This window comes from Erinaceus europaeus, chromosome 3 (genome assembly GCF_950295315.1).
Source record: "Erinaceus europaeus chromosome 3, mEriEur2.1, whole genome shotgun sequence".
In the NCBI taxonomy this organism is placed as follows: domain Eukaryota; kingdom Metazoa; phylum Chordata; class Mammalia; order Eulipotyphla; family Erinaceidae; genus Erinaceus; species Erinaceus europaeus.
In genome coordinates, this window is record NC_080164.1 from 91,367,954 (window position 1) to 91,440,042 (window position 72,089).

The window sequence follows — 72,089 nt, forward strand, 5'->3', positions numbered from 1 at the left end:
ATTATTTGGTAATTGGGTTAACTTTGAAAAGTCCCTTTGTTAGGGTTTGCTGTACAGTACCCAGTATCTTGTATATAGCTGTCCTATTGGTTGCTTCGGATCCACTTGGTCTAGGCTTTTGAGATAGTCTGCATATCAATTACACAGCCTATATATTGAAAAGATTCAGTTTGGGTTTTGAAAAACTTCAAGACATACAATTAATTTTCCCCTCTCTTATTAATTAACTAGTGATTTATATGACTACATTTTACAAGGAGTGTACATAAACACCATTCCCACCACCAAAAGACTGTGACCCATCCCTCCCACTCACTCCCACCCCCAACTGGCCCAAGAAGCTGCATGTCTACCCCTCAACACAGGGTTTTTACTTTGGTGCCCTACTTACAATTTGATCAAGTCCTGCTTTTAGTTTCCCTTTCAGATCTTCTTACTCAACTTCTGTTGATAAGTGGAATCAACCCATACTCATCTTTATCTTTCTGACTTAGTTCATTTAACATAATTCCATCTAGCTCTGTCCAAGATGGGTCAGAGAAGGTGGGTTCATTGTTCTTGATAGCTGCATAGTATTCCATTGTGTATATATACCACAGCTTTCTCAGCCACTCATCAGTTGTTGGGCACCTGGGCGGCTTCCAGGTTTTAGCTATTATGAATTGTGCTGCTATGAACATAGGAGTACACACCTCTTTTTGGTTGGGTGTTATGGAGTCCTTGGGGTATAAGCCCAGGAGAGGAGTTACTGGATCATATGGAAGGTCCATGTCTAGCCTTGTGAGAGTTTTCCAGACTGCTCTCCACAGAGGCTGTACCAATTTACATTCCCACCAGCAATGTAAAAGGGTTCCTCTGTCCCCACAACCTCTCCAGCATTTGTTGCTGCTGTCCTTTTTGATGTATGCCATTCTTACAGGAGTGAGGTGGTATCTTAGTGTTGTCTTAATTTGCATTTCTCTGACAATCAGTGACCTAGAGCAGTTTTTCATATGTTTGTTAGCCTTTTGGATCTCCTCTGAGGTGAATGTTTTGTTCATATCCTCTGCCCATTTTTGGATGGGGTCATTTGCTTTTTTGGTGCTTTATATATTTTGGTGATTAGTTTCTTGTCTATTTTATATATTTATATATATTTTATATATTTTGGTGATTAGTTTCTAGCCTGATACCTTGCTATATTGCCTAATAACTTCCAGTAGTTTTCTGCTGGATTCTTTAGGTTTTTCTGTGTATATTATCATATCAAATGCAAATAGTGAGAGCTTGACTTCTTCCCTTCCAATCTGTATTCCTTTGATTTCTACTTTTGCCTGATTGCTATGGCAAGAACTTCCAATACTATGTTGAAGAGTAATGGTGACAGTGGACAGCCCTGTCTAGTCCCTGATCTGAGGGGGAATGCTTTCAGCTTCTGTCCATAGAGATGATGTAGGCTGTAGGTTTGCTAAATATAGACTCCACTATCTTGAGGAATTTCCCATCTATTGCTATTTTTTGTAGAGTTTTGAGCATGAACGGGTATTGGATTTTGTCAAAGGATTTCTCTGCATCTATTGAAATAATCATGTGGTTTATGGCTTTGCTTTTATTGATGTGGTGAATGACATTGATTGACTTACAGATGTTGATCCAGCGTTGCATTCCTGCGATGAATCCCACTTGGTTGTGATGAACAATTTTTTGATATGTTGCTGTATCTGGTTGGCCAAGATCTTGTTTAATATTTTGGCATCTATGTTCATCAGAGATATTGGCCTATAGTTTTCCTTTTTTGTTCTGTCCCTATCAGCTTTTGGTATCAGGGTGATGTTGGCTTCATAGAAGGTGGAAGGGAGTATTCCTGTTTCTTCAATCTTATGGAAAAACTTAAGAAGTATGGGTACTGTTTCCTGAAAGTTTTGTAGAATTCATTTGTGAAGCCATCTGGTCCAGGACTTTTGTTGTTGGGGACGTTCTTAATAAAGGTTTCAATTTCTTTGTCTGTGATTGGTGCATTTAGATTTTGTAGTTCTTCTTGGTTCAGTTTTGGAAGTGCATAGGTTTCTAGGGATCGTTCCGTTTCTTCCAGATTCTCTAGCTTGGTAGCGTATAGTTCTTTATAGAAGTTTCACAGGATTCTCTGGATTACTGTGGTGTCAGTTGTGATATCTACTCCATCGTTTGCAATTCTATTAATTTGAGTCTTCTCTCTTTTTGGTTTGGTGAGTTTGGCTAGGGGTTTGTCAATTTTGTTTAATCTTTCAAAGAACCAACATTTGGCTTCACTGATCTTTTGTATGGTTCTTTTATTTTTGATGTTGTTTATTTCTGCTCGAACTTTAGTGATTTCTGTCCTTCTGATTGCTTTAGGGTTCCTTTGTTCCTCTTCCTCTAATTCCTTGAGGTGTGCAGTAAGGTCGTTCATTTGAGCTTCTTCTTGGAGTTTAATATGTGATTGTATGGCTGTAAGTTTCCCTCTCAGTACTGCTTTAGCTGTGTCCCAAATATTTTGATAGGTTGTGTCTTCATTTTCATTTGTTTCCAGGAACATTTTTATTTCCTGCTTGAGTGAATCTCTGACCCAGTGGTTCTTAAGGAGTATGTTGTTTAGTTTCCAAATTCTGTGACTTTTAATAATTGTCTGTCTCTTGTTAAATGTTAGTTTTACTCCACTGTGGTCTGAGAAGATACTAGGAATGATGTCAATGTTCTTGAATTTATTGATGCTGTCTTTGTGGCCTAACATGTGGTCTATCCTTGAGTATGTGTTATGTAGATTTGAAAAGAAGGTGTATTCCAGTTTTTTGGGGTGAAGGACTCCAAAAATGTCCAAGAGGTCTAGTCTGTCAATGTCTTCATTCAATTCCTTTGTATTTTTGTTGGTTCTCTGCTTTTTTGATCTAAGTATGAGAGTGGGGTATTGAAGTCTCCCACTATTATTGTATTACTATTGATGTATTTTTGAAATTCTTTCAGTAAGTGCTTGACGTATTTAGATGGTCCCTCTTTGGGTACATAGATGTTAATGATTGTTAAGTCTTCTTGGCTGATTGATTCTCTAATCATTATGTAATGTCCTTGCCTATCTTTTATTACTTTATTTTATTTAAAATCTATCGTGTCTGAGATGAGAATGGCTGTTCCTGCCCTTTTTTGTGGTCCATTAGCCTGCATGATAGTTTTCCATCCTTTCAATTTAAGTCAGTGTTTATCTTGTTGTGACAGATGGGATTCCTGCAAGCAGCATATGGTTGGATTATGTTTCTGATCCATCCCCCAACTCTGTGCCTTTTGATGTGTGAGTTTAAGCCATTGACATGTATTGATATTATGGATTTAATATATTATAGTGCCATTGTTCAAAAAAAATTTTTTTTGTTTGCTCTGATGTATTGCCAGTATTATAGTGATGTTCTTGTTTATAGTAGGTCTTTTAGAACCTCTTTCAGGGCCAGTTTGGTTATGGTTGCCTCCTTTAACTGTTGTTTGTCTAAGAAGGTTTTGATCCCTCCATCTAGTTTGAATGAAATTCTAGCAGGATATATTATCCTTGGTTGAAACCCTTTTTCATTCAGGGCTTGATAGATATCTTGCCATTCTCTTATGGCTTTTAGAGTTTTAGTGGAGAACATTGCAGATAATCTTATGAGTTTTCCCTTGTATGTGACTTTTTGTTTCTCTCTTGCAGCCTTTAGGATCCTTTCTTTATCCTTACTTCTTCTCATTGTGACTATGATGTGTCTTGGTGTCTTCAGGTCTGGGTTGATTCTGTTTGGTACTCTCTGGGCCTCTTGAATCTTGATGTCCTTTCTGTTATTCAGGTCTGGGAAGTTTTCTTGTATTATTTCCTCTAGAATGTTTGCTTCCCCTTCCTTACTTTCTTCCTCTGGCAGGCCAATTATGCCAATGTTACTTCTTTTGAGATCATCCCATATGTCTCTGTTGTTTTCAGTTTCTCTCAATCTCTTTTTAAGCTCTTTCACCTCTTTCTTAGTTTTCTCTAACTCATCCTCTGTCTGACTCATTCTGTTTTCTGCTTCTGTTAGTCTGCTTTCCCTTGCTTCAGCTTCTTTCTTCATTACAGCTGTTTCAGCTTTCAGTTCTATAATTGCCTCAAGATAATCAATATTTTCCTTTGGGGTCTCAACTGTTGTTTCCCTAATACTGCCATTCCTTTCCTCCAATGTTGTTTTCATTTCTGTGATTAATAAGTTTATTATTGCTTGCATACTTTTCTTATCTATCGTCACTTCTGGCTGATTTGTAGTTTCTTCTGGGGTCTTGTCTTCATTCACTGGAGTAGCAGTTTTATTTGTTTTTGATCTACCCATTTATTTGAATTATGTGTTTCTTTTTTTATGCTCTGTTGTTCCTCAGTTGTTGTGTCTTGAGTACAAGCAACACTGTACTAAATACCTTTATGACAATTGCACTCACCAACCTCAGGAATTACAGTAGCTACTGAAGCAAGTATTGAAGCAGTTTAATCACTACCGGTTAGCCAAACAATGTCTCCAGTCCATGAAAAAAATAGTAACCAAATCCCAGTGAAGAAGAAAGAGAAAAGAAAGAAGGGATAGCAAGAATAGACAGTTATGCAAATCTACTATCCATTGTATATTCTAGGGGTAACACGAGGGGAAAAGGAACTAGAGCAGAGATACACACATAGAGAATCCACTCTGAGTCGTATTTCTTCCCCCAAATAATTCACAAATTCACTAAGGCAAAGATGAAGGAAGGAAGAAGTGTATGACAAGTTAAAAAAAGAAAAAAGAAAAAAGAGACAAGTGAGAGAAAAGGGAAAAGATAAGAAAAAGAGCTGTAATTAAAGAGCAGTGAAAGGAAAGGTTTTATTTTTGATTACTTTATTTTTAATTTAATTTAATTTGATTTTTTTAGTTGGCTAGGAGAAGGGAGGGGAGAGTCTATAGAGGAGGTAGGAGTAAGGAGGTAAGTTCCTCCCACAATAGATAATATGTCCACTACCCTAGCAATGAAAGATACTCTAAGAGTTAATTCTTCTCAACCTAAAGGGGGGGGGAAGATATATGCCTTTATATAATATTAATAATAAAATAGAGAAGGGTAAAAAAAACCCTGTCCCAGATTACCTCAAACCTTGTGATCAGAGGCAGCTTATTGTTAAGAAAGAGAAAAAAAAAAAAAAAAAAAACCTCAGGACTAGACAAGGATCGCTTAAATAGACAGTTATGCAAATCTACTATCCACTGTATATTCTAGGGGTGGCTAAAGGAGGAAGGGAAGTTGAGCAGAGACACTCGCAGTGTGAGTCCACACTGAGTCAGAATTCTTCCCCCAAATAATTCCCAAATGTGTATCAGTGAATTCAAAAAAGTACACTGTTTGGTGGTGTGGGGGCTAGGGCCTGTGGCTTTGGAAGCTGTAGGATTAAGGAAGAAGGGATGACAAGAATGATAAAAAAAAAAGAAAGAGAGAGAAAAGAAAAAGATAAGAAAAAGAATAGTCATAAAAGAGCAGTGAAAGGAAAGGTTTTTTTTAATTTATTTATTTTTAATTATTTAATTAGCTATGCGGGGTGAGGTGGGGGGTTGGCTACTTAGAAAGAAAAAAGGCCAGAGGTTTCAGAAGGGTATAGACTTAGAATTAATGATACTCCCTGGTGGGACAGGAATATTGGTAAAGAAAGAAGCTCAGTAGGGGAGCCTGCTAGGAGCTGGTCCCCAGGGACTGGTTATGGGGGGGGGAAGGGGGTGGAGGTGTGCTTAATAATTAAAAGGAAAGAATTTTTCCCCTTTTTTTCTACTCTATTTTTTAATCCAAATTAAGTTATAGTCACCTCCTTGGTGTTACCGCTAGGACCCCTTATTGACTGGCCTACTAAAGTCAGAAAATCCTACCGTTTCCAGAAGATGTGGTCAGAGCTCAAGCCACTAGCAGCTTCTCAGTCCACCATCTTCCAGGAACTCCCTGTGTTGTAGTATTTTTAAAATCTTGCCAAATCATGGAGCTCAGATCTGTTGTTGAGGCCATACTTTGAGTCTTTTACTTGCTAACAGATGTAGATGTTTAAAAAATCAAGTGAAAACTAGTCAATCATTTTTTATTGGGGCAAAGGTGGACCATAGCCTGTTTCCCCAACATTGAAAAAGTTTTTTATGTGTTAGCTCAACAAAGAATTAAGGAGACAACATGATTTTCAGGAATTTTAAACTTTATTCAGGAAAAATTAGAACACATATATTAGGAAGAGAGAGAGAGAGATGGAGAGAGGAGAGAGAGAGAGAGAGGAGCCATCTTGACAGGAGGCACAAATAAGTAGAGAAAGAGAGCTTAGAGAGAGAAGCCCCTGAGAGATCTTACCCACATGTTGACTTGAGCAGAGATCCACTCCCACAGGACTAGCTATTAACACCCAAGTGCTGCCTCTAACTTTCCAAGCCACACCTGTCACCACTCCCATTCTCTGGGCAGTAAGTACCCTCTAGGTACTTCCTGTCCCTCAACAATTTTACTCTAATAACTTAGATTTCCAAGTCAATGTTTTAGCAATCTTGACTCCCTTAAACAGTACTCAAAGCCATCAAAACAATTGTATTCACTTCCCACTAAAAGAAAGTGGCATTAAGTTCATAGCCAAGCCCTCAAAGCATGACTGACTAAATCCTTTAAGGGATGAATTTTTTTTTTCATTCAGGGTTATCTCTGGAGCTCAGTGCTTGCACAGCAAATACAGGTCTCTCAGCAGTCATCTTTCTTTCTTTCTTTCTTTCTTTCTTCCTTCCTTCCTTCCTTTCTTTCTTCTTTTTTTTCTTTCTATTTTTGACAGCACAGAGAGAAATTGAGAGTAGAGGGAGATAAAGAGTAACAGAGAGAGGAAGATACCTGAAGAACTTCACTGCTCATAAAGTGTCCCCCTGAAGGGGGGTGGGGGTGGGGCAGGAGTTCAAATGGATACTTGTACATGGTGATATGTGATCTTAACTGAGTGTATCACCAAGCAGCCCACTCTTCTTTCTCTTTTTAATTGTTACTAGGATTATCATTGGGGTCCAGTACCTACATGAAGATGAATCCACCACCACTATGCATGGAGATATATTTATATATTGAATAAAGACAGAAAAAAAATGAAAGGGAAGGCAAAGACAGAGAAGGCTGCACAGATGACTGTAACATTTCCTCACCAATTGTGAAACTTTTCCTGCAGGTGTTGACTGAGCACTTGAACCTGGGTCCTTGTGCAGAGTAATATGTGTTCTCTACCAGCACCACTGCTCAGCCCATGTCTTTCTTAGTATATGATATTCACCATTGTGTCAGAATGAGTCCAATTTAAAGAAATTATACTTTAAGAGCAATGGAGGTATCTCAACAACTTAGAGCATTCACTTTACAGGAGGTAAGGCCACAGAGCTCCCAGACTTAATTCCCAGCACTTTATAAAACAGGACAAAACAGTGTTACGGCTCTCTCTCTCTCTCTCTCTCTCTCTCTCTCCCTCTCTCTCTCTTTTTCTCTCTCTCTCCTCATAAAAATAAATAATTAAAAAATAAACTGTGAAATGGCAAGATATCTCACATGCATAGAGCATTTTTGTTGTTGTTGTTGTTGTTATTTAAGCAACCAATGTTTGAGTCATACCCCTACCACACTAGAAGACTAGAAGAAGCTTTTGTGCTGTGGAAACTTTCCTTCTCCCTCTCTCAGTCTCTTTGTCTATATATCTCTTCCTATTTGAAAAAAAAAAGTGGCTTGGAGCAGTGAAGCCCCCATGACAACAATAGGAAAAAGATATAAATCACACAGTAATAAAACAAGGAAAATTCATTACAGAAAGATATTAAACATAACAGGAATTATATTTAAGCTAGTAAGATGCAAAAATGGTTCTAAGGAATATTGGAGAGACCAGAGAGATAGCTTACCAGGTAGGGTGCATGCCCTGTTATGTGCCCAGCTTTGAGCCTCAACATTACAGAGGAGTTCTACAACACCAGGGAAGTCCAGGTACTATATAGAGTCCCCTGGCCCTGCCAACCCTATGTTCCTCTCTTTTTCTCTATCTGAAAAAAAAAATCTTCCCAGGAGTGGTGATAGGAGATAGGGGATGTCCAATCCAAAATTTAAAAAAAAGAATATTGGTATGCCAGATGTAGTGTGTGTTTAATAAATTAAAGTCATTCTACAGTGTTGTGACATAATGTAGCTTTTTACTATGACACTTTATAAACTTAATAAACAAATAAGACTACCAGGTGCTATCATCATGAAACGTAATTCAAAACCATGCATCCAATATCATATTTTGGGTGGCTTATCAGAATCATTTATTTTCATGCAGTTGTGATAATAATAAAAATAGGTTAGGTGATAATTCTTTTGAAACTTTGTCTTTTCTGTGAATTCCTACTCCTATATTTGTTTATCTGGGCTTTCAGACTCCTAAATTTTTTTTTAATTTTTTTATTTAAGAAAGGATTAACGACAAAACCATAAGGTAGGAGGGGTACAACTCCACACAATTCCCACCACCAAATCTCCTTAACCCACCCCCTCCCATGATAGCTTTCCCATTCTCTAGACCTCTGGGAGCATGGAGCCAGGGTCATTGAGGGTTGCAGAAGGTAGAAGGTCTGGCTTCTGTAATTGCTTCCCCTCTGAACATGTGTGTTGACTGGTCGGTCCATACTCCCAGTCTGCCTCTCTCTTTCCCTAGTAAGGTGTGTCTCTGGGGAAGCAGAGCTCCAGGACACATTGGTGGGGTCTTCAATCCAGGGAAGCCTGGCCAGCATCCTGGTGGCATATGGACACAGTCTGAGGTGAAGCATGTTAAGATGGCAATTGTTGCATTGGTTAGGTTGTAATCGGTGGATGCAATATTATTTGGTATGGATTGAGAGACACATACGGTAAAGTGGGCCCTATCCAAGGATTCCAGGACTGGGGGAAGTAGAGGCTCTATAGTGGAGATGTGAGGTTCCTGCTGTCTTAGGGTTCAAAAAGACAATCAATAGTTAATGTTATCATCACATTATTTGTTAATTGGGTTAACTTTGAAAAGTCCTTTTGTTATGGTTTGCTGTACAGTATCCAGTATCTTGTATATAGCTGTGCTCTTGGATGCTTCTAATCTACTTGGTCTAGGCTTTTGAGAGAGTCCGCATATCAAATACACAGCCTATATATTAGAAAGATTCAGTTTGTGTTTTGAGAAACTTTGAGATGTACAACTGATTTTCCCACTCTCATATTAATTAACTAATGATTTATATGTCTACATTTTGCAAGGAGTGTACATAAACACCATTCCCACCACCAAAAGACTGTGACACATCTCTCCCACCCACTCCCACCCCCCACTGTCCTAGGAAGCTGCATGTCTACCCCTCACCACAGGGTTTTTACTTTGGTGCCCTACTTACATTTTGATCAGGTCCTGCTTTTAGTTTCCCTTTCAGATCTTCTTAATCAACTTCTGTTTATGAGTGGGATCATCCCATACTCATCTTTATCTTTCTGACATAGCTCATTTAACATAATTCCTTCTAGCTCTTTCCAAGATGGGTCAGAGAAGGTGGGTTAATTGTTCTTGATAGCGGCATAGTATTCCATTGTGAATATATACCACAGCTTTCTCAGCCACTCATCTGATGTGGGGCACCTGGGTTGCTTCCAGGTTTTAGCTGTTATGAACTGTGCTGCTATGAACATAGGAGTACACACCTCTTTTGGGATGGGTGTTATGGAGTCCTTGGGGTATAAGCCCAGGAGAGGAATTACTGGATCATATGGAAGGTCCATGTCTAGCCTTGTGAGAGTTTTCCAGACTGCTCTCCACAGAGGCTGTACCAATTTACATTCCCACCAGCAATGTAAAAGGGTTCCTCTGTCCCCACAACCTCTCCAGCATTTGTTGCTGCTGTCCTTTTTGATGTATGCCATTCTTACAGGAGTGAGGTGGTATCTTAGTGTTGTCTTAATTTGCATTTCTCTGACAATCAGTGACCTAGAGCAGTTTTTCATATGTTTGTTAGCCTTTTGGATCTCCTCTGAGGTGAATATATTGTTCATATCCTCTACCCATTTTTGGATGGGGTCATTTGCTTTTTTGGTGCTAAGTTTGCTGAGCTCTTTATATATTTTGGTGATTAGTTTCTTGTCTGATGTATGGCATGTGAAGATCTTCTCCCATTCTGTGAGGGGTCTCTCTGTTTGTTTAATAGTTTCTTTGGATGTGCAGAAGTTTTTCAATTTGATGTAGTCCCATTCGTTTGTTTCTGCTTTAGTCTTCCTTGCAATTGGGTTTGATTCATCAAAGATGTCCTTGAATAGTAGGTGGGAAAGTGTTTTACCAATGTTTTCCTCTAAGTATTTGATTGTTTCTGGTCTGACATCTAGGTCTTTGATCCATTTGGAGTTGATTTTTGTTTCTGGTGAGATAAAGTGGTTCAATATCATTCTTCTGCAAGTTTCAACCCAGTTTTCCCAGAACCATTTATTGAAGAGAGCCTCCTTTTTCCATTTAATCCTCTGGGCCCCCTTATCAAAGATTAGATGCCCATAGATGTGGGGATTTATTTCTGGGCTTTCAATTCTGTTCCACTGGTCTTTGTGCCTATTTTTGTTCCAGTACCATGCTCTTTTGATGATGATGGCTTTATAATATAGTTTAAGGTCTGGGAGTGTGATGCCTCCATTTCTGTTTCTTTTCCTCAAGATGGTTTTGGCAATTCTAGGTGTTTTCAGGTTCCAGATAAATGATTGTAGTGTTTGTTCTATTCTCTTAAAGAAGCTTGATGGAACTTTGATGAGTATTGCATTAAATTTGTATATGGCTCTGGAGAGAATATTCATTTTGATGATATTTATTCTTCCAATCCATGAGCATGGGATATCTTTCCATTTCTTGGTATCAGTTTCTGATTCCTTGAGTAGCGACTCATAGTTTTCAGCATACAAGTCTTTCACTTCTTTGGTCAACTTTATTCCTAGGTATTTGATTGATTTTGCTGAAACAGTAAATGGGAGTGATTTCTGGATATCTTCTTCTTCTTCAGATTTAGTGTTTTCATAAAGAAATGCCACTGATTTTTGTACATTGATTTTGTAGCCTGATACCTTGCTATATTGCCTAATAACTTCAATAATTTTCTACTGGATTCTTTAGGTCTTTCTATGTATACTATCATATCATCTGCAAGTAGTGAGAGTTTGACTTCTTCCCTTCCAATCTGTATCCCTTTGATTTATTTCTCTTGCCTGATTGCTATGGCAAGAACTTCCAATACTATGTTGAAGAGTAATGGTGACTGTGGACAGCACTGTCTATTCCCGGATCTGAGGGGGAATGCTTTCAGCTTCTATCCATTGAGTATGGTGTGGGCTTTAGGTTTCCTATATACAGACTCCACTATCTTGAGGAATTTCCCATCTATTCCCTTTTTTTTTGTAGAGTTTTGAGCATGAATGGGTGTTGAATTTTGTCAAAGGCTTTCTCTGCATCTATTGAGATAATCATGTGGTTTTTGGCTTTGCTCTTATTTATGTGTTGAATGACATTGATTGACTTATGGATGTTGAACCAGCCTTGCATTCCTGGGATGAATCCCACTTTGTCATGATGAACAATCTTTTTGATATGTTGCTGTATCCGGTTGGCCAAGATCTTGTTTAATATTTTGGCATCTATGTTCATCAGAGATATTGGTCTGTAGTTTTCCTTTTTTGTACTGTCCCTATCAGCTTTTGGTATCAGGGTGATGTTGGCTTCAAAGAAGGTGGAAGGGAGTATTCCTGTTTGTTCAATCTTATGGAATAGCTTAAGAAGTATGGGTATTAACTGTTTCCTGAAAGTTTTGTAGAATTCGTTTGTGAAGCCATCTGGTCCAGGACTTTTGTTGTTGGGGAGATTCTTAATAACAGCTTCAATTTCTTTGTCTGTGATTGGTGCATTTAGATTTTGTAGTTCTCTTGGTTCAGTTTTGGAAGTGCATAGGTTTCTAGGAATTGTTCTATTTCTTCCAGATTCTCTAGCTTTGTGGCATATAGTTCTTTATAGAAGTTTCACAGGATTCTCTGGATTTCTATGGTGTCAGCTGTGATATCTCCTCCATCGTTTGCAATTCTATTAATTTGAGTCTTCTCTCTTTTTTGTTTGGTGAGTCTGGCTAGGGGTTTGTCAATATTTTGATAGGTTGTGTCTTCATTTTCATTTGTTTCCAGGAACATTTTTATTTCCTGCTTGAGTGAATCTCTGACCCAGTGGTTCTTAAGGAGTATGTTGTTTAGTTTTCAAATTCTGTGACTTTTAATAATTGTCTGTTTGTTGTTAAATGTTAGTTTTACTCCACTGTGGTCTGAGAAGATACATGGGATGATTTCATTGCTCTTGAATTTATTGATGCTGTCTTTGTGGCCTAACATGTGGTCTATCCTTGAGTATGTGTTATGTGGATTTGAAAAGAAGGTGTTTTCCAGTTTTTTGGGGTGGAGGAGTCTGAAAATGTCCAAGAGGTCTAGTCCGTTTATCTCTTCATTCAATTCTCTTGTATCTTTATTGGTTCTCTGCTTGTTGATCTGTCTAAGTGTGAGAGTATTGAAGTCTCCCACTATTATTGTATTACTATTGATGTATTTTTGAAATTCTTTCAGTAGATGCTTAATGTATTTAGATGGTCCCTCGTTGGGTGCATAGATGTTAATAATTGTTACGTCTTCTTGGCTGATTGATCCTCTAATCATTATGTAATGCCCTTGCCTATCTTTTATTACTTTATTTTATTTAAAATCTATCGTGTCTGAGATGAGAATGGCTGTTCCTGCCCTTTTTTTGTGGTCCGTTAGCCTGTATGATAGTTTTCCATCCTTTCACTTTAAGTCTGTGTTTATCTTGTTGTGACAGATGGGATTCTTCCAAGCAGCATATGGTTGGATTATGTTTTCTGATCCATCTTCCCACCCTGTGCCTTTTTATGGGTGAGTGTAAGCCATTGACATTTATTGATATTGTGGATTTAATGTATTGTAGTGCCATTGTTAAAAAAAAATTTGTTTGCTCTGATATATTGGAAGTATTATAGTGATGTTCTTGTTTATAAGAGGTCTTTTAGTACCTCTTTGAGGGCCAGCTTGGTGATGGTTGCCTCCTTTCACTGTTGTTTATCTAAGAAGGTTTTGATCCCTCCATCTAGTTTTAATGAAAGTCTAGCAGGATATATTATCCTTGGTTGAAACCCTTTTTCATTCAAGGCTCGATAGATATCTTGCCACTCCCTTCTGGCTTTTAGAGTTTGAGTGGAGAAGTCTGCAGATAATCTTATGGGTTTTCCCTTGTATGTGACTTTTTGTTTCTCTCTTGCAGCCTTTAGGATCCTTTCTTTATCCTTATTTCTTCTCATTGTGACTATGATGTGTCTTGGTGTCTTCAGGTCTGGGTTGATTCTATTTGGTACTCTCTGGGCCTCTTGAATCTTGATGTCCTTTCTGTTATTCAGGTCTGGGAAGTTTTCGTCTATTATTTCCTCTAGAATGTTTGTTTCCCCTTCCTCTCTTTCTTCCTCTGGAAGGCCAATTATACGAATGTTACTTCTTCTGAGATCATCCCATATGTCTCTGTTGTTGTTTTCAGTGTCTCTCAATCTCTTTTTAAGCTCTTTCACCTCTTTCTTCGTTTTCTCTAACTCATCCTCTGTCTGACTCATTCTGTTTTCTGCTTCTGTTAGTCTGCTTTCCCTAGCCTCAGCTTCTTTCTTCATTAAAGCTATTTCAGCTTTCAGTTCTATAATTGCCTCAAGATAATCAGTATTTTCCTTGGGGCTCTCAACTGTTGTTTCCCTAATACTGCCATTCCTTTCCTCCAATGTTGTTTTCATTTCTGTGATAAATAAGTTTATTATTGCTTGCATACTTTTCTTATCTATGGTTACTTCTGGCTGATTTGTAGTTTCTTCTGGGGTCTTGTCTTCATTCATTGGAGTAGCAGTTTATTTGGTTTTTATCTACCCATTTTTTTTTATTTATGTTTTTTTTATGCTCTGTTGTTCCTCAGTTGTTGTGTCTTGAGTACAAGTAATACTGTACTGAATACCTTTATGACAATTGCACTCACCAACCTCCGGAATTACAGTAGCAACTGAAGCAAGTATTGAAGTATTTTAATCCTTACCAGTTAGCCAATTTCTCCAATCCATGCAAAAAAAGTAACCAAATCCCAGTGAGGAAAGAGAAAAGAAAGAAAGGATATCAAGAATAGACAGTTATGCAAATCTACTATCCACTTTATATTCTAGGGGTAACAAGATGGGAAAGGGAACTAGAGCAGAGATACACACATAGAGAGTCCACTCTGAGTCAGATTTCTTCCCCAAAATAATTCACAAATTCAGAAAGGCAAAGAAGAAGGAATAAATGTATGACAAGATTAAAAAAAAAAGAGAGAGAGACAAGAGAGAGAAAAGGTAGAAGATAAGAAAAAGAGTTGTAATTAAAGAGCAGTGAATGGAAATTCCCAAATTTGTATCAGTGAATTCAAAAAAACACCCTGTTTGGTGGTGTGGGGGATCTTGCTAGGAGCTGGTCCCCAGGGACTGCTTGGTGGGGGCAGGAAGGAGGTATGCTTGAAAATTAAAATGAAGAAAAAAAAAGTTTTTTTTTTCCCTTTTTACCCTACTCTAATTATTAACCCAAATTAAGTTATAGTCAGCTCCTTGGTGTCACCGCTATGACCCCTTATTGGCTGGCCTGCTAAAGGCAGAAAATCCTACCGTTTCCAGGAGATGTGTTCGGAGCTCAGTGGCTAGCAGCTTCTCAGTCCGCCATCTTCCGGGAAAACCCCCCCCCCAGACTTTTTTAAAGGATTTCTTGAAAATGAAAACTAACTCCAAGTCCTTTGATCCAATGAGAGCTATACTCAAGAAGTCTTTGGATCCGCCCTCAGGGTCACAGTGGTCCCTGGAGACTCCCAAGAGAAAGCCCCTGAGCTACAGTGCTCCCTCCCGGTCTTCTGCCAGCTGCCCAGCAGCGCTCTGCAACCGGCCCAGACTCCTAAATTTTTAAAACCTGCCATTCCTAGAACTAAAGATATCAGCAATTTAATTTGATTTTTTTCAGAGGAAAACGGTATTATTTCAGGTAGAATATACTTTATGCGTCTAGATGACAAAGCAACAATAATACAAAATGAAACAGAAACTTTGTGAACAGCTTGACTAGCACATGACAATAATTCTACTCCTATTTCTCATCTGGATCTTTATAAATTCTGTGCATCAAAGATGTGTTTAAATTTTTTTTCTATCGCAATTGTAAATTTCTTTCAATTTCAGTAACTTTTCATTATAAATGCTGACTATATCAGAGAGCCAGTGAGAAAGGAAATAGGACTGGAGTATAGTAAAGAGAGTGCTTCCAGGAGAGCAACTTCCAACTTTGATCCTGATAAAGAAAAAAAGAACTCTGGCAATTAATGTTGTTCATCACCTTCTCATAGAAACTAAGAAAATTAGTCTTCATTACACAGTTGGCTACATTCTCCATGTTGCACATTTCTCTATCGACTTCCACTATAGCAACATTTATTCTTTCAGTTCAAGATCTAAGATTACTTTTATGTTCATGGTCCTGCTACTTTCTGTCTCATAATATTTTATTTATTTTTAAAAAAATATTTTATTGAATTGAGAGAGAGAGAGAGATATATACCAGACCACTGCTCAGTTATGACTTATGGTGGTGCTGGGAATTGAATCTCAGACCTCAGAGCCTCTGGCATGAGAATTTTTTGCAGAACCATTATGCCCCATAATATTTGATTTCTTAAAGATGTTTGTCCATATTTCTTCTTCTCTCTCACTCTTCCTTTATATTTAGTATACTCTCATCATGTTTGAAGGTTTCCTCTAAATCATTTTCTCCATGGGTGATTTTATGTTTTCTTCAGCTACATTTTTTTCTAAATTTCCAGCTAGATATTTACTAGTGGATCTTCTAGAGATTCTAAGAGCAATCTATCAAAAACCAGACCATTATTTCCATTGCTCAAATATGCCCCCTCACTAGCATATTATTAATTATAAAAGGTTGTATTCTTTAGTAAGGAGTACAATACATTGAAAGGAGAGTCCTTTTGGTTAAAATTCTAACTTTTGAGTTTTCATGCCTGCTATTCCTAGAGACTGATAATACATTCAGAGTTCCCTATTGTCTAGAACATAATCTTACATAAAATGTTGCTTGTTGACTCTTGAGTTTCTATAAGGTTGTAGACTAGGGATCACTAGACACTGAACAATATCTTTACATCCAGCACTATACAGAGCTTCTTTCTTCTGTTAAAAAGTTGCTTAAGGAACTCAGAAAGTGGATTTGCCATAGTATGCATAAGTCTGGGTAGAGTCCCATGAGTGATAAAATGGTTTTGTGGTATCCCTTCCCCTTTCTTTAGAATCAAATTGGGCTGGGGACCAGCTCGGTGTCATTACAGGTTTATTCTCTTGTATGCCATTAAAAATATATAAACCAGTTATAAAGTAATAGAAGCTTATTTATATTTATATTTTTATTTTTGTAAATATTTATCCATTATCATATTTTGTGAGAGAGAAAGAGAGGACAAAGCACCCTATGGCATAAAATATAGCAGGATAAGATCAGGAACCTCACATATACAAGTCCTAAACTCTTAACCATTGAATCAGGTCCCAAGCTGCACAACACCCTGAGTGAGATCAGCCAGAAGGAGAAGGTTGACTATGGGATGATGTCACTCCTGGGAAAAAACTTAAGAAACCAGAATAGAAAGGGAAAACACAAAGTAAAAAATTTAGTAGTTTGGTGTATTGTATTAAATCAAAGGAATCTGGGGCAGTGGGACAAGAAATGAGGTGGGAGGAGGGCTTTCACATCCCAGTATACAATGATGGGAAATGACCTATGTTGTAGGTGAGAATGTTTTGCAGATACCTATCATGGCAAGATGAGAAATCGTGCCCTTTTGGGGGGCTGAGCAGTAGCTCAGTGGGTTAAGCGCACATGGTGCGAAGTGCAGGTACCAGTATAAGGATCTGGTTAGAGCCCCCGGCTCCCCACCTGCAGGGGGATCACTTCACAAGTGGTGAAGCAAGTCTTCAGGCATCTGTCTTTCTCTCCTCCTCTCTGTCTCCCCTCCTCTCTCGACTTCTCTCTGTCCTGTCCAATGACAACAGCTATATCAAAAATAACAACAACAGTGATAAACAAGGGCAACAAAAGAAAGAAAAATAGCCTCCAAAAGCAGTGGATTCATTGTGCAGGCACTGAGCTTGAGTTATAACCCTTGAGATAAAAAAAAAAGTACCCATTTGCCAACAACTGTAATGTAAACTGTTAACCTCCCAAGGCAAGGGGAACTCTATTTAAAACTATTTACTCGTAAGGGGTGTGTATCAGAGCACCAGTACAATCATATTTAATGTCAAGGATTGAATTAATAGAGTCTCATACTTGAAAGCCCTACATTCCATCTACTGAACCACCTCCTTGGACACAATATATTTTATTTTATTTTATTATTTTTTATTACCCCTAGAGTTATTTCTGGGGCTCAATGCCAGCACTACAAGTCGACAGCTCCTGGTGGCCATTTTTTCCTTTTCCGTCTTTTTTCTTCTATTTATTTTTATAGGAGAGAGATTAATTGAGAGGGGAGGGGGGTTGAAGAAAGGAAAAGAAAGATAGATACCTACAGACTTGCTTCATCGGTCATGAGGCATCTTCCCTGAATATGGGGAGCAGGGGCTCAAACCTGAGTTCCTGTGTATTTTGTGTGTGCTTAACTAAGTGTGCCATCTCCGGGTCCCCCATTTTATTTTCTGAAAAGGATCCCTAACTAAAGGTCAGGTGTATTTAAACAGATTGCTTAATCTCACATTTGAGACACTGATAAATATTTAATATATAAAAGATTATTTAACCAATCTTGTAGCATTCTATAGCTCTCTTTCATTTATTTTCATTTAAAATAAATGGTGAAGTATCAAATATATTTACATAATAGTCACTGAGTGCAATAAGCAGGGATGTATATATATACACATATATACTGTTAAGAACACTTATTTTGTATAGCAAACAAATAGGGAAAGGAAACTAGATAAGGAGATACATTTATGTATCATCCATTGTATTTGCTAAAAGAACTTGAGTCCTAGTCTATCCTAGGAAATTTTCATTTACTAACAACATCAATTCAAAGGGCTGAGTGACTACTCACCAGGTAGACTGAACACTACATCATGCACAAAGTCTAATATTTAAATCCCTGTTCCCCACCTAAAGGGGTGAAGTTTCATGAGCAGTGAGGTAGTGCTGCAGAAGATTCCTCTTTTCTCTTTCTCCATCTTTATTTCTCATGCATTGTCATAAATGGAAGGAAGGAAGAAAGAAGGAAGGGAGAGAGAAGGAAGGAAGGTATACGTTTGGTAAAGTATACACATTACAGTGTGCAAGGACTCATGTTCAAGTTCCTGGTCCCCACCTGTAGGGGATATTTCAGAAGCCATGAAACAGTGCTATAGGTATTTCTAACTCTCCCTTCCTTCTCAATTTTTCTTTGTTTCTATCCACAATAATTAAAGAAATAAAATTTTAAAAGAAAGGAAGGAGAGGACAAAAAGAGAGAGGGAAAGATGGAGAAAGAGAGGAGAAAGGGAGAGAGAGAAAGAGGAAGAAAGAGAAGGAAGAAAGAGAGAGAGAGAGAGAGAGAGAGAGAGAAGAGATAATGTCCTCATTCAGAAATCCGTTCCAGTGATAACTGTGGTGGAAAAATAAGTAAAAAATTACAATTTTAAAAACTAGCACATAGTATAATAATATCTATAAGAACTGTCCCTATGAATAAAGTTGACCGAAGAAGTGAAAGACTTGTATGCTGAAAACTATGAGTCGCTACTCAAGGAAATAGAAACTGATACCAAGAAATGGAAAGATATCCCATGCTCATGGATTGGAAAAATCATTATCATCAAAATGAATATTCTCCCCAGAGCCATATACAAATTTAATGCAATACTCATCAAAGTTCCATCAAGCTTCTTTAAGAGAATAGAACAAACACTACAATCATTTATCTGGAACCCGAAAACACCTAGAATTGCCAAAACCATCTTGAGGAAAAGAAACAGAAATGGAGGCATCACACTCCCAGACCTTAAACTATATTATAAAGCCATCATCATCAAAAGAGCATGGTACTGGAACAAAAATAGCCACACAGACAAGTGTAACAGAATTGAAAGCCCAGAAATAAATCCCCACACCTATGGGCATCTAATCTTTGATAAGGGGGCCCAAAGGATTAAATGGAAAAAGGAGGCTCTCTTCAATAAATGGTGCTGTGAAAACTGGGTTGTAACATGAAGAAGAATGAAATTGAACCACTTTAACACACCAGAAACAAAAATCAACTCCAAATGGATCAAAGACCTGGATGTCAGACCAGAAACAATCAAATACTTAGAGGAAAACATTGGTAAAACACTTTCCCACATACACGTCAAGGACATCTTTGATGAATCAAACCCAATTTCAAGGAAGACTAAAGCAGAAACAAACCAATGGGACTACATCAAATTGAAAAGCTTCTGCACATCCAAAGAAACTATTAAACAAATAGAGAGAGCCCTCACAGAATGGGAGAAGATCTTCACATGCCATACATCAGACAAGAAACTAATCACCAAAATATATAAAGAGCTCAGCAAACTTAGCACCAAAAAAGCAAATGACCCCATCCAAAAATGGGCAGAGGATATGAACAAAACATTCACTACAGAGGAGATCCAAAAGGCTAACAAACATATGAAAAACTGCTCTAGGTCACTGATTGTCAGAGAAATGCAAATTAAGACAACACTAAGATACCACCTCACTCCTGTAAGAATGGCATACATCAAAAAGGACAGCAGAAACAAGTGCTGTAGAGGTTGTGGGGACAGAGGAAACCTTTTACATTGCTGGTGGGAATGTAAATTGGTCCAGCCTCTGTGGAGAGCAGTCTGGAAAACTCTCAGAAGGCTAGACATGGACCTTCCATATGATCCAGTAATTCCTTTCCTGGGCTTATACCCCAAGGACTCCATAACGTCCAACCAAAAAGAGGTGTGTATTCCTATATTCATAGCAGCACAATTCATAATAGCTAAAACCTGGAAGCCACCCAGGTTCCCCACAACAGATGAGTGGCTGAGAAAGATGTGGTATATATACACAATGGAATACTATGCAGCTATCAAGAACAATGAACCCACCTTCTCTGACCCATCTTGGACAGAGCTAGAAGGAATTATGTTAAGTGAGCTAAGTCAGAAAGATAAAGATGAGCATGGGATGATCCCACTCATCAACAGAAGTTGACTAAGAAGATCTGAAAGGGAAACTAAAAGCAGGACCTGATCAAATTGTAAGTAGGGCAACAAAGTAAAAATCCTGTGGTGAGGGATAGACATGCAGCTTCCTGGCCCAGTGGGGGGTGAGCGTGGGTGGGAGGGATGGGTCACAGTCTTTTGGTGGCGGGAATGGTGTTTATGTACACTCCTAGCAAAATGTAGACATATAAATCAGTAGTTGATTAATATGAGAGGGGGAAAATCAATTGTATGTCTCAAAGTTTTTCAAAACACAAACTGAATCTTTCTAATATATAGGCTGTGTATTTGATATGCGGACTCTCTCTAAAGCCTAGACCAAGTAGATTAGAAGCATCCAAGAGCACAGCTATATACAAGATACTGGATACTGTACAGCAAACCATAACAAAAGGACTTTTCAAAGTTAACCCAATTACCAAATAATGTGATGATAACATTAACTATCGATTGTCTTTTTGAACCCTAAGACCGCAGGAACCTCACATCTTCACTATAGAGCCCCTACTTCCCCCAGTCCAGGAACCCTTGGATAGGGCCCACTTTCCCATATGCGTCTCCCAATCCATATCAAATAATATTGTATCCTCCGATCACAACCTAACCAACGCAATAATTGCCACCTCAACATGCTTCACCTCAGACTGTGTCCAGAGACTTCACTAGTGCAATGACAACCATTCAGCTTCATTACTGGGATGCATTGGATCGACCTTCTCGTGGTGCATCCATGAGTACCCATTCATTGAGGAAAGTGACTATCCTTTCTAGCCGACTGTATCCACATGGATCCCAGTTACTTTCAAAGCCAGCAACAAGCAGCTCCTGACAGCTTTCAACCTGACCTGTTGACTGGGTACGGAAGAAGGGAAGACACTAGAAGAAGAAGCTTCATTACTCAGGTGAGACCTTTGCTTTTATAGTACACTCTAATTTCATCTCAGGTGGTTCACTTTCTAACAAAGTCCCATAACCTAGATATACACCAGTTTCTGTGAGAGAGAGCTTATGTTCACATGTATCCATAAACTACTGCAAAATATATACCTGAAAGCAGAAGTACAGTAGAGTTTGCAGTGAGTACCTCCCTAACACTTCCTCTCCACTATTCCAAGCTTTGGGTCCATGATTGCTCAACAATTTGTTTGGCTTCGTATGTTAACTCTCTTTTCAATCACCAGGTTCCAGATGCGACCAGGATGCTGGCCAGGCTTCCCTAGACTGAAGACCCCACCAACGTGTCCTGGAGCTCAGCTTCCCCAAAGACCCACCCTACTAGGGAAAGAGAGAGGCACACTGGGAGTTTGGACCGACCAGTCAACGCCCATGTTCAGTGGGGAAGCAATTACATAAGCCAGACCTTCTACCTACTGCAACCCTCAATGACCCTGGGTCCATGCTCCCAGAGGGATAGAGAATGGGAAAGCTGTCAGGGGAGGGGGTGGGATATGGAGATTGGGTGGTGGGAATTGTGTGGAGTTGTACCCCTCCTACCTTATGGTTTTGTTAATTAATCCTTTCTTAAATAAAAAATAAATAAATTAATAAAAGAACTGTCTATGATTGAGTCGGGCTGTAGAACGGATGGTTAGTTGCAGGTGGCACAAAGTGCAAGGAACAGCGTAAGTATCTCAATTCAAGCCCGTGGCTCCCCACCTGCAGGGGAGTCACTTCCCAAGTGGTGAGTAGGTCTGCAGGTGTCTATTTTTCTCTCCTCCTCTCTGTCTTCCCCTCCTCTCTCCATTTCTCTCTGTCCTATCCAAACAATGATTACATCAGTAACAACAATAATCACTACAACAATACAACAACAAGGGAAGCAAAAGGGAATAAATAAAATAAATAAATAAATATTAAAAATCTGTGCATGAATGAAAACATTTTTTAAATTTATTTTTTATTTAAGAAAGGATAAATTAACAAAACCATAGGGTAGAAGGGGTACAATTCCACACAATGCACACCACCCAATCTCCATATCCCATCCTCTCCCTGATAGCTTTCCCATTCTCTATCCCTCTGGGAGCATGGAACCAGGGTCCTTGTTGGTTGCAGAAGGTGGAAGGTCTGGCTTCTGTAATTGCTTCCCCGTTGAACATGGCCGTTGACTGGTCGGTCCATACTCCCAGTCTGCCTCTCTCTTTCCCTAGTAGGGTGGTTTTCTGGGGAAGCAGAGCTCCAGGACACATTGGTGGGGTCTTCAGTCCAGGGAAGCCTGGTCAGCATCCTGATGGCATCTGGAACCTGGTGGCTGAAAAGAGAGTTAACATACAAAACCAAACAAATTGTTGAACAATCATGGACCCAAAGGTTGGAATAGTGGAGATGAAGTGTTGGGGGGGGGTACTCACTGCATACTCTAGTGTACATCTGCTTTCAGGTATATATTTTGCACTTGTTTATAGATATGTGTGAACATACGATCTTTCTCACAGAACCTGGTGTATATCTAGGTTTTGGGACTTTGTTAGAAAGTGATCCACCTGGGATGGAATTAGAGAATGCTATGAAAGGAAAGGTCTCACTCGAGAAATGAAGCTGAAGGGTTGTCATTCCACACCTGAAGTCTCTGGACACAGTCTGAGCTGAAGCATGTTGAGGTGGCAATTTTTGCGTTGATTAGGTTGTGATTGACTGATGCAATATTATTTGATATGGATTGGGAGAGGCATGCGGGAATGTGGGCCCTATCCTAACGTTCCAGGACTGGGAGAAATATAGGCTCTATATTGGAGATGTGAGGTTTCTGCTGTCTCAGGGTTCAAAAAGGCAATGAATAGTTTATGTTATCATATTATTTGGTAATTGGGTTAACTTTGAAAAGTCCTTTTGTTAGGGTTGCTGTATAGTACCCAGTATCTTGTAAATAGCTGTGCCACGGGTTGCCTCTGATCTACTTGGTCTAGGCTTTTGAGAGAGTCCGCATATAAGATACACACCCTATATACTAAAAAGACTCAGTTTGTGTTTGAAAAACTTTGAGACATACAATTAATTTTCCCTCTCAAATTAATTAACTAGTGATATGTGATTGTATGGCTATAAGTTTCCCTCTCAGTACTGCTTTAGCTGTGTCCCAAATATTTTGATAGGTTGTGTCTTCATTTTCATTTGTTTCCAGGAACATTTTTATTTCCTGCTTGAGTGAATCTCTGACCCAGTGGTTCTTAAGGAGTATGTTGTTTAGTTTTCAAATTCTGTGACTTTTAATAATTGTCTGTTTGTTGTTAAATGTTAGTTTTACTCCACTGTGATCTGAGAAGATACTTGGGATGATTTTGATGCTCTTGAATTTATTGATGTTGTCTTTGTGGCCTAACATGTGGTCTATCCTTGAGTATGTGTTATGTGGATTTGAAAAGAAGGTGTATTCCAGTTTTTCGGGGTGAAGGACTCTAAAAATGTCCAAGAGGTCTAGTCCGTTGATCTCTTCATTCAATTCTCTTGTATCTTTGTTGGTTCTCTGCTTTGTTGATCTGTCTAAGTGTGAGAGTGGGGTATTGAAGTCTCCCACTATTATTGTATTACTATTGATGTATTTTTGGAATTCTTTCAGTAAGTGCTTGACGTATTTTGATGGTCCCTATATGACTACACTTTACTAGGGGTGTACATAAACACCATTCCCACCACCAAAAGACTGTGCCCCATCCCACCCACCCACTCCCACCCCCCATTGGCCCAGGAAGCCTCATGTCCACCCTCCCCCTCACCACAAGGTTTTTACTTTGGTTCCTTACTTTCAATTTAGTCAGATCCTGAGTTTAGTTTCCCTTTCTGGTCTTCTTTCTCAACTTCTGTTGGTGAGTGGGATCATCCAATACTCATCTTTATCTTTCTAACTTAGCTTACCTAACATACTTTCTTCTAGCTCTGTCCAAGATGGGTCAGAGAAGTTGAGTTCATTGTTCTTAGTAGCTGCATAGTATTCCATTGTGTATATATACCACAGCTTTCTCTGCCACTCATCTGTTGTTGGGCACCTGGGCAGCTTCCAGGTTTTAGCTATTATGAATTGTGCTGCTATGAACATAGAAGTACACACCTCTTTTTGGTTGTGTGTTATGGAGTCCTTGGGGTATAAGCCCAGGAGAGGAATTACTGGATCATATGGAAGGTTCATGTCTAGTCTTGTGAGAGTTTTCCAGACTGCTCTCCACAGAGGCTGTACTAATTCACACTCCCACCAGCAATGCAAAACGGTTCCTCTGTCCCCACAGCCTCTCCAGCATTTGTTGCTGCTGTCCTTTTTGATGTATGCCATTCTTACAGGAGTGAGGTGTTATCTCAATGTTGTCTTAATTTGCATTTCTCTGACAATCCGTGACCTGGAGCAGTTTTTCATATGTTTGTTAGCCTTTTGGATCTCCTCTGAGGTGAATATTTTGTTCATATCCTCTGCCCATTTATGGATGGGGTCATTTGCTTTTTTGGTGCTAGGTTTGCTGAGCTCTTGTATATTTTGTTTAGTAATCTCTTGACTGATGTCTGGCATGTGAAGATCTTCTCCCATTCTGTTAGCGGTATCTGTTTGTGTGACAGTTTCTTTGGATGTGCAGAAGCTTTTTAATTTGATATAGTCCCATTGGTTTGTTTCTGCTTTAGTCTTCCTTGCAACTGGTTTTATTTCATCAAAGATGTCCTTGAGCTGTAGGTGGGAAACTGTTTTATCAATGTTTTCCTCTAAGTATTTGACTGTTTCTGGTCTGACATTCAGGTCTTTGATCCATTTGGAGTTGATTTTTGTTTCTGGTGAGATAAAGTGGTTCAATTTCATTCTTCTGCATGTTACAACCCAGTTTTCCCAGCACCATTTATTGAAGAGAGCCTCAGCACTTGTTTCTTTTATCATGTTTCTTTATCATGTATTTGCATGTGCATTTTTAATCATTTTATTGGGGATTAATTGTTTACAGTGCAGTTGTTGGTACATGGGTACAATTTCTTTTTTCGCTATGGTAAGTGTCTGTAGAACACCTTCATCCTCAACTTGGCTTCTTTTCCACCATTCTGCACCAGGACCCCAAAGCCCTCTCCACCCTCTGCCTTCACTCCCTTCCCCAGAGGAAACTGAGAAGGCAAGAAAAACAGAGGATGGTTGTGTTGCTCAGCAACTGCGTCTGTCATCCCTCTTGCCTAATTTGTAGATCCAAAAGATTTAATCTTTGGAAAAAGTTATTATATGATTTTCTTTCTTCCTTCCTTTCATAATTTCTTTTTATTTAATTTTTAAAAATATGTTTTACTATTATTGGATAGATACAAAGAGAAATTTAGAGGGGAAAGAGAGATAGAGAAGGAAAAAGAGACACCTATGCCCTGCTTCACCACTCGTGAAGCTCTCCCCCTGTAAGTGGGACCTAGAGACTTGAACACGGGTCCTTCCACATTGTAATGTAGGCACTTAATCAGATGCACCACCACCTGGCCCCTCTTCCTTTTCTCTTTCTCTCTCTCCCCCCACTCTCTCATTCCTCCTCTCCTCTCCTCTCCTCTGCTCTCCTTACCTCTCCTTTCCTCTCCTCTCTTCTCCTCTCATCTCCTTTTCTTTCCTTTTCTTAAGTTTTCAAGAGTCTGAATAATGTCTGTGATGATTTAAAACCAACATAGAAAATATATGACCAGGGTTAGAGAGAGAGGTTACTGGGAAATATTTGATACCACAAGAAACATTGGCCTAGAAGCAAAATGAGAGAACAACCTCTTTTGGCATTTACAACAGAATTCAACGGTATAGAATATAATGAGACAATATGAAAAGCAGTTAATATGGAGGAATAATGTGGTTAGATATGTTCCCAATTATGTAGGAAACTACTTACGGGAGTCATACTAAATGATAGTCAGAGTTTATGGGGAAGAAGGGAGAATAGAAATTTTATGCTATTGTGAATGTAACCTTAGTTAATAGATTCTAAAAAAAAAATTCTTTTCAAACTTACGGCAACTATAATGCTGGGTGAAGATGTAATTATAGCAATAGCTCATATGCACACACTTTGTCAAAACAGTTATTTTCAGACTTTCTTAACAAATCATATATATATATATATATATATATATATATATATAAAATGAGAAAATGGTACTATTAAGTTCAGATTCGTACAGTTATTATATGTCAAACTAAGTGTTTAAGTTCATGCCCTCTAATTCTAAATCTACTACAATGAAAAAAGTTGAACTATGAAAACTGGAAGAGCTTTCAAGAAAATAAACCATATATCATATAATGTATTTATACTCACATGGAAATACTTTGGACTGCATGCCTCTTGAACATAGCATAAAACAATATTCAAATATTATTTTATGTGGAATTAATGTTTATTGTTGTAGGAGCTGGCCTTTATTTTTTCTGGACAGATATGGGTAAAGAGTGAAATATTTCAGTGCTAGAAGCAGGGCTCCAACCTTGGTTGTACACATTGAATGATCTGGATTTTTAATTTTTTTCTTGAGATTTGTTTAAAATTAATTATAGAATTTCTCATACAGTTTGGCTTGATGATAAGAATGTCATCCCAAGGTAAAGCAAGTACTAAAAAAGAGGAAAAAATAACTTTCCAAGTGTTATTCACATGGTAAGTAGTAAAACAGATCATTGAAACAAAGTCAATAAGCTTAGCCATTAGTATATTCTTATGTACTTGACTTGTAAGATTGGACTAGATCACATACTACCTCTTATTAAAATATAGAATGAGTGAATCCAGTAGAGGGGACCCATTTGAAAACACATGTTACAATGCTCAAGGACCTCACTGCAAGTCCCCAGTCTTCACCTGCAGGGGGGAAGATTTCTAAGCACTGAAACAGTATTGCAGATGTCTCTTTTTTTCTCTCTCTACCTCCCTATCATTCCCTATCAATTTTCTGTTTTAAAATTTTAAGTGTTTTAGTTTAATAAAATACACAATCCTTTCATAATTCTAGACATTTCATATAACTTCTGAAAGGCATAAATAATTTTACTTACTTCAGTTATATTTTTTGTCCAATAAAAGAAAGTGATGTTCAGATAAGGAAGACGTGTCTATCAAACAAGCAACCACAGCCATATGTTTCTAGCTCTCACAGTTAACTTTCATTTTGTGACTTGAAATCAATCTTTTAGACTAAGATAAGGATTGTTTCTTTGTGTTTTATAATATGTATTACAGGAAACAATTTATTTGCAGATAGAGATTGAGATAGTTCAATCTCATGTTTCTCACAATGTACCCCAACTCAAATGTAGTCAATTTCTTATTATGCATAACATGGTTATCAATCTTTCATTCACTCATCCATCCACCTCTCTCCAGCCAGGCAGCAGATTTTTTATGATGACTAATCACATTTAAGTGCAAAAATGAATAAATCATGATTCATTCTTTCTGAAAAGTCCATGGTTTAGCTTGATAGAAGAAGATAAATGAACCAGATTGAATAAATGCTGCAATGGAGATATGTTTAAATTGCAAAGTATAAAAAAAGAAATGTACTTTGTATTAGAAATTTATCAAAAACACATTTAAATAAGATCATGAAAGATTAACATCAGTTTAATATGTACCAAAGGAAGTAGGTCTCATTCTCATGAGTATAAATCTGGTAAAGCAATACAAAAGAAAGAAAAAAGTATGTGAATGAGGATGTATATGAAAGGACAGAACATGGAAGCAAGAAACATGAAAAATATTGAAGTCAATAAGGTAAAGCATAACTATGTCCTGCACTACTAAGAAGAAGTAATAGGGAGAGAAGGAAATAATTACAAGATACAAAAGATCCCTGGTTAAACACATAGTCTTAGGTTTTTGCCCCCATTTGTCACCAGTATGGGTAGATGAGCTTCTTGAATAGTGAAACAGTGCTGCCAATCTCTCTTTCACACTCATCTACCCTTTCTTTCTTAATTTCTCTCTTCTTCTAACCAATAAGTAAATATATAAATACAAAAATTTAAAAATAACAGGAATTTAATTTGTCTTACTACAAAACCAATTCATGCTTTCCCACTCATTTTAAAATATATATACTAAAAGAAAATGTCAACTCTTACCTTGTCTGTAGCATACTGTGTCACTTTACTCTCATCAATTGCGAGTTTGGTGATCTATTACAGAAAATATTACCTTTCTATATTAGAGTGATTATTCTGCTTTGTCAATGAGGTACTATAATAATTATTAGTGGGGTCATATGCAGTTATTGTTTTGTATCATCTCTTTTTCATTGGGGTTTTGTCCAAATACTGAGTTATTTTATACTTAACAACCAGATCCTACTCTACACCATGATTACACCATCCCCAAGGTGATGCATATTTTGACTGATGAAAATTCTTTAAGTATTGTGAGAATATGGACAGATAATTAAAATATATATCTGAATTTTTCCATTTGTTTTCTTCTTCTTCCTCTTCTTCTCCTTCTCCTTCTCCTTCTCCTTCTCCTTCTCCTTCTCCTTCTCCTTCTCCTTCTCCTTCTCCTTCTCCTTCTCCTTCTCCTTCTTCTTCTTCTTCTTCTTCTAGCGTTTGCCTTTCTTCCGTAGCCAGTCAACAGTGTCAGGTTGAGCCTGATGTAAAGTTTCGAGACCTCCTTTGAATCTGGAGAGGTGGCAGTCATTGACTATGTGGGTCATAGTCTGTCTGTAGCCGCAGGGGCAGTTCGGGTCGTCTCTGGCTCCCCAGCGATGGAACATAGCGGCGCAATGGCCATGGCCTGTTCGATAGCAATTGAGGAGGGCCCAATCATAACATGCTAGGTCAAAGCCGTTTTGACGCTTGCAGGGGTCTGTGATGAGGTGTTTGTTCTTTACCTCAGCTGACTGCCAACTCTGTTTCCAAGAGTCTGGAACAGAGAAGTTCAGTGTAGGCGTAGGAGACCAGATTGGATGACGAGACCTCAAGGGTTGAACAGGGTGAGCGAAAATATCCACATATATTGGCAGGTCTGGTTGAGCGTAGACGTGGGAAATGAACTTAGATGATGCCGCATCCTGACGAATATCTGGTGGTGCGATGTTGCTAAGATCTGGCAGCCATGGAACTGGGGTGGAATGGATAGTTCCAGAAATTATCCTCATGGAGGATTATAATTTGAATCGACCAAGTGGACATGGGGGCTACGGAACCATACTGGGGCACAGTATTCTGCAGTGGAATAGCATAATGCCAGAGATGATGATCGTAGTGTGGAAGCACTCGTGCCCCATGAGGAGCTGGCCAGTCTTGCAATGATGTTATTCCTCGCGCCCACCTTTGCTGCAGTTTTTTTTAAATATTTATTTTATTTATTCCCTTTTGTTGCCTTGTTGTTTTATTGTTGTATTTATTATTGTTGTTGTCATTGTTGGATAGGACAGAGAGAAATGGAGAGAGGAGGGGAAGACCGAGAGTTGGAGAGAAAGATAGACACCTGCAGACCTGCTTCACCGCCTGTGAAGCAACTCCCCTGAGGTGGGGAGCCGGGGTTCGAACCGGGATCCTTATGCCAGTCCTTGTGCTTTGCGCCATCTGCGCTTAACCCACTGCGCTACAGCCCAACTCCCTTTGCTGCAGTTTTTATGAGATGTTCGTGAAATGACATTTGTTTTATTCCCATGAAAAGATATATCTCCCACAGAAATCCTAGAATGGTTTTATTCTCCCCTGAACTGGAGTTTTTAGAGGAAAAAGAGACATTGCATGTGTTCCTCTTCAGGTGTTTAAGGGATCATCTGAATCAAGTGATGTGATATTAATTCAAAAGAGCAGCTTACTTAATTGATTATATTTAGATGATTAAACATGTAATATTGATAGATTTTGTAAGAACTGCATTTGGATAATGTACGAATGTACGAATAATATAGTACGAATTTAACCTTCGTATTACTGTTTGTTAATTCCTTCCAAAACTAAATTATTAATAGAAAATAATTTTGAAAACCACATGTTAAAGCTTTTGTTCAGAAACAAAAGAATTGCTTTAGGTAACACACTTCAGCAAGTGAAATTTTATCATGATAATCACCTCTGATATAATGTCTATTTTCAATTTTTAATTCATGAGAGAAGTCTGAATTCAGTTTCAAAAGTGAGTTCAAATTTTCTCCTACAATAATGATTCCAAAACCCATACTTAAGCATTCCAACAAGTAAATACTTAAAATATTCTATACACGTCATCTTTTCTCTATTGTATTGTATTGTATTGCATTGCATTGCATTGCATTGCATTGCATTGCATTGCATTGCATTGCATTGTTCTCTGGTAATATCACTAGTATCCGAGCATGCTTTCTCTACCAGTAGACTATCTTAGATCCATAATGTAAGAAAACATTTTGAAGAGACTTTCAGAGGAGGGGAAACAGAGTAGCAGCAGCATCTCTCCTCTCCCCAGTCAACTAAGAATGAAAAAAAAAATAAATAAATAAAATAAACTAGAAATGCAATAAGACTCAGAATACTTTGGGAACCCACCAAGTCATGAGTGAGTGCAAACACATGTGGCTCATGGATAGAGAGGGGCCTAAGGAGAGATTCTGAAAAATCTGAGAGACTGAAAGCTTGTATCTACTCAGGAGTGTTCTGCAGTTTGCCAATTGAGGCACCATCTCCAGCCTGAGTTTTATTAAAAAATAAACTATTGATAGGAGAAGAGGATCCCCTAAGTCTCACCAAATGCAACTGTGAGTCTTCATTATTATTGTCCCTTGAAGCAGCAACAGGGAAGCCCTGTACTGACTGGGCAACTCAAGAGAAGACATATATTTCCAGTGATCTGGAACTGGGCTGTATAGTACAACCTATCCTCATTGTTTTCCTAATGACTTCTGAGATGGGTTGAATAATTGTCTCAGAACCCACGGAGTGAAAACAGGATTTGTTTAGAAACTCTCAGGGCCAAGGATTGCTACCTAGCTTGGTTTTGGTTGTTGTCAGAGAAGCCAAATTTGTCCTGGGGCTTAGACCCTTAGTGCATCGGAGTCTTTTTACATAACCACTGTGGTATCTCTCATCCACTCTATTTTATCTCTAGGTTAGGAGTGAGTAATTAAGCTAAAAAATCTACTTATAGTTAAAAAATCCCACAGGCTCCCATAACCTAGTGGTAAGATAAAGAACAAAAGAAGGATTAACAGAGCAACCTTGATTCACCTCAAGAATTGAGATAATAGAGAAATGACTGTTAATTTCAACAACTGTGAACTCTTTAAGTACCTTACTTAGACACAAGTCAATCCAGTCAAGTATGATTAATGGATTGAATAGCACTGAGAGAAAGACTTCATAATGCACCATATACAATGGTTATACCAAGAAGAAATATTGAAGAAATGAACCAGGACAAAAGCACAGATAACCCCCCCACCCAAGGTAGAAGCACATAAAAATGAGGACAACATTTAAACACTAACTGAGAAATTAGTCTCAAGAGTGAGGAAAGAGTTTGAAATATCATCAGAAAAGGGGAAACAGCAAATGAGACTCTGAAAGAAAACACTATCTCCAGGTAATTAGAGAACTGAAAGCTGAAATAGCCAAGCTAGGAGCATGACTAGCTGAACAAGCTAATACAATATCAGAACAGGGTAACAAAATAGTTGTGTGAGCTACAGAAAACAACAGAGAGGAGAGATTATAGAATGAGTAAGGCAGAAAACAAAATTAGCAAGATTGAGGATAAATTAGAGAAAACTATAAAGAAATAAGATATCTCAAAAAAGAGGCTAAGAAATACTGAAAACAACAACAGAGACATATGGAATGACTTCAAAGGAAGTAATATAGGACTTATTGGCTTGCCAGAGGAATAAAGAGAGGGAAGGGAAGAAAGCATTCTACAGGACATGTAACTGAGAGCTTTCCTACTTTAGACAACATTAAAGACATAAAGGTTCAAGAAACCCAGAGGGTTCCAAACAGAACTAACTCAGACTTAAAGACACCAAGACATATCATATTTAGAATGAAAAGGAATAAAGATAAAGAAAGGATCCTCAAGGCTGCTAGAGAAAAACAGAGTCACCTACAGAGGAAAGCTCGTAAGATTAGCAGCAGAGATCTTCATACAAGCACTAAAGGTCACATGAGAATGTAAAGATATCTATAGAGTGCTCAATGAGAAAGGCTTTCCACCTTTTCAACCTGCTATATCCTGCTAGACTATCATTCAAACTAGATAGAGGCATAAAAGTCTTCTCAGACACGCAACAGTTAAATGAATCAACTATCACCAAGCCTGCCTTGCAAGAAGTTTTGAAATGTCATTTATAAATACCACATCATGATAAAAATACTATATATCAGAACACTCTAAAATTTTAGAAAAATGAGAGTAAAATATCTTAATTTTATAATATCAGTAAATGTCAATGGCCTGAGTTCACCTATTAAAAGGCACATAATAGGAAGATGGATTAGAAAACGCAACCCAACCATATGTTATCTGAATACCACCTAACTCAGCAAGACAAATATGGACTTGAAGTGAAAGGAAAACTACCACACAAACCAATAAACCACAAATAAGGGTAGGAACAGCTAGTCTCAATCTGACACGACAACTTTAAAATAAATAAAATGTAAAAAGATAGGGATGGACATTACTTAATGCTCAGAGGATTAGTCAATCAAGAAGACTTAATGATTATCAACATTGTGCATCCAATGAGAGGCCATACATCAAACATCTACTGAAAGGGGCACAGCAATATATTAATAGCACCACAGTAATATTAGGGGATTTCAATAGCCCTTGGATATTAGGCCAGAAACTATCAAATAATTAGAGGATAATATTGGCAGAACTCTTTTCCATCTAAATTTTAAGGCATCTTAAGGGATGTGAATCCAATTACAAAAAAAAAAAAAAAAGAAGAAGAAGAAGTTGAACAATAAACACAAATCAGAACTTGGACTGGGTCTATGTTACTGCACCAAAGTAAAGGACTCTGGGGCGGGAAGAATGAGTTCAGGTCCTGGAACATGATAGCAGAGGAGGACCTAGAAAGGGGTTGAATTATTATATGAAACTGAGAAATGTGAACAGGGGTAGATGGCATAATAGTTATGCAAAGAGACTCTTGCTCCTGAGGCTCCAAAGTCTCAGCTTCATGGTGAATTCACTGTCTTTATCTTGGATGGAGCTCAAAGATATCAGGTTAAGTAAAATAAGTCAGAAGCAGAAGAATGAATATAGGATTATATTACTCTTAAGCACTGTTGGGACAAAGGGTCCCTGGCCTCACACTCCCGCCCTGGGGCTTTAGGTAGAGCTGCCTGCTGTGGGAGGCCAAGAGGAAGTACACAAAGTACAGAGGCTTGCTGAGAACAGCCTGACCTCTCCGAGGCCCACGCTTCCTGGCAGAGCCAACCGCAAGTTGGAGCCAACCGCAAGTTCCGCATTCCCATGCCCTGAAACAGTATAAGTAGCTGGGACAAGAGAAAAATAAAGGCTTGCTTGTTTGCTCCATGAACTGACTCTGCTGTTCTGTTAATCAATCCTGACGCCCTTCTCCTGTCTCGCCGTCACTGTCACGCTGGACGCAACAAGTGGAGGTCCCACCCAGACAGGGTCACCTCCTGGCTGGCGGGCGGTGTATTGGGAGTTCAGAAACAGAAAACGAAAATGGGTAACAGTGGAAGCAGAACAGAACTACAGCATCAGCTCAGGCGGCTGCTTGAACAACAAGGCACTGCCATTAAGTCTAGCACTGCACAGCAGTTCTTGGACATAATTAATACAGCTAGCCCCTGGTTCCTTTCCGGAGGAGGTCTGAACATTCCCGATTGGGACCAGGTAAAGAGGGACCTGCAAAAACAACTCCATAAGCAAGGCCCCGACGCCTTCCCTATAGAGACATTTTGGCTGTGGAGGCTAGTAAATGATGCACTGTGGAGTGAAAAAGTTAGAATAAAAGCTGAATTAGGAGCAGCCCGGGGAGTGTGGCAGGAGGTACAGGAGGAGGAGACTCGTCGCTCCCTGAGCAACGGTCCACTTTCAGATCGCCCCTCGCCTTTACCTCCTGAGAAGGATTGGGAGGACCGGGGAGGGCCAATTCCAGATAGTGAGGAAGAGAGTGAGGACGAGGAAGGCATATTGAGACAAGAGATAAAAGACCTCCGCCGCCGCATTAAAGAACTGGAAACCGTGGAGAATGCGGCCCCACCGGTGGTACCATCCACTCCCCCGCTACAACCTCCAGCGTATGCGGCCTGGGAAGGACATATTCCAGCCCCGGAGGAGGCAGTGGAGGGCATGGGTCCAACAGAGGGAGTAAGGTTTTGCCCCTTAGTCATGCCAGTCATGGAAGTCCCAGATCCAGATAATCCTGGACAGGTAATCAGGCAACATCAGGCTTTGCCCTTTAAGGAGGTTAAGGCAATGAAGGAAGCAGTGTGCTCCTATGGCCCCCAGGAACCATTCACATTAACCGTGTTTGAAAGTTTTGCAGCATTAGATTTGACACCCAGTGACTGGCAACAACTGTGCCGGGCGGTGCTTATGGGGGGAGACTACTTATTATGGAAAGGAGAATATTATGAAGAATGTCTCTGCATAGCCTGGCATAATGCTAATGCTGGACAAGCCCACAGGAATTTGGATATGCTACAGGGCACTGGTGCCTATAATACCTTGCAGGCACAAATTGCATATGACCCCGGAGTATATGCCCAAATTGCTAGTGCAGCCAGCCGGGCTTGGAAAGCCCTTCCAAATAAAGCGGCTGGGGAACATTTGTCTAAAGTACTTCAAGGCCCCTCCGAGCCCTTTGCAGATTTTGTGGATAGCTTAATACAATTGGCAGGGAAGATTTTTGGAGACGTTAACACGGATATGCCAGTAATTCAGCAGTTGGCCTATTAAAATGCTAATAGATGGTGCCAAGAGGCCCTCAGAGCCCACCAGGGGAAAAGCCTGAATCAAATGATAGGCACATGCCATGACATTGATGGCTCAGTAGTACAGGGAAAGGTAATAGCCGCTGCCTTACAACCCGCCCCCGCCAAGGTCTCCAGGGGCGCCGTAGGTGGCAGCCGGAACTGCTTCCAATGTGGGAATGCTGGCCACTTTAAAAGAGAGTGTCCAGCATTGCATGGTGGGGGCAGAAAGCCAAGAGTGTGCCCTCGCTGCAAAAAAAGGGGCTCATTGGGCCAATAACTGTCTTTCCAGAACAGACATAAATGGCCACCCAATCCGGAATGTGCAGAACACTGGGCAGGGAAACTGGAGGAGGGCCCCGCCCCAGGGCCCCAACACAGTGTATGGGGCGCTGACCTCCGAGGAGACCCCGTCAGTGGGGCTCGGGAGGATACAGTTTCTTCCTCAGGGCAATCCTTATGCCCTGTGGACCTCTCCAGAGCAACCCCAGGGAGCATAGGACTGGACCTCTGCATCTCAGCAAGAGCAATTCTGACACCATTAATGGGAGTGCAAACCCTGCCCATAGGAGTGAAGGGGCCACTCCCTAAGGGAGTCATGAGACTGATACTGGGAAGAAGCAGCACTATCCTAAAAGGCATTACTATACATCCAGGAGTAATAGACTCTGACTTTAACAGGGAAATTAAAATAATGGCCTCAGTGAGACAGGGGGTGGTGGTCATCCCACAGGAAGACAGGATTGCTCAGCTCTTATTGATACCTTTGTTAAACACTCCTAATGCAATAAAGGGAGCTGCACGAGCCGGGGGTGCTTTCGGGTCTTCACGGCCTCCCTCTGCATTCTGGGTTGCACCGCTGAACAATCGGCCAGAACTTACACTGCAGGTTGAGAGACGGGAATTTGTAGGTATATTGGATACTGGGGCTGATGTTTCAGTCCTCTCTGCTGGCTCATGGCCTCCCTAATGGCCCTTGGAGGATAGCACAACAAGCCTACAGGGCATGGGCACTGCCCTACCTTGCAAAAGCTCCCAGATATTGAGGTGGACAGACGCAGATGGGCACTCAGGCTATTTTCAGCCTTTTGTTCTCCAAGGACTCCCCGTAAACCTGTGGGGCCAGGAGATACTCGATGCTATGGACGTGGTGATCACCACCCAGCGGAATAAGAATGATGACGACAAGAAGGGGAGCCAAGGGTGTATTTCCATCCAGCGGTATCCTGGAGACAGAAAGGGCCTGAGACATTTTTGCTGAGGGCCACCATTCCATGCTCCCGACCCAAACCCATACCCATAAAGTGACTGTCAGATAAGCCCTTGTGGGTGGAGCAGTGGCCCTTGAATAAGGAAAAACTTAAGGCAGCCCAAGAACTAGTTAAAGAACAGATAGAGGCATGACATATCATTCCATCCACCTCTCCTTGGAATACTGCCATACTTGTGATTAAAAAGAAAAGTGGAAAGTGGAGACTCCTACAAGATCTTAGGATGGTGAATAAGGCCATGCAGGTGATGGGTCCCTTACAACAAGGATTGCCATCCCCAATCACCATTCCGAAAAATTGGGCAATGATTATTATAGACCTTAGAGACTGCTTTTTCAGTATCCCTTTGCACCCGGAAGACAGCCCACGGTTTGTTTTCTCTGTCCTGTCAATTAACTTTATGGAGCCTGTGGCCAGATATCAGTGGGTGGTACTCCCTCAAGGAATGGCTAATAGCCCGACTATTTGCCAAATGTATGTAGCCCAGGGGCTGGCCCCCATCCGCGCCAGATTCCCCCAGATGCATATCGTCCATTACATGGATGACATCCTGCTGGCAGTTGAAACAGAGGACATGGTTAGGCAGGCTTATGCAACCCTACACACAACACTAGAGATCAGCGGACTGATCATAGAACCGGATAAGGTCCAGGAGAAATATCCATATCAATATCTCAGACACACTATTAGTGAAACTGGGATAAGACCCAAAAAATTGACCATCAGCTGCACATCCTTAAGCACCTTGCATGATTGGCAGTGATTCTTGGGGGATTTACAATGGATACACCCTTCCTTGGCAATCACCACTGGGGAATTGCGCGCATTATATGACATGCTCCTGGGAGATCCGGACCCAACATCCCCTAGGCTTCTTCACAGCCTGCCCCTAATGCCTTGGACCTGGTGGTGGAGCATCTCTCTCAAGCCAGAGTCCAGCAGATAGATTATGATATACCCCTCTAATTATTGGTTTTTTGCTTCTAACTTCTCACCCACAGCAGCCTTTTGGCAGAATGAGCCCCTAATGTGGGTCCATTTGCCAGTGTCCCTGGCTAGGATAATTCAACCATACTATCACATGACCCTACAGCTGTTGTGGAAAGCCCATAAATTGAGCATCCAGACCTTTGGCAAGGAGATGGACATTATAATCACCCCCTATACTAATGACCAAATCACCCATTTGCAACAACATGACGATGATTGGAAGTTGTTCTTTGCCACCACAACCGCTCTTCTCAGCTCACATTATCCTAAACACCCACTGTTGCCTTTCCTAATCAATCACCCTGTCATTTTTCCCAGAGTCATTCAAAGAGAGCCGCTGGCTCAGGCCCTCACGGTCTTCACTGATGCCTCCCCCCGAGGTTTTGCAGTGGTTTACCACCCTGCTTCTGTCGTTAAAATACCAGTTGGAACAAGTTCTGCTCAAGAGGCAGAGCTCACCGCTTTCATTCTTGCCCTTAAAACCTACCCCACCACTCCTCTAAACCTTTATACAGACAGTGTTTATGTTTCTAAAGCTGTCCCTGAATTAGAAACTGACCCGTACATCTCCCCTTCCTCCTGCGTTCAAACCTTGCTTTGCAAGGCTCAAAACCTCATTTGGGACTGGCAGTGTCCACTATATGTGGGTCATATTCGAGGCCACACTCAGCTGCCTGGCCCTCTAGCCGCTGGCAATGAGCAAGCCAACACTCACTCTCAGGTCCTGCACTGTGATGCCATTGCCGATGCTTTTCAACTCCACAATAGATTCCACCTTAATGCTTGTTCTCTTCAGCATCACACAGGTTGTCCCCATTCTGTTGCAACCTAAATCACCTCTCAATGTGAGGATTGTGCCCCATTTCACAAATCCCCCCATACTGGAGTAAATCCCTGAGGATTGAAACCTAATGATATTTGGCAAATGGATGTTACTCATTTTCCTCCTTCAGGAAGACTAAAATACATGCATTTTTCTGTAGATACCTATTCTGGGGCCATATATGCATCCCTACACACCAGGGAAAAAATTAAACATGTGATTAACCACTGTGTTGCTGCTTTCGCATACTTAGGAATCCCTGGCCACATAGAAACAGACAATGGCCCGGCCTATGTCAGCCAATGTTTCCAAGCCTTTTGTAAAGACCATGTCGTGTGCCACACCACTGGCATTCCCTATAATCCAACTGGGCAAGCTATCGTTGAACGCAAGCATGCTGTACTCAAGATCTGTCAAAAATAAAAAGGGGGGAGTTCCTCTCCTCCCCAGTGTCCTTACTAAATAAGGTCTTATTCATTATAATTTTTTTAACAATTGATGGTCAGGGCCGGTCCGCCATGGAAAGGCACTGGCGTCCCCAAAGAGACAATTTAGGAGAAGTAATGTGGAAGGATCTACTAACTGGGATGTGGAAGGGACCTACCCCTCTCCTGGCAAGAGTGAGGGGAGTTGTTTGTGTTTTCCCCCCAGGAAGTGAAAAACCCATCTGGGTGCCTGACCGCTGTGTGAGACCAGTTAACACCAGGAAGGAGAATGAGGAAGGGACCAGGAACATGAACATGGCTGCTAACCCTGCTGACAACAACGATGATGACGGGAGAGAAGGTGTGGAGTCCGGTAAAGAGCATCCCCATGCTGATGCCTGTGGGTCAAGCTAGCACAATATACCCATCAGTGTACAGCTCCAACTTCATGGTGGGTTCAGCCTCCCAGAATACTCCCACCAAAACCCATTCGGTGAACAATACGTTTTGGTTATGGGACAGCACCACCAACACATCATGGCTTGACGGTAATAGTTCCTTCCTGGGACCATGTCTTGCCCTGTCCAATTATTCATTGGGTGACTTCTCCAACAATGGAAGCGGTGGCCTGGTTCAAAGGGTTTGAAAAGATATTAAATATAACACATAAGACACAAGTGCCCATAAAGAACAGGGCCTGTCTCTTGAGCCCTTTCTTTTTCATACTGTGGAACCATATGGGTGACTTGGAGGGGGATGCTTAATTGCTCTTTCAGTTAATTAATTGTCTCCTTAGCAATTGCTGGAGAGAAGAAGAAGACTCCGCAATGACAGTGTGGATCCCAGCTTTCCTGCCCATTCCGCTGACGGTCATTAAGAACAGAGAATAATTGGTGCTCTACAGGCAGAAAAGAGACTTTGGAATCACGGCAAGTTTCAGGTAATGAAACATGACAGCTGAGAAGGACATAGTGAGGGTTGTATTTTTATATGGAAGTGTTATGCATGTATAAACCATTGTATTTTACTGCTGACTGTAAATCATTAATCCCCAAATTAAGAATTTTTTTAAAAAGAACATATTTTCATTTTTTCTTGAAAAGCATATGTTCATTTTCTTCAAGTTCTTAAATATTTCAGATTCAGTCTCAGTATCTCCCCCTTACCCAAATAAGCAATTTCTGATTCTATTTTTTAATTTATTTTTATTTAAGAAAGGATAAATTAACAAAACCATAGGGTAGAAGGGGTACAACTCCACACAACTCCCACCAACCAATCTCCATATCCCATCCTCTTCCCTGATAGCCGTCCCATTCTCTATCCCTCTGGAAGCATGGACCCAGGGTCATTGTGGGTTGCAGAAGGTGGAAGGTCTGGCTTCTATAATTGCTTCCCCGCTGAACATGGACGTTGACTGGTCAGTCCATACTCCCAGTCTGCCTCTCTCTTTCCCTAGTAGGGTGGGTCCCTGGGGAAGCAGAGCTCCAGGACATTTTGGTGGGGTCTTCAGTCCAGGGAAGCCTGGCCAGCATTCTGATGGCATCTGGAAACTGGTGGCTGAAAAGAGAGTTAACATAAAAAGCCAAACAAAATGTTGAGCAATCATGGAATAGCAAAGGTTTGAATAGTAGAGAGCAAGTGTTGGGGGGGGAACTGACTGCAAACTCATGAGTAGTCATGGACCCAAAGGTTGTAATAGTAGAGAGAAAGTGTTGGGGGGTACTCACTGCAAACACTAGTGTACTTCTGCTGTCAGATATATATTTTGCACCAGTTTATGGATATGTGTGAACATATGCTCTCTCTCACAGAACCTGGTCTATATCTAGGTTTTAGGAATTTGTTAGAAAGTTAGAGAATAGTATGAAAAGAAAGGTCTCGCCCAAGTAATGAAGCTGAAGGGTTGTCATTCCACACCTGAAGTCTGGACACAGTCTGAGCTGAAGCATGTTGAGGTGGCAATTGTTACGTTGATTAGGTTGTGATCGGAACATGCAATATTATTTGATATGTATTGGGAGAGGCATGCAGGAAAGTTGACCCTATCCTAGGACCAGGGGAAATATAGGCTCTCTAGTGGAGATGTGAAATTCCTGCTGTCTTAGGGTTCAAAAAGGCAATGGATAGTTATTGTTATCATCACATTATTTGGCAGTTAGGTTGACTTTGAAAAGTGCTTTTGTTAGGGTTTGCTGTATAGTACCCAGTATCATGTATAAGCTGTGCCACCAGTTGCTTCTGATCTACTTGGTCTAAAATTTTGAGAGAGTCCGCATATCAAATACACAGCCTATATATTAAAAGGACTCAGTCTGTTTTTGAAAAACTTCGAACATACATTAATTTCCCCCCTCTAATATTAATTAACTAGTGACTTATATGACTACACTTTACTAGGAATGTACATAAACACATACCCACCACCAAAAGACTGTGTCCCATCCCAAAACCCCCCACCCCCAACACCACCCCCCACTGGCCAGGAAGCCACATGTCCACCCTCCCCCTCACCAAGGGTTTTTACTTTGGTGCCCTACTTTCAATTTAGTCAGATCCTGAGATTAGTTTCCCTCTCTGATATTCTTACTCAACTTCTGTTGGTGAGTGGGATCATCCCATACTCATCTTTATCTTTCTAACTTAGCTTACTTAACATAATTTCTTCTAGATCTGTACAAGATGGGTCAAGAAGGTGGGTTCATTGTTCTTGATAGCTGCATAGTATTCCATTGTGTATATATACCACAGCATTTTCAGCCACTCATGTGTTGCTGGGCACCTGGGATGCTTCCAGGTTTTAGCTATTATGAATTGTGCTGCTATAAACATAGGAATACACCCCTCTTTGTGGTTGGGTATTATGGAGTCCTTGGGGTATAAGCCCAGGAGAAGAATTACTGGCTCATATGGAAGGTCCATGTCTAGCCTTGTGAGAGTTTTCCGGACTGCTCTCCACAGAGGCTGGACCAGTTGACATTCCCACCAGCAATGCAGAAGGGTTCCTCTGTCCCTACAGCCTCTCCAGCATTTGTTGCTGCTGTCCTTTTTGATGTATGCCACTCTCACTGGGTAAGGTGTTATCTCAATGTTGTCTTAATTTGCATTTCTCTGATAATCAGTGACCTGGAGCAGTTTTTCATGTGTTTGTTAGCCTTTTGGATCTCCTCTGAGGTGAATGTTTTGTTCATATCCTCAGCCCATTTATGGATGGGATCATTTGCTTTTTTGGTGCTAAGTTTGCTGAGCTCTTTATATATTTTGGTGATTAGTTTCTTGTCTGATGTCTGGCATGTGAAGATCTTCTCCCATTCTGTGAGGGGTCTCTCTGTTTGTTTAATAGTTTCTTTGGATGTGCAGAATTTTTTCAATTTGATGTAGTCCCATTGGTTTGTTTCTGCTTTAGTCTTTCTTGCAACTGGGTTTATTTCATCAAAGATGTCCTTGATGTGTAGGTGGGAAAGTGTTTTACCAATGTTTTCCTCTAAGTATTTGACTGTTTCTGGGGTAACATCCAGGTCTTTGATCCATTTGGAGTTGATTTTTGTTTCTGGCGAGATAAAGTGGTTCAATTTCATACAATCAGGTTGCATGTTGCAACCCAGTTTTCCCAGCACCATTTATTGAAGTGAGCGTCTTTCTTCCATTTAATGCTTTGGGCCCCCTTATCAAAGATTAGATGTCCATAGGTGTGGGGATTTATTTCAGGGCTTTTAATTCTGTTCCACTGGTCTGTGTGCCTATTTTTGTTCCAGTAACATGCTGTTTTGATGATGATGGCTTGATAATATAGTTTAAGGTCTGGGAGTGTGATGCCTCCATTTCTGTTTCTTTTCCTCAAGATAGTTTTGGCAATTCTAGGTGTTTTCAGGTTCCAGATAAATGATTGTAGTGTTTGTTCTATTCTCTTAAATAAGCTTGGTGGAACTTTGATGGGTATTGCATTAATTTGTATATGGAACTGGGGAGAATATTCATTTTGGTCATATTTTTTCTTCCAATCCATGAGCATGGGATGTCTTTCCATTTCTTGGTATCAGTTTCTATTTCCTTGCAGAGCAACTCATAGTTTTCAGTATACAAGTCTTTCAGTTATTTTGGTCAACTTTATTCCTACCTATTTTCTTGATTTTGCTGAAACAGTAAATGGGAGTGATTTCTGGATGACTACTTCAGATTTAGTGTTTGCATAAAGAAATGCCACTGAATTTTCTACACTGATTTTGTAACCTAACAACTTGCTATATAGCCTCCTAAGTTCCAGTAGCTTTCTCCTGGATTCTTTTGGGTTTTATATGTATATTAACATATCATCTGCATATAGTGAGAGATATTCATTTCTTCCATTCCAATCTGTATTCCTTTGATTTCTTTCTCTTGCCTGATTGTTATGGCAAGTACTTACAATACTAAGTTGAAGAGTAATGGTGACAGTGGACAGACCTGTCTAGTCCCCGATCTGAGGGGGAATGCTTTCAGCTTCTGTCCATTGAGTATGATGTTGGCTGTAGGTTTGCTATATATGGATTCCACTATCTTGAGGAATTTCACATCTATTCCCATTTTTTGTAGAGTTTTGAGCATGAATGGATGTTGGATTTTGTCAAAGGCTTTCTCTGCATCTATTGAGATAATCATGTGGTTTTTGGCTTTGCTTTTATTGATGTGGTGAACGACATTGATTGACTTATGGATGTTGAACCAGTCTTGCATTCCTGGGATAAATCTCACTTGGTCTTGATGAACGGTCTCTTTGATGTGCTGCTATATCCAGTTGGCCAAGATCTTGTTTAATATTTTGGCATCTATATTCATCAGAGATATTGGTCTGTAGTTTTCCTTTTTTGTTGTGTCAGCTTTTGGTATCAGGGTGATGTTGGCTTCATAGAAGGTGGAAGGGAGTATTCCTGTTTCCTCAATCTTATGGAAAAGCTTCAGAAGTATGGGTAGTAACTGTTTCCTGAAAGTTTTGTAGAATTCATTTGTAAAGCTGTCTGGTCCAAGACTTTTGTTGTTGGGGAGATTCTAAATAATGGTTTCAATTTCTTTGTCTGTGATTGGTGCATTTAGGTTTTGTAGTTCTTCTTGGTTCAGTTTAGGAAGGTCATATGTTTCTAGGAATTGTTCCATTTCTTCCAGATTTTATATCTTGGTGGCGTATAGTTCTTCATAGAAGTTTCGCATGATTATCTAGATTCTGTGGTGTCGGTTGTGATATCTCCTCTATTGTTTACAATTCTATTAATTTGAGTCTACTCTCTTTTTTTTTTTTTTTTGTTTGGTGAGTCTGGCTAGGGGTTTGTCAATTTTGTTTAATCTTTCAAAGAATCAACATTTGGCTTCATTGATCTTTTGTATAGTTCTCTTACTTTCGATGTTGTTTATTTCTGCTCTAATTTTACTGATTTCAGTCCTTCTGGTTGCTTTAGGATTCCTTTGTTCCTCTTCCTCTAAGTCCTTGAGGTGTGATTGTATGGCTATAAGTTTCCCTCTAATATTGCTTTAGCTGTGTCCCAAATATTTGGATAGGTTGTGTCTTCATTTTCATTTGTTTCCAGGAACATTTGAATTTCCTGCTTGAGTGATTCTCTGACCCAGTGGTACTTAAGGTGTATATTGTTTAGTTTCCAAATTCTGTTGTTTTAATACTTTTTTGTTTATTATTAAATGTTAATTTTTCTCAACTGTGGTGAGAAGATACTTTGGATGATTTCAGTGTTCTTGAATTTATTGATGCTGTCTTTGTGGCCTAACATTTGGTCTATCCTTGAGTATGTGTTATGTGGATTTGAAAAGAAGATGTATTCCAGTATTTTTTTGATGAAGGACTCTGAAAAAGTCCAAGAGATCTAGTCTGTCCATCTCCTCATTTAATTCTCTTGTATCTTTGTTGATTCTGTGCTTTGTTGATCTTTCTAAGTGTGAGTGTAGGGTGTTAAAGTCTCCCACTATTATTGTATTACTACTGATGTATTTTTGAAATTCTTTCAGTAAGTGCTTGACATATTTAGATGGTCCCTCATTGGGTGCATAGATGTTAATGATTGTTAAGTCTTCTTGGCTGATTGATCCTCTAATCATTATGTAATGTCCTTGCCTATCTTTATTTAATTTAAAATCTTTTGTATCTGAGATGAGAATGGCTGTTCCTGCCTTTTTTTGTGGTCTGCTAGCCTGTATGGTAGTTTTCCATCCTTTCACTTTAAGTCTGTGTTCATCATGTTGTGACAGATGGGATTCTTGCAAGCAGCATATAGTTGGGCTGTTTTCTGTACCATCCCCCCACTCTGTGACTTTTGATGGGTGTGTTTAAACCATTGACATTTATTGATATTATGGATTTAATGTATTGTAGTGCATTGTTCAACAAATTTTTATTTGCTCTGATTTATTGCTGGTATTATAGTGATGTTCTTGTTCATAAGAGGTCTTTTAGAAACTCTTTCAGGGCCAGTTGGGGGATGGTTGCCTTCTTTAACTGTTGACTGTTTAAGAAGGTTTTGATCCCTTCATCTAGTTTGAATGAAAGCCTAGCAGGATATATTATCCTTAGCTGAAACCCTTTTTCATTCAGGGCTCAATAGTTTTCTTGCCATTCTTTTCTGGCTTTTAGAGTTAGAGTGGAGTAGTCTGCAGATAATCTTATGGGTTTTCCCCTGTATGTGACTTTTTGTTTTTCTCTTGCAGCCTTTAGGATCCTTTCTTTATCCTTACTTCTCTCATTGTGACTATGATGTGTCTTGGTGTCTTCAGGTCTGGGTTGATTCTGTTTGGTACTCTCTGGGTCTCTTGAATCTTAATGTCCTTTCTGTTATTCAGGTCTGGGAAGTTTTCTTCTATAATTTCCTCTAGAATGTTTCCTTCCACTTCCTCTCTTTCTTCCTCTGGCAGGCCAATTATATGAATATTACTCCTTTTGAATATTTCACATATGTCTCTGTTGTTGCTTTCAGTGTCTATCAATCTCTTTTTGAGTTCTTTGACCTCATTCTTAGTTTTCTCTAACTCATTCTCTGTTGACTAATTCTGTTTTCTGCTTCTGTTACTCTGCTTTCCCTTCCCTCAGCTTCTTTCTTCATTACAGCTATTTCAGCTTTCAGTTCTCTAATTGCCTCAAGATAATCAGTATTTTCCTTGGGTGTCTCAACTGTTGTTTCCCTAATACTGCCATTCCTTTCCTCTAATGCTGTTTTCATTTCTATGATTAATAAATTTATTATTGCTTGCATACTTTTCTTATCTATGGTTACTTATGGTTGATTTATAGTTTCTTCTTGGCTCTTGTCTTCATTCATTGTAGTAGCAGATTTATCTTCTTTTGATCTACCCATTTTTTGATTAATGTGTTTCTTATTTTATTTTTATTTAAGAAAGGATTAATTCACAAAACCATAGGGTAGGAGGGGTACAACTCCACACAATTCCCACCACCCAATCACCATCCCCTCCCCTGATAGCTTTCCCATTCTCTATCCCTCTGGGAGCATGGACCCAGGGTCATTGTGGGTTGCAGAAGGTAGAAGGTCTGGCTTCTGTAATTGCTTCCCCGCTGAACATGACATTGACTGGTCGGTCCACACTCCCAGTCTGCCTCTCTCTTTCCCTAATAGGGTGGGTCTCTGGGGAAGCATAGCTCCAGGACATATTGGTGGGGTCTTCAGTCCAGGGAAGCCTGGCCGGCATCCTGATGACATCTGGAACCTGGTGACTGAAAAGAGAGTTAACATAGGAAGCCAAACAAATTGTTGAGCACTCATGGACCCAAAGCTTGGAATAGTGGAGAGGAAATGTTGGGGGGGGGTACTCACTTCAAACTCTAGTGTAATTCTGCTTTCAGGTATATATTTTGCAGTAGTTTACGGATATGTGTGAACATATGCTCTCTCTCACAGAAACTGGTATATATCTAGGTTTTGGGACTTTGTTAGAAAGTGAACCACCTGAGATGGAATTAGAGTATACTATGAAAGGAAAGGTCTCACCCGAGTAATGAAGCTGAAGGGTTATCATTCCACACGTGAACTCTCTGGACACAGTCTGACGTGAAGCATGTTGAGGTGGCCATTGTTGCATTGGTTAGGGTGTGATCAGCAGATGCAATATTATTTGATATGGCTGGGAGACGCATATGGGAAAGTGATCCCTATCCAAGGATTCCAGGACTGGGGGAAGTAGAGGCTCTATAGTGGAGATGTCAGGTTCCTGCTGTCTTAGGGTTCAAAAAGATGATCGATAGTTAATTTTATCATCACATTAATTGGTAATTAGGTTAACTTTGAAAAGTCCTTTTGTTAGGATTTACTCTGCAGTACCCAGTATCTTGTATATAGCTATGCTATTGGTTGCTTCTGATCTACTTGGTCTAGGCTTTTGAAAGAGTCCGCATATCAATTACACAGCCTATATATAAAAAAGATTCAGTTTGTGTTTTCATAAACTTCAAGACATACAATTAATTTCCCCCCTCTCATATTAATTAACTAGTGATTTATATGACTACATTTTACTAGGAGTGTACTTAAACACCATTCCCACCAATAAAACACTGTGACCCATCCCTCCGACCCGCTCCCACCCCCCATGGGCCCAGGAAACTGCATGTCTACCTCTCACCACAGGGTTTTTACTTTGGTGCCCTACTTACAATTTGGTCAGGTCCTGCTTTTAGTTTCCCTTTCAGATCTTCTTCCTCAACTTCTGTTGATGAGTGGGATCATCCCATAATCATCTTTCACTTTTTGACTTAACTCACTTAACATAATTCCTTCTAGCTCTGTCCTTGGATAGGTCAGAGAAGGTGGGTTCATTGTTCTTGATAGCTGCATAGTATTCCATTGTGTAAGGTCGTTCATTTGAGCTTCTTCTTGGTGTTATTATGTGATTATATGGCTATAAGTTTCCCTCTCAGTACTACTTTAGCTGTGTCCCAGATATTTGGATATTTGTGTCTTCATTTTCATTTGTTTCCAGGAACATTTGAATTTCCTGCTTGAGTGAATCTCTGACCCAGCGGTTCTTAAGGAGTATGTTGTTTAGTTTCCAAATTCTGTGACTTTTAATAATTTTCTGTTTGTTGTTAAATGTTAGGTTTACTTCACTTTGGTCTGAGAGGATACTTGGGATGATTTCGATTCTCTTGAATTTATTGATGCTGTCTTTGTGGCCTAACATAGGTCTATGCTTGAGTATGTGTTATGTGGATTTGAAAAGAAAGTGTATTCCTGTTTTTTGGGGTGAAGGACTCTGAAAATGTCCAAGAGGTCTAGTCTGTCAATCTCTTCATTCAATTCTCTTGTATCTTTGTTGCTTCTCTGCTTTGTTGATCTGTCTAAGTGTGAGAGTGGGGTATTGAAGTCTCCCACTATTATTGTATTACTATTGATGTATTTTTGAAATTCTTTCAGTAAGTGCTTGATATATTTAGATGGTCCCCCATTGGTTGCATAGATGTTAATGATTGTTAAGTCTCCTTTGCTGATTGATCCTTAATCATTATGTAATGTCCTTGCCTATCTTTTATTACTTTATTTAATTTAAAATCTATCGTGTCTGAGATGAGAATGGCTGTTCCTTCCCTTTTTTTGTGGCCCATTAGCCTTTATGATAGTTTTTCCATCCTTTCACTTTAAGTCAGTGTTTATCTTGTTGTTGACAGGTGGGATTCTTGCAAGCAGTGTATGGTTGGTTTATGTTTTCTGATCCATCCCCCAACTCTGTGCCTTTTGATGGGTGAGTTTAAGCCATTGATATTTATTGATATTATGGATTTAATGTATTATATCGCCATTGTTAAAAAAAATTTTTTTGTTTGCTCTGATATATTGCAAGTATTATAGTGATGTTCTTGTTTATAAGAGGTCTTTTAGAATCTTTTTCAGGGCCAGTTTGATGATGGTTGGCTCCTTTAACTGTTGTTTGCCTAAGAAGGTTTTGATCCCTCCATCTAGTTTGAATGAAAGTCTAGCAGGATATATTATCCTTGGTTGATACCCTTTTTCATTTAGGGATCAATAGATATCTTGCCTTTATCTTCTGGCTTTTAGAGTTTGAGTGGAGAAATCTTCAGATAATCTTATGGGTTTTCCCTTGTATGTGACTTTTTGTTTCTCTCTTGCAGCCTTTAGGATCCTTTCTTTATCCTTACTTCTTCTCATTGTGACTATGATGTGTCTTAGTGTCTTCAGGTCTGGGTTGATTCTGTTTGGTACTCTCTGGGCCTCTTGAACCTTGATATCCTTTCTGTTATTCAGGTCTGGGAAGTTTTCTTGTATTATTTCCTCTAGAATGCTTGCTTCCCCTTCCTCTCTTTCTTCCTCTGGCAGGCCAATTATGCGACTGTTACTTCTTTTGAGATCATCCCATATGTCTCTGTTGTTGTTTTCAGTGTCTCTCAATCTCTTTTTAAGCTCTTTCACCTCTTTCTTCGTTTTCTCTAACTCATCCTCTGTCTGACTCATTCTGTTTTCTGCTTCTGTTAGTCTGCTTTCCCTTGCCTCAGCTTCTTTCTTCATTACAGCTATTTCAGCTTTCAGTTCTCTAATTGCCTCAAGATAATCAGTATTTTCCTTGGGTGTCTCAACTGTTGTTTCCTTAATACTGCCATTCCTTTCCTCCAATGTTGTTTTCATTTCTGTGATTAATAAGTTTATTATTGCTTGCATACCTTTCTTATTTATGGTTACTTCTGGCTGATTTGTAATTTCTTCTGGGCTCTTGTATTCATTCATTGGAATAGCAGTTTTATTTTTTTTTTTGATCTACCCATTTTTTTGATTTCTGTGTTTCTTTTTTTTTTTGCTCTGTTTTTCCTCAGTTGTTGTGTCTTGAATACAAGCAACACTGTACTAAATACCTTTATGACAATTGCACTCACCAACCTCAGGAATTACAATTGCAACTGAAGCAAGTATTGAAGCAATTTAATCACTATCAGTTAAACAAACAATGTCTCCAGTCCGTGAAAAAAATAGTAACCAAATCCCAGTGAATAAGAAAGAGAAAAGAAAGAAGGGATAGGAAGAATAGACAGTTATGCAAATCTACTATCCACTGTATATTCTAGGGTTAACAAGAGGGGAAAGGGAAGAAGAGCAGAGATACACACATAGAGAGTCTACACTGAGTTTGATTTCTTCCCCAATATAATTCACAAATTCAGAAAGGCAAAGAAGAAGGAAGGAAGAAGTGTGTGACAAGTTAAAAAAAAAAGAAAAAAAGAAAAAAGAGAGAAAAGAGAAATGATAATAAAAAGAGCTGTAATTAAAGAGCAGTGAAAGGAAAGTTTTTTTTTGATTACTTTATTTTTAATTTAATTTTTTTAATTAGCTATTAGGAGGAGGGAGGGGAGAGTCTGTAGAGGAGGTAGGAGTAACGAGACAAGTTTCTCCCACAATAGATAAGATGCCCACTAGCCTTTCAATGAAAGATACCCTAAGAGTCAATTCTGATCAACCTAAAGCGGGGGAAGATATATGCCTTTATATAATATTAGTAATAAAATAGAACAGGGTAAAATAATAAATCTGTCTCAGATTACCTCAAACCTCATGATCAGAGGCAGCTGATTGTTAAGTAAGAGAAAAAAAAAGTTCAGGACTAGACAAGGATAGCTGAGATAGACAGTTATGCAAATCTACTATCCACTGTATATTCTAGGGGTAGCTAAAGGAGGAAGGGAAGTTGAGCAGAGATACTCGCAGTGAGAGTCTACTCTGAGTCAGAATTCTTCCCCAAAATATTTCCCAAATGTGTATCAGTTAACTCAAAAATGCACACTGTTTCGTGGCGTGGGGCATGGGGCCTGTGGCTTTGGAAGCTGTAGGATTAAGGAAGAAAGGATGACAAGAATGAGAAAAAGAAAAAAAAAGAAAGAGAGAGAGAAAAAAGAAAAAGATAAGAAAAAGAACTGTCATTAAATAGTGGTGAAAGGAGATCATTTATTTATTTATTTTTAATTATTTAATTATTATGTGGGGTGAGATGGGGGGGGGTTGGCTACTTAGAGAGAAAAAAGGCCAGAGGTTTCAGAAGGGACTAGACTTAGAATGAATGATACTCCCTGGTGGGACTGGAATCTTAGTAAAGAAAGAAGCTCAGCAGGGGAGCCTGCTAGGAGCTGGTCCCCAGGGATTGGTTATGGGGTGGGCAGGGAAGGGGGAGGAGGTGTGCTTAATAATTTTAAAAGAAAAAATATTTTTCACTTTTTTTATATACTCTATTTTTTAACCCAAATTAAGTTATAGTCACCTTCTTTGTGTCACCGCTTGGACCCCTTATTGACTGGCCTACTAAAGGCAGAAAATCCTACCATTTCCAGAAGATGTGGTCAGAGCTCAAGCCACTAGCAGATTCTCAGTATGCCATCTTTTGGGAACCCCCGTGTTTCTTATTTTTATGTTCTGTTGTTCCTCAGTTGTTGTGTTTTGAGTTCAAGTAACATTGTACTAAATACCTTTATGACAAATGCAGTCACCAACCTCAGAAATTACAATAGCAACTGAAGCAAGGATTGAAGCAGTTTAACCACTACCAGTTAGCCAAACAATGTCTCCAGTCCATGAAGAAATAGCAACCAAGTCTAAGTGAAAAAAAAGGAGAAAGGAAAAAAGGGATAGCAAGAATAGACAATTATGCAAATCTACTATCCATTGTATATCTAGGGGTAGCAAGAGGAGAAAGGGAAGTAAAGCTGAGATACACATATATAGAGTCCACTCTGAATCAGATTTCTTCCACAAAAAAGTTTACAAACTTTTATCAGTGAATTCAGAAAGTCGAAGTAGGAGAAGGAAGAAAGGAAGACAAGGAAAAAAAAAGGAAGAAAAACGAGAGAGAAATGAAAAAAAAAAGATAAGAAAAAGAACTGTAATAAAGGAGCAGTGAATGGAAAGATTTTTAACTAAATATTTTATTTCATTTTATTTTATTTTTTAATTAGCTAGGTGGAGGGAGAAGGGCAGAGTGGGTAGAGGAGGTAGCAGTAGTTAAACAAGTTCCTCTCACAATGGATAAGATTCCCAGGCCCCTAGCAATGGAAAATACACTAAGTGTTAATTCTGGTCAACCTAATGGAGGAGGGGAAAGAGATACACCTTCATAGAATATTAATAATAATATAGAGCAGGGTAAAAAACCTGTCCCAGATTGCCTCAAGCTACCTGAGCAGAGGCAGCTGATTGTTAAGAAAGTAAAACAAACAAACAAAAAAACATAAGCCAAAAAAAAAAAAGGACCTCAGGGCAGTCTTTTCCTTTTGTAGATCTAATTCTCCTTTTAGAAAGAGGGCCAAAGTTTTCAGAAAGGAATAGACTTGGAATGTGACCCCTGTTGAGCCAGGAATCTTCATAAAGAAAGAAGCTCAGCAGGAATCTGCTAGGAGCAGTCTTCTGGCACCCAGGGTTTGGTTATGGGGGGGGGGTGCACTTTGGGAATAATAAAAAAATTTCCTTTCTTTTTTCCTTTGTATTCTAACCCAAACTGGGCTATATTCACCCCCTTAGTGTCACAGCTACGACCCAGAATTCACTGTTTGCTGAAGGCAAAAATAAAATCCTACCATTTCCAGTAGTTGTTGTTGGAACTCAGACCAGAAGCTACTTCTCAGTCCACCATCTTGGCTCCACCTCAACTTTCCTATTCTTTAAACCTCTGGTCCTATGGACCCAAGACCTTTTGGGATGCAGAAGGTGGAAGGTCTGGTTTCTGTAATTGCTTCCCCACTGAACGTGGATGTTGACAGGTCGATCCATACTCCCAGCCTGCCTCACTCTTTGCCTACTGGGGTGGGGTTCTGGGGAATTGGAGCTCCAGGACAGATTGGTGGAGTTGTCTGTCCAGGGATGTCTGGTTGACATCATTCTAGCATCTGGAACCTGGTGGCTGTAAAGAAAATTAACATATAAAGCCAAAAAAATTGTTGATTAATCATGAACCAAAAGGTTGTAATAAAGCAGATGAAGAGTTGGGGGAGGTCCTCCATTTTGTAGATAGCTAGTAGACATATTTTAGTTATATTCCAAGGGCCTGTGGCTATAATAGTTTTTTTTTCCCCTTAGCCTGAAGTCTGATATGCAAATGGATCCAAGTTATTGTCTGGGGAGATGATGTCATGCCTGAAAAAGGACCAGAAATCAGGATCACGAAAGAGAGTAGCTCCCAAATATGGGAAAGGTGTATAAATATTGTTGACTGAAAAACCCATTCTTAAGAGCCTATGTGATCTCTGCATCCCTGTAGATCTGAGCTCACAGTCTGTGGTCATGAGTAGGAATATCTCTATTTTAGAAATTCAAAAAAATGCAGAAAAAGGTGAAGTGACTGTGTTGTATATAAAAAAGTAAATAGTTGCTAGAATGCAGTATTGAATGATGAGTATGAGTCATATAATTAGGTTGAAAAAGTTTAGTTTGATTATAAAAATCATCTAATCAGAGTTAAGTTACAGTTGAAGTGGTTAAATAGGACCAGGATACTGTTCACTCAGGAGAATGCACATTTTATCATGAAACAAAACTCAGGTTTAAGGTCCCAGCTACTAAATGAAAAAATAAGAGTAGACAAATAATTTGTCAAGAATGGTTGAATAGTGAGTGGAAGTGTGACGCCCAAGCAGTGTGTATATATATAGTGGGTAAGCATCATTTGAAAAACACAGATTTGAAACCACCACCTGGTGGGGACCAAGTGAGGGCACATCCAGTTAAATGCACATAGTACTATTCTCAAGGACCAGCTTTGAGCACCCACTCCCCACCTACAGCGGGGACACTTTATTAGTGTTGAAGCAGGATTGCTGGTGCCTATCTTTCTCTCTTTCTCTATTTATCCATCCTCTCTCAGTTTCTCTCACTCCTATCAAATAAAATAGAAGAAAAAGAAAGAGAGGGAGGGAGGAAAAAAGGGAGGGAAAAGAGGAGGAAAGAAGGAAGGAAGAAACCACTACATTGCAACTACCTCTATAAGAAAATGTAATTCAAGCACTGAAGAACTTTTATAACTGGAATGAATGAGGATCAAATACCCCAAAATATCACATCTATGAACACTGCATGCCTTAGATAAAGACACACTGGTGTATTGAAGTCAAATATTATTCAGCAGTCTATGGCTGAGTAGACACCCTCTGATCAATCTACCTCTGTAGAGATACAGACATGTTATACCTTGATTAACTGAGCAGAGTGTCTTATTTCCATGATTTAGAATATCCAGAAGTAGACTCTGGCATTCATGGATTTATGCAGCATTTAATTCTAAATGACCCAATTCAAAAGTAGAAAAACAAATGAGGATAAATTTAACTGAGAAATGGAGTCATGATGATTGTGAAAAATTACCAAAAATGGTATTTCTTAAGTCCTGTAACCTTCATATTCAATAGAGGGAGAGGGATACAAAACTAAACCAATAAAACTAAGTGATATAGGAATACAGGATCTGGAGAAATGTATAGATAAAGACATTACTCATGAAATAAAATTGGCAATTATATTGACTGATGTTTGTTTTTTTTAAAAAAAGATTTACAACTGATGTGAAAAAATCTGCTTCTATATTTAAGAGACTGTATACATTCTCTATAATGGACAGATACCTCGGCAACATTTATCTAGCAATGAGACTAACAAATTAAAACTCACCTGTAAGTCCTAGACAATATTTTGACATCCTATTCTTCTCTTAATTAGGTTATAAATAAAACCAGTGGTTCTAATCTTGGGATTAATTTTTTGTAGATGATGTACCCATACTTTGGTAATATTAAATGAATTGTTAAACATTATGTGTTAAAACTTTAATTACAATTGCATGTACTTTCCACTGAAGTGTTATTAAAATTGAGCTATTATAGCTAATGTCAAGAATTAGATTCTCAAGTATTGGATTAGTTACTTAGCTATATAATGAAAAGTACCACTGAAATGTGTATTGGAGCTATTTCAGATTTAAATTAAATCAAATCTGACTCTTAGGCTGGGAAGACAATACAATGGCTATGATGTCCCAGGTTCTATCCCCAGCATCACTATAAGCCAGAGTTAAACAGTACTCTATTTAAATAAATAAATGCTGACTCCTAAAAGCTGAATAATAGTCTCATCCTTTACATATTCAAATAGAAACAGCATGCACAATCCTCTCATCATAAATACACCACTGTATTGATTTGTTCAACTTAACATGGTTGTGTTGCAAAGTGAAATTTTCTTTTTTAAATTGCAACCAGGATTATCATGTGGGCTCAGTGCCAGCCCTACAGTTCAACCAATCCCAGCAACAATTTTGTCCTTTTCTTCTTTCTTGTTTTTATTTGACAGAAAAGAGAGAAATTAGGATGGGAGGGGAGAGAAAGAGAGAACTACAGATATTCGCAGACTTACTTCGCTGCTTGTAAAGCTTCTCCCCCCCTGCAGTTGGGGAGCAGGGGACTTGAATCCTGATTCTTGAGCTGGTCCTTGTATATGGTAATGTGAGTGCTCAGGAGCACAACTGCCTGGCTCCCAAAGTTTAGTCTTTATTTGGAATTCTTTTTTATATTTTATTAGTGATTTAATATTGACATACAAAATAATTAAGATAATGGGTATAATCCCACATAGTTCCCACTACCACAGTTTGTGTCCCCATTCCTTCCATTTGAAACTGCAGTATTTCTCCCAAGGTCACTGATATGAGTTGACTATTATTTATATATATGTATATGTATATGTATATGTATATGTATATGTATATGTATATGTATATGTATATGTATATGTATATGTATATGTATATGTATATGTATATGTATATGTATATGTATATGTATATATTTGCCCATTTTCCCTATGTTTATACCTTCTTTTATTTGGAACTTTTATGATAATGATTTTTTTATTGCATAACCACCCTCATAAATTTATACCTCAAGCATAAGGGATTTCACTGATGAAGAAAAAAAATATATATATATCATTCAGACAGAGACAGGGACAGAAACAAAAGGAAAGACACCACTGCAAAAGAGCATTCCCCAGTGCTCTTCTACATTGAGTCAAGAGTCCAAGCCTGCCCTACCTGGTGAGTTATCTCTCAGGATAGTCTCTTCTTTCTTCCTTTAAATTTTGTTTCACAGAATAACAAGCAACCCTCACAAATTCTAACTTGAAGTGAAAGAATCAGCTTTGATCTTAAGTGATCCTCTAAGACCATTTTTAATGCAATAGTTTTTCATTTTCTTTTTCTCTACTACCATGCTCTTTCACTTAAATGCAATTTATATACAGAAAAGTAATTGAAAACTATCCAAACTTGTCCATTTAAGAGTATTCTGTATTTTATGAGAAATTAGCAGCTGACCCAGGTTCTTTTAGCAAGTTCCCAAACTACTTTCCTACAGATGGGATTTACCTCAGTTTTTTAACAATATACACTGAATTTCTCATTTACCTTTAAGCTTCTTGGTGCAGTGATATTCCATTTTAAGTTTAATCAAAGAGAAAACTCACAAAAGCTTCCATCTCAAGTGACCACTGTGATCTCTTCTCCTGAAGGCATGCAGAGATGAAATGTCTCTATTTTTTTGCAGTCAATTTGGGATTATCTATACACCTGTATACTGTGTTTGTTCAAATCCAGGGTGACTCAGGTTGATGCAGCCTTTGTCAGTATAAAAGATAGGTCTGGGAAGTTTTCTTCAATAATTTCCTCTAGAATGTTTCCTTCCCCTTCCTCTCTTTCATCCTCTGGCAGGCCAGTTATATGAATGTTACTTCTTTTGAGATCATCCCATATGTCTTTGTTGTTGTTTTCAGTGTCTCTCAATCTCTTTTTGAGCTCTTTCACCTCTTTCTTAGTTTTCTCTAACTCATCCCTTATCTTACTCATTCTGTTTTCTGCTTCTGTTAGTCTGCTTTCCCTTCCCTCAGCTTCTTTCCCCAGTTCAGCTATTTCAGCTTTCAGTTCTCTAATTGCCTCAAGATAATTAGTATTTTCCTTGGGGGTCTCAACTGTTGTTTCCCTAATACTGCCATTCCTTTCTTCCAATGTTGTTTTCATTTCTGTGATTAATAAATTTATTATTGCTTGCATACTTTTCTTATTTATGGTTACTTCTGGTTGATTTATAGTTTCTTCTGAGCTCTTGTCTTCATTCATTGTAGTAGCAGTTATTTGCACTTGATCTACTCTTTTTTTTTTTTGATTTATGTGTTTCTTATTTTTATGTTCTCTTGCTCCTCAGTTGTTGTGTTTTGAGTACAAGCAATAGTGTACTAAATACCTTTATGACCAATGCAATCACCAATCTCAGAAATTACAATAGCAACTGAAACAAGGATTGAAGCAGTTTAATCATTACTAGTTAGCCAAACAATGTCTCCAGTCCGTGAAAAAATAGCAACCAAGTCCAAGTGAAGAAGAAATAGAAAGTAAAAAAGGGATAGCAGGAATAGACAATTATGCAGATCTACTATCCACTGTATATTCTAGGGGTAGCAAGAGGAGAAGGGGAAGTAGAGCAGAGATACACATATATGGTGTCCACTCTGAGTTATATTTCTTCCCCAGAATAATTCACAAACTTTTATCAGTGAATTCAGAAAGCCAAAGAAGAAGGAAGGAAGAAAGCAAGACAAGATAAAAAAAAGAGAAACAAGAGAGAGAAAAGAGAAAAGATAAGAAAAAGAGCTGTAATAAAAGAGCAGTGAAAGGAAAGTTTTTTAATTGATTAATTTATTTTGTATTTTATTTTAGTTTTTTAATTAGCTAGGCGGAGGGAGAAGGGGAAAGTGGGTAGAGGAGGTGGGAGTAGTGAAACAAGTTCCTCTTGCAATGGATAAGACACCTAGTCTCCAAGCAATGAAATATACCCTAAGAGCTAATTCTGGTCAACCTAAAGGAGGTGGGGAAAGAGATATACCTTTATAGAATATTAATAATAAAATAGATCAGGATAAAAAAAAACCTGTCCCATATTGCCTCAAGCCTCCTGAGAAGAGGCAGCTTATTTTTAAGAAAGTAAAACAAACAAACAAAACAAAAACTAAAAACAGAAAAAAAAAACCTTAGGAGTAGACAAGAATAGCAGGAATAGATAGTTATGCAAATCTACTATCCACTGTATATTCTAGAGGTAGCTAGAAGAGAAACAGAAGTAGAGCAGAGATACATGCAGAGAGAGTCCACTCTGAGTCAGATTTCTTCCCCAAAATAATTCCCAAACGTGAATTCAGTGAATTCAGAAAGCTGAAGGAGGAAGGAAGAAAGGATGACAAGAATGAGAAAAAGAAGAAAAAAATAGAGAGAGAGAGAGAAAAGAAAAAGAACAATAAAAGAGCAATGAAAGGAGTTATTTATTTATTATTATTTAATTAGCTAGGCTGGGGGGAGGGAGAGAATGGATAGGGGGAGGTAGCAAGAGTGAAACAGGTTACTATAGCAGTGGATAAGACACCCAGTACTCTAGTAATGGAAAATACACTAAGAGTTAATTCTGGTCAAACTGAAGGAGAGGGGGAAAGGGATACGTGTTTATCTCAAATTAATAATAAAATAGAACAGAGTAAATAACCTGTCCTATTTTCAGCTTAGATGGCTCCAGGTTGCCTCATGCTCCCTGAGCAGAGGTGGCTGATTGTTGAGAAAATAAAGCAAAAAAACCAAACAAACAAACAAAAAAACCTCTGATGATCTTTCCCTGTCTGTTAAGGCTCTGCTTGGTGGACTATTTGTATCTGGAATTGGCTACATAGAAAGAAAAAAGGCCAAAGGTTTCAGAAAGGAATAGAATTAGAATGAATGACACCCCATGGTGGGACAGGAATCTTGGTAAAGAAAGAAGCAAAGAAGCTCAGCAGGGGAGCCTACTAGGAGCAGATCTCTGGCCCCCAGGGACTGGTTATGGGGGGGTAGGGGGTGCGCTTCAGGAATAATAAATAAAAAATTTTTTTTCCTTTCTTTTTACTCTATTTTCTAACCCAAATTGAGTTATAGTCACCTCCTTAGTGTTACCGCTAGGGCTCCTTATTGGCTGTCCTGCTAAAGGCAAAATTCCTACCATTTCTAGTAGATGTTGTTGGAGCTCAAGCCACTAGCAGCTGCTCATTCTGCCATCTTCCAGAATCCCCTGATTCTATTTTTTGTTTGCTATTATTACTACTTTTTAAAATTGTATTTATTTATTTAGAAATTGACATGCAACCAATATACACAGAAAGAAAGAGAAATAGAGATAGAGACATCAGGGCACCACTTTTTTATTTTATTTTATTTTATTTTATTTTTTTTACCACTTTTATATTTGGTGCCATACAAAGTACTGGGAACCTTAGTTGTGGAAATACTGTGTTCTATCAATCGAGCTATTTCTCTAGATGCTATTTCCACTTTTTCTATAAGCTTTATATTAGTTATTTCTTTATACAAGAAGTGATGAGAGCTATGAAGATAGCACCAATTGAACAGATTTTCACATCTGAGGCACTTGAGGTTCCAGGTTCAATTCACCTTAAATTAGAGCCAAGCATTGCTCTTGTCAACAACAACAACAAAAGTCCTGAAATGACAATTCAAAATAAACACAGGATGTCATATAAAATATTTTGTTCATACTAATAATCTTACTGTAATGTTATCTTTCACTTTTGTCCTTTTGCATATTAATAAGTGATTACTTTTAATATTAAGGAAAGCCCATGTATTTGACTAAATGCAATAAATATTAAGCAGAGCTGAAGTATTTCTACCACGTTTTGAATTATATCTATTAATAATGATATTTCTGATGAAGCACAGGGGGTATCAATATTTCATATTATAAAAAAGGCTATTTGTATTATGCTAATTATGGAAAGTGTGAGTTAAACTTTCTGGGTTCGTCCACTAAGTCTGGAAGATACATATTAAAATTAAGTTAGCTTCTTCAATCAATCTCTCATAGGCCTCAGTGGGACTGGGAAAGAATAAAATTTTTCAATTTTCTAATTACAACCATGTTGAAATAGGCTATGGCTTTATATCTAAGAGTAAGAAGATGTTATAAGGTCTCAAGGTTAATTAGCCAGTGTTAGTATTCATCTTCACAACTATATTTTTACTTGCTACCAGTTGGGTGAGCAGATGGTAAAGATTAGATATCTGGCACATCTTGAAAAATAATCAGATCTGATCAAGTCAATTAACATTGGGAACTCCATTAGAAATTCTTTGCTGACTTAGGAGAAGAGTTTCTGAATAATGTTTATTCTGGGAAATTTTGTGCTGAAACTAATTCTCCTCACATTATTTTCATCCCCATCCCTATGGTGAAAATAAGAGGAATATTTTCATTTTTCTCTGCAGGGAAATTTTAACAAGTTAACCTGGTATATGTCTTAGAGATTATACCAGAAATTTATTCCCACTTTTTATTACGTTCAGTGGTTTAAAGTAAGCTCTTCTTCCTTTAGAAGGACATGTACACATATGGAAAAAAAGAAAAGAAAGAAAGAAAGAAAGAAAGAAAGAAAGAAAGAAAGAAAGAAAGAAAGAAAGAAAGAAAAAGAAAGAAAGGAAGGAAGGAAGGAAGGAAGGAAGGAAGGAAGGAAGAAAGAAAGAAAGAAAGAAAGAAAGAAAGAAAGAAAGAAAGGAAGGAAGGAAGGAAGAAAGAAATCCCAGAAGAGTAAGGAAGAAGTGCAAGGTATATTCTATAAAGGAGCCAAATAGTTTCCTGCCAGGAAACCTAAAATGATTAATTGCCAGCTCTACAGAAGGTGGAAATTTTAAAACAAGGGACAAATTAGCAGGAAAAAATACTTAAAATGTTAAACTATTTAGCTCTCTCCAAAATTTCCTGATTGGAGGGGAAGTGCTAGAAGATAGCTCACCTGAGAGAATGAATGCTTTCAGAAGCTTGGGTTTGAATCTTTGCATTATTATATGCAACTACCATGGACACTACAAGGGGAACTATGAATGATGGTATAATGCTATCATTTCTCTCTTCTTTTTCTGTCTTCTTTTTCTCTCCTTTCTCTCTTTTTCTCTCTCAAAAAGTAAAAAAATGAAAAGATGTACCATGGTGATTTCTTAGCAGTATCACCACCTATGCATAAGGCTTTTTGATTTAGTTTCTGGTATAGAATTCAAAAAAAGAAAATAATAATAATTTATTGGTAACCAGTTAGAAATATCCCTACCCCATGACCCTGCAATTCCTCTCCTGGGGATATATCCTAAGGAACCAAACATACCCATCCAAAAAGTTCTGTGTTGTCTATAGCAGCACAATTTTTAATAGCCAAAACTTGGAAGCAACCTAGTTGTCCAACAACAAACAGTTGGTTGAGAAAATTGTGGTATATATACACAATATAATACTATTCAGATATTAAGAACAATGAATCCACTTTCTTCACCTCGTCTCAGATTGAGCTTGAAAGAATCATATTAAATGAGATAACTAGAAAGAGAAGGATGAATACGGCATGATCTCACTCGTGGAGAGAAGTTGAAGTTGAGAAACAATAAAAGAAAGAGGAAACACAAAAAATTTGATTGGCTTTTGTGTATTGCACCAAAGTAAAGGCCTATAAGAGGTAAGGGGCCCAGGGTCTTTCAGTGCATGATGGAGAGATTTTGCAGAACACTGAGGAATTTTACACATGCACCAACAACTGTATTTACTATAAACCATTAATATCCCCAATAAAAAATGAAAGGAAAGGTAAGTAGGTCAGCACTGAATTCCATAATGTTCATTTGGTAGCAGGTAAGACTTACGGTCTTACCATAAGATTACTATATCTTCTCTTAAAGATGCTTATTTACTGGTGCTCAAAGAAGCAGAGTTACTAGAGAATATTAAGGCAATAATATACAATTTTAAATATATACAAAAGAATATGAAAGTTCATGATATATATTTACCTTCAGTCAAATAAATTTTAATGTTATTTTATTTTTATTGCCTCTAGGATTATCGCTGGGGCTTGGTGACAACACCAAAAATCCACTGCTCCTGGTAACCATATTTTTCCTTTTTTTTTTTTTTCACTTTATTCAATATGACAGAGAGAAATTGAGAGGAAAGAGGAAGGTAGAGAAGGAGGGAGAAATATAGACACCTACAGCCCTGCTTCACCAGTTGTGAAGCATTCCCAGTGCAGGTGGGGATGGGGGGCTTGAACCTGGGTCTGTGCACATTTCCTTTGTGTAGTACTGTATGCCCTTAACTAGATGTGCTACCACCCAATCTCAGTGTTGTTTAATTTTAGAGAGGTCTCAATTTATTTGTACATGTATATACATATATTATTTACATGTAAAGGTTAAAAATTATTAAGTATGTCCTACCATATTTGTGGAATTGGGAAAGAAACTGAATAAAATCAGTCTTAATATCTCTCCTATTGAGCTAATCAATACTTGTTACAAACTTTGCTAGTAATTTAATAATGACTTAAAGATTGTAAGAGTACAAGTTAGTCATTCCATATCATACCTACCACTAATGTTCTATACCCCCACCCACCTCAAGATAATGGTGATTTTTGTTATCATTATTGTGGGATAAAAAAAATCAACTGCTAAACTCCTAGTATATTTTACTGTTTTTGAGTAGATTGCTGTGATTTTATAGAGGTCGTCTAGGAAGGCATCATTGAGAAGTTGTCTTTGAGATATCATCCAAGAAGATGAACAGCAGAGTTTTATGGGGAAGATGAAGAGTTGAGAATGCTGAAGTAGCTTATGTCTGTCATTATTTGAGTTATAACAGAGAACATCATCATAGAGTAAGCAAGAGGAGTTGCAGGAGATGAAGTAAATGAGATAAAAATACCACATTATGCAACATTATGTTTATAGTAAGTGAAATTGGAATATCTTGAGTTATAAGCAGAGCAGTGAACTGCTTTGAGTCTGTTTGGCAAGGGCATTTCACACCTTTTTTTTATGAGCATAGGTTGACTGAAGCAAAAGCAGCTGAAGTATAAAGGCTACTAAAAAGTCTAAACACGAAGCCAGGCAGTGGCACACCAGGATAAGAGCACACAACAGTGTGCAAGGACCCAGGTTCAAGCCCCTGGTCCCTACCTGCAGGGAGGAAGCTTCATGCATTATGGAGTAGGACTGCAGGTATCTTTTCTTTTTTGCTGCCTCCTCCCATCTCAGTTCTGTCTCTACCCAATAATAATTAAAAAATAATTAAAAAGTTTAAACATTAGATATAAGCTGTGGGGTCATAGGGCATTGATAATACTTGACATGTTTGATTTTAAGGTGACTGGATGGATAGGTCATTTTATAGGTCTATCTATATCAACACTCAGACATACATTCTAGTAATACTTCAAGTCTTAAAAATAAGTGTGAAATATTGTCCTCTCATGGAAGTATTCTAAATATATGTATGTGAAATGACTTAATTCTGTAATTAATTTTTCCCATTAGCACTAAAAGGAAAAAAAAGTGCAAAAATCTAACCAATCTCAAAGTATAGCAAATGATAACTTGGCCATCATTCCTAATTGTTAGAAATGTAGAATCCTATTTTTTTAAATAAAATATGCTGATTTGTATCTCCATTAAAGTTAGAGAAATGCTGTTCTATTTCATATGATTAAATTTATGGATGAAACAATAAAGATGGTAACTTTGAACACAGTGAACACAGATTCCCTGGATCCTAAACAGTCATTTGTGTCATTGGTTATTTCAGGAATTTCCCTCTCTCCCTAGTAAGGTCAAAACTACTCACAGATAACTTTCAATTCATTGTAAAAATAATGATGATAGGATGTGGATTTACTCATTGCTATGTTCAGAGCATTTAGAGTGGTGCCTTGACCTAAATAGTTGTTTGCAAAATTTGAAATAATTGGTTTATATACTAATTTTATGCCTTCTTTCAATTCTTACTCAAACTAGTTAAGATCAGGTATAGACAAGAATAAATGTAAAGTACAATATGACTAACTGAAATATTTATAAGCATTTTACTTTCTTCAAAAACAAAAAAACTTTTGGGAGTTGGGCGGTAGCACAGCACGCTAAGCACAGCTGATGCAAAGCGCAAGGACCAGCATAAGGATCCTGGTTTGAGCTCCTGGCTCCCCACCTGCAGGGGAGTTGCTTCACAGGTGATGAAGCAGGTGTGTAAGTGTCTTTCTCTTCCCCTCCTCTCTCCATTTCTCTCTGTCCTATCCAACAACAATAAAACAAGGGCAACAAAAGGGGATAAATAAAGAAATATTTTTAAAAAAACAGAAAAACTTTTTCAGACACTTTTGTCTAACATCTTCTAATATTGAGCCAAACTATATGGTCAAACTAAAAGAAAATAAAGTAGAAAGATACAATTTTCATTTCCTGTTCAGAGAAGATGAAATATAATGAAATAAATTATGTAATGAAACATGAAAAAGCCAGACTGTTAGTTCAGTTAATGTGCTAAATTGACCCATGCCTCCTATAAATCATATTTCATATAGAACTAATCTCAACTTGAAAAATTTCACCAATTCTTCTGTGCCCTATTCAAATGTCCTCTTTAAAGAAAACATATCTGTTCTCCTTAGCAGTAATTACTTTTTACTTTCTTTTTTTGTTTATGAAGTGGAAATATTGACAAGACTATATGGTATGAGGGGTACATTTCCACACAATGCCCATCCCCAGAGCTTCATATCCAATCGCCTCCCTTGATAGTTTTCCTGTTCTTTATCCCTCTGGGAGTATGGACCTAGGATCATTGTGGGATACAGAAGGTGGAAGGTCTGGCTTCTGTAATTGCTTCTCTACTTAACATGGGCATTGGCAGGTCAATCCATACTCCCAGCCTGTCTCTCTCTTTCCATAGTGGGGCAGAGCTCTGGGGAGGTGGGGCTGCAAGACACATTGGTGGAGTGATTTGCCCAGGGAAGTCAGGTTGTCATCATTGTATCATCTGGAACCTGGTGGCTGAAAGAGAGTTAAGACATAAAGCAGAACAAATTGTTGACTAATCATGAACCTTTAAGGCATGAATATTGCAGATGAAGATTTGTGGTTTCTGTTTTAGAAAGCTAGTAGGTCTATTTTATATATATTCCAAGGGTCCCATGACTTTACTAGTTTTTGCCTATATCTGACACCTAATGTGCAGGTGGCCCTGGTTATTGTCTGGAGAGATGGTGTCATAGTTGGAAAAAGGACTAGAAAGCTGGATCCGGGAAGAGAGTAGCTCCCAAATATGGGGAAAGTATATAAATAGTGTTAACTGTAAACCCCATCAGTTTGATCTGGGACTCATATTCAGTACAGGAGCTATGTAACCTCTGCATCCCTATAGTCTGAGCTCATATTCTGTGGTCATGGCTGGGAACATTCCAGGCTGCAATAATTTTAGGACCCATCTTCCTTGGGTAGTAGGCAAAGTATGTTGTACAACCTCCCTTCGGAGAATGGAACATTTCTTACCATTATTGATCCACATTGAGGGCAAGGTGCTATAGGGGTCCACACAGGAGTCCACTATGTTGTTCCTGATGGATATAGTCAGTGACAGTGGAGAGAGGAATATTTTAGAGGTCTAGGCCCATCATGTGTGTGTGTGAATCCCAAGACTCCCTGACTAGGGCCCCAGGTGATGGGGTGGCCTGGTAGTCACCAAAGAGTCATGATTAAAGTATACCAGTGTCTTGCCCTTATCCAGCTTTTGTATTCCTTACTTTGTCTGATAAGCTTAGCTTTAGAGTGATTGTGGGATGTATAATAGGAGTTAGGTAAGGAGATGATCTAGGTCTAAGTAGAAACTGTTTCATTAGGTACTTTAAGGTGTCTTTTTAGGTCTTTCTACTTTGCTTGCTTCATTTATTGACTCACTGCAAATTATTGTGCACTTAGGCTTTAAGATATATATTTTCCCCTAACTTATGGATGCATGTACATATGCCCTATCTCATGTGCCCTTTACTTTCCTTTTTAAATCTTGTTAGTGACAATATTGATTTATAAAATTATAAGCTAGTAAAGTTATAATTTTTTACCATATCCACTACCAGAGGTCTGTATCCCCATTCCCTCCATTGGAAGCTACAATAGTTCTTCCAAAGTTGCAAATAAGGATTGACTATTATTTATATAACTATTTGTCTATATTTATACTCATTAGCCCATTTTTTGTCTATTATCCTGCCTTTTCTTCCCTTCTAAGTCACACATACACCTATCACTACTTCTAAATGTCCTTTCTTTTCCCCTCTAATCCTGTTTTTTTAACGTTCCCAATGGGCCCATAGTGCTTTCTCCAGATTTATTATTTAACCCTCCTGCTTGTACAGTATTCTTCTTTGGGTATCTTTTTCATCCTCATTTAAGCTAGCAAACACTGCAATATCTGGCATATAGCCAAAATATAAAAATGTAGATTTTAAGAGATATATATTTTCAGAGTTGTTGTAATAAAGAATGAAGTTGATAAAGTATACTTATAATTCTATTCTTCCTCTTTGATTTTAGAAGTCCTTACAGAAATTCTATTTTCTGAAATTTGCTTTGGAAGCAGCCTCTTAAATCAAGGGTTGCAAACCCATGGTACTTACACACACTCTGAAATTTCTAATTTTATCTCACCTTGATTTCCCAAGGTGCTACTGTGTGGCAGACTTTGCATTTTACCTCCTCCTCCTCTTCTATCAGTTTCCTTGGTTTCCCAAGCATACTTAGCACTGGGATGAAGTAAAAGTCATTTTCTTGTAATTAAATGCATTTGAAATGAAGCTCTCCAAGCATAAAGGCTCCATTAATCTGTCAACAAAAGCCCAATAATGAAATATGTAAAAAGAAATTCTTAAGGTTAAATTACACAGGTCAAATGAGTGGGCTCTAAAATTGTTTTTTATTGCTAAAATAGGAGGTAAATTTTTATATATTATCAAAACAGCAGTCAGAGTGAAAGTGTATAAAAATCCTGGGTAATACATAGAAGCATCATTAGTGATACAAGGCAGACATAGAACTGCTGCTCTTACTTGGTTTCTAAGGTAGAGAATAGAAATCAGGAATTCAACTAACTACCATAAACGTTTACTATCATAACTATTAGCTTATCCCTTCATTTGTAAAAATCATTTGAGCTTCCTCTATGGCTACTTGTAATCTTTGAATAGAAGTAAAAGTGAGTTGATAACATTCCCATTTAGTAAAGGTGGCCATTCTTGAGTTACATCAGCATTATTAAAGTGTCTACATAAGTCAAATCCAGCTGTGATGGACCACTAATTTGTGGTATTGATAAACATGAAAATGATATCAATGGATAGACATGAAAATGATATCAATATGCTTGTGAGGTTAATCATCACCATGTGTATGCGTTCTACATTTTTAGAGGTTGGATATTTTTAAATTTTATTTTCCACTGACAGAACTATAATTGCATTTTTAATCACTGTATCAGGGGAAGAATGATTTCCAAGACTATTTTCACATGTGTACTGCTTCTTCTCTTTTTTTGATAGAGGTCTAAATACAACATCCACCAACAACTGGCATCTTTCACTATAATGAAAGTCCCCAAACCCCTTTCATTCCTTTCTTAGAGTCCTTGGCCTTGGCTCTGCTGCAATAGATCATAGCTAATTTAAGTTTCCCTGTCTTGCCTTTCTTTTCCTTCTTCCTTCTTTCCATTCTCTTTTGATATAAAGGAAATTGCTGGAGCTTGGTGACTGTATAACAAATGTACCCTTCCTGGAGGCCAATTTTTTTTTCTCTTAATTTGATAGAACAGAAATAAATGGAGAGGAGAAGAGAGAGGAAAAGATACAGAGACACCTGCAGTACCCACTTCACTATTCAAGAAGCATCTCCCATACAGGTGGGGAGCAGGGCCTTGAACCCAGATCCTTGTGCATGGTAATATGTATGCTTAACCCGATACACCACTGCTCAACCCTCTCCCTTCCCCCCCTTTTTTGTTTCTTAAGTTACACCTATGAGTAAAGTTGGCTTATCTGATTCAACATGATTCCTTCACAATTCATCCAAGATACAGCAAATGAGGTTTTATCATTCCTTGCAGTAGTTTCCCATTGTGCAGATATACTATTACTTTCTAGCCACTTATCTATTGTTGAACATTTCAGTTGTTTCCATATTTTGGCTATTCCAAATAGTGTTGTTCTGAGTACAGGCATGCATGGATGGATATCTTCAAATATGTTGTCTTGTATTTATTTCAGTAGAGTGCTAGGTAAGTCTATTTCCAGTGTTCTGAGGAACCTCCAAACTGCTTTCCTCAGGGACTGACCCAATTTATATTCCGGTCAATAAGGTTTCTTCCTTTTTACAGCTTATCCTTGTCAGCACTTGTTACTTTCTCCTCCTCCTCCTCTTACTACTCCTCCTTTTCAATATCCTGCCTCTCCTTTTCTTTCTCTTCCTCCTCCTTTCCTCTTCCTCCTTCTCTTCCTCCTTCACTTCCATTTCCTCCTCCTTCTCTTCTTCCTTCTCTTTCTCTTCCTCCTTCTCTTCCATCTCCTCCTCATCATCTTCCTCCTTTTCCTTCTGTCATTTTATTTCCAGGGCTCATTTATCCACTTCAAGCTGTTTTTTTAAATCTATAAATACACAAAAAGAGAAATAAAGAAATACACCAAAAAAAAAATCAGAAGTTTCATTCAGTTTAATCTTGAACCTGAGCTCTTCTAACTTGCTGACTCTATTTATTTGTTTATTTATTTATTTATTTATTTATTTTGACTACCACTAGGGTTATTGGTGGGACTTAATCACTGTACAATGAATTCACCATTCCTGATGGCCATCTGCTTTTCCCCCTTTTCTTTTTTACTTTCTGATAGAGACAGAGAGAAACATGACAGGAAGATACAAAGAGATACATCTGCAGTACTTCTTTTCTCATCACGAAGCTTCCCCTTGTAACTGGGGACCTGGAGCCAGAACTCTGGTACTTGTGCATGGTTATGTATGCACTACCACCTGTTACACCCTAAAGCCTCTACTGTCCTTCTTAATGTAAGGCAATCTCACAGGAGTGAGATAGCATCTCATTGTGGTTTGATTTGTATTTCTATATCATTGACAAAAATTTTTATATGCCTGTTGGCCATTTAAAAATCTTCTTTGGTCATGGGTGTGTTTATATCCTCTCCTCATTTTTAATGGGAAGCATTCACTATTTTTTAAAGGATCTACTTTTATGTTGATATTTACAAGAACAGGAAAACATTGAGAGGGATAACAAAGATACCTGAATCATACACACCATATTTTATGTTCTTTGACATGATTTGCATATAGCTCTGCCACCAGTTGCTTTTGTTCTCCCTGGACTATGTGCCTTGGAGCTCCCCTTCCCCACAGCCCTTCCCCACTAGGGAAAGAGAGAGGCAGACTGGGAGTATGGATCGACCTGTCAACATTCATGTTTAGTGGGGAAGCAATTACAGAAGCTAGAACTTCAACCTTTTTTCTGCATCCCACACTGATCTTAGGTCCATACTAAAGGGAGGGGATGGGATACGGAGGTCTGGTGGTGGGAACTGTATGAAGTTGTACCCCTCTTAGCCTATAGTTTTGTCAGTGTTTCCTTTTTATAAATAAAAAAGAAAAAAAAAAAAACGATACCTGCTAGAATACAGAGCTTGAATGCCCGAGGCACCAGGGAAGCGCCACCTTATGACAGATGAGAAATGCTCTGATCTACTCCCATAATCAATCAATCAATCAATCAATCAATCAATCAATCAAACACAGAGAGATAGGATTACTTCATACGTCTGAACTGAGTTAGGGTTGAACAAAAAGAAACAAAATTAATTTTGTGTGCCCAAGATCACTGCTGGGAGACCTGAAAATAAAATTCAGGGGAGTCAGGCGATGGAAGCACAGCTGATTAAGAGCATGTGGTGCAAAGCACAAGGACCCACATAAGGATCCTGGTTCAAGCTCTAGACACCCCACCTGTAGGGGAGTCGCTTCACAAGCTGTAAAGCAAGTCTGCAGGTAACTTTCTCTCCCCTTTTCTGTCTTCCCCTCCTTTCTCCATTTCTCTCTATCCTATCCAACAACAATGACATCAATAGTAGCTACAACAATAAAACAACAAAAGGGGGGAGTCTGGCGGTAGCACAGCAGGTCAAGTGCACGTGTCACAAAGCATAAGGACCACCTAAGGGTTTGAGCCCCTGGCTCCTCACCTGCACAGGGGTTGCTTCGCAAGCGGTGAAGCAGGTTTGCAGGTGTCTTTCTCTCCCCCTCTCTGTCTTCCCCTCCTCTCCATTTCTTTCTGTCCTATCCAACAATGACGACATCAATAACAATAATAACTACAACAATAAAAAACAACTAGGGCAACAAAAGGGAACAAATAAATATTAAAGAAACAATAAAAGGGAATAAATAAATATTTAAAATATTTAAAAAAAGAAAAATAAAATTCAGACATTCTGACTTTCAATTCCCTTTCCAACATAAAAAAAGTTCTGATTATTTGTATTATGGTAGGAAACTAAAAATAAAATTATGCATTAGAGACCTCAGGTAGATGGATAAATGCTTTTAAAAATATATCTATATTAATCCATCTCTGGATTGTATGGGTGAATTAATTAGCACAAAACATTAATGTTTATATAATGTATATGTTTTATTTTTTATGCTAACATTGATCCCAGTGCCCTCCAGCAAATTCTACTTTCATTATGTAGGCATTACAAAAATAATTTAAAAAATTAAGTAGCTGACTCACAAAGTAGAGGAAAATAATTTGATGTAGAATAAACAAAAACCCATGTCATTGTCAGAGATAATAAGGAACAAAGTGTTCATTGCTTAATTATGATACATTTTTAGATAATAGTTTTTTGATAATTAATGTCAAATGATCTGGGAAACTGCCATAGTTCATTCTAGTACTTTTTTAATTAGCTTCATATTTTGACTAACTTGTTGAATCTCTCATGTTTTGCTATACAAAATAAAGGTAAAAGTGTTATCTGCTTCAAAAACCTAGAATGGGTTAAATGTACTCATACACATAAAACATTTTAGAACCAAGTTAATACTCAGGAATAGATAATTTTGTTACAGTACTCGTTAAAAATTTAGGGAAATTAATCATAATTATTCCATTTAGATGTGATTAAAGTATTATTTTTGTACAAAATTTTTTACTGTTGTGTGTTTTTTTATATTTATTTTATTTATTTTTTTCCCTTTTGTTGCCCTTGTTGTTTTATTGTTGTATTTATTATTGTTGTTGGATAGGACAGAGAGAAATGGAGAGAGGGAGGGGAAGACAGAGAGGAGGAGAGAAAGACACCTGCAGACCTGCTTCACCGCCTGTGAAGCGACTCCCCTGCAGGTGGGGAGCCGGGGTTCGAACCGGGATCCTTACGCCGGTCTTTGTGCTTTGCGCCACCTGTGCTTAGCCCGCTGTACTATAGCCCGACTCCCTACTGTTGTGTGTTTTTATCAATACATTTTTCTACTCTCAGAATTTATTAAAATAAAATATAAGTAATATATTACTCCTTTATTTTTATAAAAATTTGCTTTGCATACATTTTTGGAGAATACCTGCTATTTCATAGCATATGTTAAAATTGAAAAGTATGATAAACTCAGATTTATAGAGGGGGTAAGTTTTCTTAGGATCATTATTCAATGTAAGATCTTCAAATGTATTTAAAAATACAGAACACTTGCAGATCTGTGAAAACTACTTGATGTCCTAGTTAAATTATCAAATGGCAATTATAAAAAGTGTTAAGACGTTGTTACCCATAATTCAGGAAAATAAATGAAGTAACAAAAATTTTTATTAATGATTCATAATACCTGTCTTTATATATCTGCTGTAGTTTTTTTTTTTTTTTCATTTTCACTAGCTTCATTTATTGTATATGTTTTTATGTGGGTATTTGGTTCTACTTTCCTCTGATCCTGTCTTTTAAGTTTGTTCTCATTTTTAATTTTATGTACATACATTTTTCATCTTCTCTTCATCCAATATATATTTTCTATGCTTTAATTTATTGTCACCAGGGTCATTTCTAGAGCTTGGTACCTGCACAAAGAATCCACTGCTTCTGGCAGCCATTTGCCATTTCCCTTTCCCTTCCTTTCCTTTGTTTTTATCCTCTCACTCTCTCTTTCTCTCTCTCTCTCTCTTTCTTCTTCTTCTTTTTTTGTTTTAATTTGGTATGACAGATAGAAACTGAGAGGGCAAGGGGGATAGAGAGGGAGACAGAAAAAGAGGCACTTACAGACCTGCTTCACCACTTGTGAAGCTTCCCCTCCTCCCTCCCCACATGTAAGTCAATATTGTTATTTCCATGCAATCCCTTTAAAATGATCCTTTATATTCTATGTGCTTTGTAATAATTTCAAAAGTGC

The 72,089-nt window shown here is 38.4% G+C and overlaps 1 protein-coding gene across 1 annotated transcript; it reads left to right on the forward strand.

Annotated features, from left to right (window-relative positions):
- Nucleotides 1-33,970: 33,970 nt before the first annotated feature.
- LOC103116551 (igE-binding protein) lies at nucleotides 33,971-35,209 on the forward strand. The gene has a single exon (XM_007526460.1). It carries the CDS (start codon nucleotides 33,971-33,973, stop codon nucleotides 35,207-35,209), a length of 1,239 nt encoding a protein of 412 aa, XP_007526522.1.
- The last annotated feature ends 36,880 nt before the right edge of the window (nucleotides 35,210-72,089 follow it).

Bases quoted from the DNA above. Each gene is read 5' to 3' on its own strand.
- LOC103116551 (XM_007526460.1), top strand. From the start codon at position 33,971: ATGGGTAACAGTGGAAGCAGAACAGAACTACAGCATCAGCTCAGGCGG.